This window comes from Triticum urartu, chromosome 2 (genome assembly GCF_003073215.2).
Source record: "Triticum urartu cultivar G1812 chromosome 2, Tu2.1, whole genome shotgun sequence".
In the NCBI taxonomy this organism is placed as follows: Eukaryota; Viridiplantae; Streptophyta; class Magnoliopsida; order Poales; family Poaceae; genus Triticum; species Triticum urartu.
In genome coordinates this window covers 287,367,753-287,439,841 of record NC_053023.1, presented here as the reverse complement: position 1 = coordinate 287,439,841, position 72,089 = coordinate 287,367,753, and positions in this window count along the sequence as shown.

The following is a 72,089-nucleotide window of genomic DNA, read 5'->3' as shown; positions in this document are numbered from 1 at the left end:
TCTGAGGAGAAGGTAACCAAGTGGATGAGCAAAGCTCTCACACAAACATGAGCTATCTCTTTGCTAACCCTAAAACGTAGGTAGGAGAAGAGTATTTATAGTCTAAGTGATGAAAGGGTACACGGGCCTCGGCCCAAGTTGCTGCACGCAGGCAGGGCCGAAAGTTCCGGGCACCGGAGGTTCTGGGGAGGGTCCGGCCTAACCAGAGAGTTGGCGCGGGTGGAGGTGGGTTGGAATCCGGGGGCCGGAAGGTCCGGGACGGGTTCCGGGCTAACCCGAGAGTTGGTACGTCTGGGCTGGTCGAAGTCGTCGGAGGCAGGAAGCTTCGGGTCGGCCGGAAGGTCCGGGGGCCGGGAGTTCCAGGCTCTGGCCGGAGGTTCCGGGCGGTCCAGAGTGTTGACACCTGTCTCTTCTTCTACAGCCCTCGGCTCCGTGTCTTGAGCATTGTACCTGATCACACATAGCATCTCGGACTTAGGCAGTAGCCATGTCTCACTTGAAGAGGGGGGAAACTCAAGTAGGAGTGATGTCACCTTGAATTGAATAGCACGTGCTCTAGCTTGTCATGGGCCCACTTGGAGCTTGGATAGTTGAGGTGGCGTCCATGGGGATGGTCATGGGATGCTCCGCATCATCTCCCCTCCCTTGGGGAAGATCCGTCCTCGGATCGAATTCTTCATCACCATGGAAGGGAGAGAGATCTTCGATGTTGAAGATGTCGCTCACGTTGTACTTGTCGCACGGGAGGTCGATCTTGTAAGCATTGTTGTTGTAGCGTGCGAGCACCTTGAAGGGTCCATCTGCTCGTGGTCGAAGCTTAGACTTGCGTTCTTGTGGAAAGCGGTCCCTGCGAAGGTGTAGCCACACGAGATCACCAATGTTGAAGACCATAGGTTGCTTGTTGACATTGAGCTTGGTCGCAAGGCGTTGTACTTGGCGCTCGATGGTGTTTCTTGTATCTTCATGCACCTTCTTGAGATGTGTCGCTAGTGCACTTGCGTCCAAATTGATGCGCTCTTGGAGTTGATGCGGAGCATCCGAAGATCATCCCCATGGATGCACCTACACCTCCAACGACACCACTTGGACCAATGACACGAGCCTGAGCCAAAGCTATCGAAGATAAGGTGAACTCACTCCTCTCCGAACTTCCACTTTCTATGCATGACACATGGCTACTACCTAAGTCCGAGGTGTTGTGCATTATTAGGCACCAAGAGGGCCCTCCCGAAGATGCGCATGAAGATGCACAAGTCCCCAAGTCCACGGATGAGGAGAGCCAACGGAAGGAGCCAAGAGCATCTCCCAGGCCCCGGACATCTGGCCCCTGGAGCGTCTTCCACTACATCAGCACAGCCGCCAGAAGCTACAGGCCTCGGACATCCGACCTCGGCAGCCCGGACATCCGGCCTCTCCCGAGCCCCCAGACAGCCGGCCACCGGCCCGGAAATCTGGTCCCTCCAAACCCCAGAGCAGCAAATCCCACCACTCCAGCCCGGACATCCGCCCCCCTAGCCCGGACATCCGCGTCGCCTAAAAGCCCGGACATCCGGCCTCCCCTGTCTGCGCACAATGAAGGGCCGAGGCCCGTGTATCCCTTCTCCCCCCTAGACTATATATACTCCACCCCGTACAACTTTCTAGGGTTATCAAAGGTTTAGCTCATGTTTGTGTGAGAGCTTTGCTCATCCACTTGGTTACCTTCTCCATGGAGATTCGAGCCTCCACCAGAGAAGATCCCCCAAGCGTATTCAAGACCCATCTTTAGGGAAGAACTCAAGACCTACTCACGTAGAAGACCATCTACCCTTGTATCGTCCTTATTTGTCCATGGATCGTGTATCTTCTCTTATGTATTCGAGGATCTAGCACATGTGTGACTTGTTCTTGTTAGTTTGAGTGTTCCTCTTGTGTCTCCCTGATGCGGAGCATCCCAAGATCATCCCCATGGATGCACCCACACCTCCAACGACACCACTTGGACCAATGACACGAGCCCGAGCCAAAGCTATCAAAGACAAGGTGAACTCACTCCTCTCCGAACTTCCACTTTCTATGCATGAGACATGGCTACTACCTAAGTCCGAGATGTTGTGCATGATTAGGTACCAAGAGGGTCCTCCCAAATATGCGCATGAAGACGGACAAGTCCCCAAGTCCATGGATGAGGAGAACCAACGGAAGGAGCCAAGAGCATCTCCCAGGCCCCGGACATCCGGCCGAGGCCCCGGACATCCGGCCCCTCGAGCGCCTTCCTCTACAGCTGCTCAACCACCAAGTGCCTACAGGCCCCGGACATCCGGCCCCGCAAGCCCGGACATCCGACACTTTCTGAGGTCCCGGACATCCGCCCCCTGCCCGGAAATCCGGACCCCCCGAAGCTGAGAGCAACATGGCCAGTTTCACCAGCCCAGACATCCGGCCTCCACAGCCCGAACATCCGGCCCTCCGCGAATGCCCAGACATCCGCCCCGATGCCCGGACGTCCGACCTCCCTGTCTGCGCACAGTGAAGGGCCGAGGCCCGTGTACCCCTTCTACCCCCTAGACTATATATACTCCATCCCGTACAACTTTCTAGGGTTAGCAAAGGATTAGCTCATATTTTGTGTGAGAGCTTTTCTCATCCACTTGGTTACCTTCTCCACGGATATTCAAGCCTCCACCGGAGAAGATCCCCCAAACGGATTCAACACCCCTCTTTAGGGAAGAACATCAAGACCTCCTCACGGAGAAGAACCGATTACCCTTTTGTATCATCCCTAGTTGATCGTGGATCGTGTATCTTACTTTATGTACTCGCGGATCTAGCCCATGTGTGACTTGTTCTTGTTAGTTTGAGTGTTCCTCTTGTGTTTCCCCTTGTGTTTTCCCTCGTTTTCCCCCTCGTGTTCCTCGTGTTCTTCACGGGATCCGCTCCTTTCGTGAAAGATTGGGCGATTAGGGTTCTACCCTACATCATCTTGGTATCTAGAGCCATGTTGATCACGATTTCGGAGCCTTCCCGTTGTGTTTCTCGCCTTGTTTTGTTGTTTTTCGTCCTAATTCGAAAATTCCCCACCAAAAATAGCCACAAATTTTTTTGTGATTTGTTGGTGTGTTGAGATTTTGTTGGTTTGGATCCATGGATTTGCTTTGTTGTGAGTGGATCTAGGTTCCCATCCTTTTCCCCCCAATTTCCATCCACAAATTCCTCCGAATTTCGTCCGGATTTAACCTCCCACGCGGTGTTCATCACGTTCGTCCCCGGATCCAGAGCCCGGACATCCGGCCCGCAGAGCGGCAGACATCCGGCCCCACCCGGACATCCGGCCTTCCACCCGGACATCCGGCCCCTGGCAGCCACATATCCATCCACCGCCCCAATTTCGACCAAATTTTGTTCCGGTGCCCACCATATACCATATATACTTCTGCATACCTGCACCACTTCCGCATAACCCAACCATTTTTGGAACGTTTCACTCTCTGACAGAATTGCTACTTCAAGGTTTGAGAATTTGAGTTGCGGTACCGTATCCTTTTGTGTTTCTTCTATTTAGGTACGGTTCGACATCGACATCACCGCCGCTCATCTCCGCCACGAACGCGTCATCAACAATGACCACCTCGACCACAGCTTGGTATTCGTGCCACCATTTTTACACCATACAGGAAGCAAGACCGGTAACCTCATCTCGGTATTGGACATATCATTCTTGCCATTACATTGATAGCCATCATAGCCTTACTCCTTTGCGTTGCTTACCGATCGGACTAGCCATTGAGTATTGCCGGCAACGAGACTTGTGCACATTAGTGATCATAGTTCCATAGCATACATACATCATTGTTGCATATCTTGGTATCATCTCTTGTGTCACAAAGTTGACATCGCATACACATTTGCTATCTTGGTTCGTCAAGCATTGCATGAGAAAAGAGCTCAAATATCAAAGAGCCAAACAAGCTTTTAAGCAAAGAGAAAAGATAAGCAAAGAGCTTTTAAGCAAGAACCATAGCATCTTACAACATTACGCTTGTCATACTCGATCATCTTGGATCATATCATAGCAACACCTTGCATAGAACATATTTGCGATAGAAGTCATTGCATTTTTGCTAAGTAGGTTGTGCACAAGTTCTTGTATCCGCCTATTGTGCAATCATGCTAGCGTCTCTCTAGTGTTGTGCAACAAGAGCATTTTTGTGGATTCCACATTTTGGCTCACCCTTGGTTGCACAACCCCACTTATCTTTTTGCGCGTGTGTTTCCGTGTACCTTATATGCTTGGTCTACTTGTTACATTGCATCTTGCGAATCTTTTCCAACATTATTGAAGCTCACTTACAATTCAATCAAATTTTGTGCCACCATCCTAACCAAGCTCCACCAAAAGCTTTTACTTGTGTAGGTGTGAGAAACCGACAAGAACTCTTACCAATTGTGCTATTTCCTTGTCCTACATTGGAGTGATCCTCGATCCACTTTCAACTTCGGTCAAGGTACATTTGGTACTCGTTCTTCTCTTTCTACCACTCACATTTTTCTTGGAATGATGGATAGGGCAAGTGCTTCTACCAACCCACTCTTCATGGAGCAAGACGACAACATGAACTCCTTCGTCACCAAGAGTCACCTCTTTGGTGCACAACGTGCTTTCCATCAAGAGCAACAAGCTATGAGTGAACGCATCGACAACCTTGCCACCGACTTGCGACTTTCCGAGCAACATACAAGGGACTACTTTGACCACAAGCTCGATGATCACAAGCAAGAGAATGACGCAAGGATGGACGAAACTCATGCTTTGTTGCTCAACCGCTCGTCATCCACTTCAAGAAGGAGCCATTCAAGCGGCCACTCCGACTTCACCCTCTCCGGCTCAAGTACACCGACATCGAACACTCTTCGTTGAGCTGCACGCACCGACCGTCAAGAAAGCCTCAATCCCCTACGAGACACCGACTCTCAAGAGCGCCGACAACGTCAAACTCAAGAGGCTTTTGCGCTAGCATGAGAACGGCAACGATAATGCTAACATGAAGAGGAAGAGCGAGCGCGTCTACACCAAAATGCTCAAGATGCCAAGGCACAACGTCAAGAACAACAACTCCGTGACGCTCAAGCACTTGCGGCGCAACACGCTCTATGCGATTCGAGTCGAGCTGTTGCCGACCGAAGCCGACAAGCCTGTGAACAAGAGGAAGCACTTCGCGAAGAAATTCAAGAATGAAGATTTCAAGCTCGCGTGCATCGTCAAGTTCCTCCTCGAGCTCGACAAGTTCCTCCACAAGCTAGCCAAGAACAACCAGTCAATCAAGAGCATGAAGACAATGGAGATCCTCCACGACAAGAGCAACATGACAATAACAATCCTCCATGCCAAGAGCACCACGAGTTGCACAATCATCAACAACATGGGCGTCATCATCCCCGACCCCAACACAATGAAGAGCAATGTTATGGCAAACTCAAGTTCACCATGCCCAAGTTCAACAGTAGCAACAACCCCGAAGAGTACCTTTCATGGGCATTGAAGGTTGACAAGATATTCCGTTTGCACAATTTTGAAGAAGAGAAGAAGATCACGATGGCATCCCTTGAGTTCCAAGACTATGTCCTCATTGGTTGGGAACAAATCATAGAGCGCCGAGAGGCAAGAGGTGAACCACCCATCACTGTCGGATTTCAGGTTCTGGCAGACCCTTGAGGTTTGAACACTGGGGTGCGCGCGGAGATCTCTCCCCTACCGATCTATGTCCAATCTCATCGCGTGATCTAAGATGGAGACAACGAACAACACAAGGGACACGAGGTTTATACTGGTTCGGACCACCGTTGTGGTGTAATACCCTACTCCAGTGTGTGGTGTGGTGGATTGCCTCAAGGGCTGATGATGAACAGTACAAGGGAAGAACAGCCTCGTGAGAGGTGTTCTTGAGCTGGTGCGATTAACTGCTTGGGCGAGTTCAGCCGCCTCTCTCTCTCTCTCTCTGCTAGGGTTCTACCAGATCTCTAGATGATCCCCTACTCTGTGGTGGCTAGCTCTATTTATAGAGGCCCTAGGCCTCTCCCCAAATAATGAGAGGGAAGGGCGCCAACAATTGGCCATTTTGAAGGGGAACATATAGTACAAGTTATCCTGGCAAAGGTGGTTCGGCTGCCAGAAGTACTGGTGATGACGCTGTCTTGGGCTCCACGGTGACCTCCATCCTGCCGCTCTGCTGGTCTTGGTCTTGTTGCACCGAAATGGTAACCTTTGCCTGATGCCATGGCCTGTGCTTGCCCCCTTTGCACCAAAGGTGAAACAAGGACACTGCGCAGGCCGACGCCCGCCTGGTCTCGATCGTCATGGCTTGCGTCATGGGCTCCTCGCGAGGTATCCCCGCCTTGATCTCTCCGCCTCCTCGCGAGCCTGCCTGATGAGTCTTCCTCTGAGGAAGCTTCCGGTCGTCCGCCCCGCGAGGCTTGGCCCCTCGCGAGGGTCTTGAGCTTGAGCTGATGAAGATGGGCCGCGCTGGGCCCCCACATGAGCCACGCCGCAGGCAGGCAAGTCTGGGGACCCCCGTTCCCAGAACGCCGACAGTAGCCCCCGGGCCCAAGGCGCGCCCGGGTTTGGCCTAGGAGGGAAGTGAAGGGGCGAGCGCAAAGCGCCGCAGGCCCCAACAGCCTGCGGCCTTGGGCGCCGCGTGGCGACTAATTGGACGTGGGCGTGTGCGCTTCCCCATGATGCCTTATTACGCGCCCGGCTAAGCGGACCCGTAGTTGCACACAGTTGTTCCTCCTTTCCACTGCTCGCTTGCCTCCTACCCTCCCTTCTTCTTCGAGCTCCAGCCTCCGCCGCCAATCCGGCTCGAGTTCTTCCTCCTCTTCTCCGCCGTGGCACCGTCGAAGAAAGGAAGGGTCCGCTCCACCCTTGCAACTATCTTCAACGAGTGCGGCAGGACCACGGCCTGGCCTGCTTCCCATGCCTCCCTTGATAGGATCGTCACGGAGGTCCGATTCTTCGCTGATACCCTATGGACGGGTCTGGTTCCCCCTTTTTCGGCCTTCTTCAATGAGGTGCTCTCCCATTATCAGATCCGCATGATGCACCTCGGGTCGGAGTCCATTACTCTTCTAGCTGTCTTTGCTTTTGTTTGCGAGGCGATGATAGGCATTCCCCCTTCCGTGGCCCTGCTGCGCCACTTCTTTTCCTTGCTCCTGAGCGATCCACTCAGTGCTCAGGGTGTGTGAGCTTCCTGGCCATGCCAGAGATGGCCACTTCAGGTATCAACTTCGGCCTTCCTCCTTCTGAGGCCAGGTTCAGAGAGCGGTGGCTATACGTGGACGTTGGAGTGCCCAACCCTCTGCTCTCGCACCCGACCTCGCCTGTTGTTCCTCACGCAGGTTGGGACCATGAGGTGCTCGCGAGCCCCCGGCTTGCCTTCGTCTGGCGCCGCTTCCAGAGTTTGAGGGCGCTCAATGTGACAGCGCCCAAGTTGGCGAAGGAGTTCCTCCAATGTTGCATTGCTCCTCTTCAGCGCCACTCTCGCCGGATGTGGGACTTTGCGGGGCATCGAGACTGCATGCGGCTTCAGGAGGAGGACTTGGCACCTAAAGTGCTGCGGACGGTGCTCAGGGTCTTGACTGGCGATCCTTCCCCCGGCAGCCTTCGGAGCAATGGTATCCTCTTGTATCTTTGCTCTGGCCGGGCCGATTTTGTGAGGCAGATGCCCAGCTTCGACGAGTGTGGACTGCGCCCGACTGGCTTCATGGGGCCCCGCGAGAACCCAGCCGCCGTGGTTGCTTCCCCTGCAGCCCACAGCAGTCCTTCCTCGGGCGATAGGGCGGGGAGACGAGAACCGGTGAGCATTGAGGCGCCCGATGTCGAGGTGCCGATGCCGCGAGAAGCCTCGAAGGCGGCGTCTCCCGAGGCCCGCCCTGGAGCGGCGACAAGTGCGGAGTCGCGAACCATGGTTCCCGTGGCCGGGGCTTCCAAGCCCCCAGCCGTTCCTTGTGAGGCGACGCCTGACGGCGCCCTCCAGGCTGACTCCTCCAGCGCTGATCATCTTGATGCTTCTTCCGCACCAGGGGCCGATCCCCGCACCGGGCGCTTAGGTCGGTTCCGGGTAGACTTTGAGGCCCTCCGCAAGAGGAAGGAGGCCTTGGGTGGCAACGACCATCCTTGCCGCTTGTTGAAGCGCAGGAAGTACTTCTCCATGGACGAGTAAGTCTTCTTCTTTCCTTGCTCGTTTGCTTTGCTATCCCTGTGACTGATTGTGGCCCTTTCAGGCCCTACCCTACGGAACCCGCTGAGCCAGCCCTGGAGCCATCCCCCCAAGCTTCGCCTTCTCTGCTAGCCCTGGGCTCACCGTGTTGGAGCGGCACCCCTGTTGCCAGACCAGTTGGTGGAGTGGTCTGTTCCATAGGGCACCTCGAGCCTGCGCGCCTGCGCGCCCGCTGTCCTTTCTTCATGAGTCCTCCTGGGGCACATCTGGCTTGCCCCGCGTTCCTCCTCTGATCATAGATGGTGAATGGCTGAAGTCTGTCTTTGGCTCCTCCCCCGTGGGTGGACCGGCGCCAGGACGGATACCCAGAGAGGTCCGTTCGGCGGTGGCTAGGGCGCCAGCCCCCAGCCCCGTGCCGGGAGGGAGCCTGCCGCCTCGGGGTCCTCTGCATGCCCCAGTGGAAGAGGGTGATGCAGAAGACGTGCTCAGGCGCGCTCGGGAGCGACGCACCCTTCGCAAAGAGTTCCTCCAGAGGGTGGCGGATGCGGTGAGCCGGATCGGGGCAGAGCTTGCTGACGAGGATGCGCGCCTTGAGGCCGAAGGTTTGCGCCTTGCTGAGGAGAGACGCAAACAAAAGGTAGCCATCGCCCTTGTGCGTCACCAACGTGATCTCAAAAAAGCGAAGGCTGAAGCGTCGCTGGCAGCTTCGCGGGAGGCCTTCTCCCAGGCCGTCGAGGAGGCTCGGGAAGCAGACCGACGGCGCAAGGATGCGGAGGAGCGCGCGTGGGAGCTCCTGGCCTGGGCAACTCCGTGGAGCAGCAAGTGGAACTGTGTTAGGCGGCCCTTGAGTCGATGGAGGGGGCCCCTGTTGATCGGGCGGAGCTTCTGAAGTGCGAGGAGGTGCTGACGCTGGAGGCCGCTGAGCGCAACCTTGATTTTGAGCGGTTGGAGACGAGGGAGCGCCTGGTGGCTCGGGCGGAGGATGACGTTGCCGTGCGCGAAGCCCGGGCCCAGGAAGAAGTCGATCGCCGCGTGGCGGAAGCTCGCTCAGCCTTCGAGCGTGAATACGAGGCGAGGTTGGGGATGATCAAGGCCGAGGCTGAGGGCAGGACCGAAGCCCTCAGGACCAAAATGGCCGAAGTGACACGGCGTGTGGACTCCTCCGCAACCGCCCTTAGCGCAGCATAGGCGGAGCTGTCCTCTTCCTGGGCCAAGCAGCTTCTTCTCCAACAGAGGGTTGATGATGCCGAGGCCATCGCGCAGCGGAATGAGGACGAGATCCGTCGGTGATGGGTCCTGGAGCATGAGCATGCCCCCATGCATCAAACGCTCAAAGAAAGGGCCAACACAGCTTTGGGCAATATCTGCGAGGCTGCCGCTAAGGAGCCACATGAGGTCAACTACGCCGACAACCTCCAGTTTTTCACCGATGTGGTGACGCTTGTAGAGAACCGCTCTGAAAGGTCCCGTTTGCTTGTCGAAGAGAGGAGCCGAGCCTTGCTCGGGAGTGCATTCTCCCGCTTCTTCAGCTATCTGCTAGACAGGGACCCCCACTTTGACTTCGACGCTGCGATCGCACCCATGCCCATAGCCGCCCGAGGTGCCCTGGCACGATGGGTGGAGGATAATGTGGACGCCCTCGTCAGGGCCTTTGCATCTGATGATGATGGCGTGGTCGTGGCCGCCAATGAAGGTAGTGTTGTGGACGAGCTTGGCACTGACGGAGATGCTGGCGGCGGCGGCAATGTCAACGATGCCAGCGATGCCTTCGAGGATGCCCAAGAAGACGCGGTGAGTGATATGTCCGACTGACCGCATGTCACTGCTATTTATCCTGCACGAAGAAGGCTCGGGCTTGTCCTTGAAGAATGTAAGAGCATTTTGGGAGGGGTAGCCCCTCATGTAAAGGTTTGCAATTAGTACCCTGGTAAGTATAATATTGCGTGTGAACTTAGTAGCTGGCCTGGTGATGAGTCAGCTGACATGTGTACCTTCTGACCCCGATGAGTCCTGAGCGGGCCTGCGGGGGCCGTCGTACCTCGGCTGTCGCCTGATTAACTTGTAGATTCCGCGATGAAGACCTCCGGAGAGGGTGCGGCAACAGCGGTCCCAGCTGTAAAACATGCCTGGCCCGGCCCGGCTCGCAAGGGGCTCGCGAGGGGGGGGGGGGCAGGCGACGCTAACTTTGGACGCAAAGCCGAAACCAGAACGCGAGAGATTGCTCGAACGATACTAAACACCCCTTCCCCCAAAAACATGCAAGCATCGAGCTCAAATCCAACTTAAATCCAAATCAAAGAACTTGTCAACAAGGAAATGCAAAAGCAAAAGGCCGCGTCCGGCACCTAGTCTAGTCTTCGACGTTTTCTCACCAGCGCGGAGCTAAGTGCTGCCACTGGGCGTGGGCGGGAGCCCCGAGGCCCGAGGGCGGCTCTCCGGAGAATCCGGGGCGTGTACAACCCCACTCATTATTACGTGAGAGTGTCACGGGCCTAGAGCTTCACAGGCACTGGGCGTTCTTCACAGGTACCGGCCTTGCTTCATATCGCCAGACGAGGGCCCCGCCTTGCGCCACACTCTGCCGCCATCGACGGCGATCGGAAACCAGGACGATGCCAATGAGGCAGAACGGTCGCCAGCGGTTCCCCCGACGACCACGGGTCACCTGCCGGGGGCAGGCCCTAGGGCACCTCCTCGGCAGTGGGCCTACCTCCTGAGAACGCCTTGCTCCGACCGTCGCGGGGACAAACCCGAATCTCGACCCCTCTCCTGCAGCCCCCTGCGCCCTCCTCCTGAGGGGTCTGAGACTGCAGAATTGGGGCAGCCACCTGCTGCGGAGACCTGTATCTCCTGCGACCAATGGTTAGCATAAGCTTGCTCCTGAGGGATGAGTGGTACCCGATAGTTGCCGCCGCCGGTGCGGTTGTCGAGGCTCTCCTGGGGTTCTCCAAAGAGCTCAGCTTCTGGCGTCTCCTCGCCCCATCCTGGCCCGAGGAATGAGCCATGATCTACTTCCAGCGCGCACCCCTGATCCACCATGCGAGGCACATAAGCTTATGGGGCCACCGCCTCATGCGCCTGGCCGTAGCACCCTGTATGCCATGCAGCCTGGCTTGGAACACCGTCTTGGGGGTGATGGAGCGGTGGTCCGCCGAGGCCGAAGGCCGCGGCGTGCACCTCTTCGCTGGCCTGAGTGGGGGCTGGCGTGACTTGTCGCCCGGTGCCGGCGGAGGTGTTGGCGCTGGACGGGCCCTGGAGTCCATTGGAAGTCGCGTGCATGCGCATGATGCCACCATGCGGCCCGCCTCGGGTCTGGGGTGGTAGCTGGACGCAGAAAGGAGGTGTTCCTGAGGCGGCGGCATCCAGGAGCTCAGCTACTCGCTCCAACAACACGTCGCGGCCGCCCTCCATCAGTCAACACTGTAGCAGCTCTCGGGCCACCGTGAGCGCGGCCCTGGAATTCACTTGCTCCCGTCGGGTGTACGGCGCCGTGGCCGCGGCATGGTCTGAGGCCGTTGCTGCGGCCCGCACCTATCGTGGTGTGGGGGCAGGCGGCGTCTGGCTGCGTCGCCCGTGCCCGGCAGCGCCTTGCGGAGCACGGGTTTCCTGAGGTGCAAGTTTGAGGTCGCCTTGGGCTAGTGCCACGGCGTGGGCAGGCCACGCTGCCCAGCGGTCGGCGTTGGCTGCCGGGTCGCTTAACATCTGAACGGCGAAGCGATGGAACGCGATGCGGAGGAAGAAGGATTCCGGCGCACCCCTACCTGGCGCGCCAAATGTCGGATTTCGGGTTCCGGCAGACCCTTGAGGTTCGAACACTGGGGTGCGCGCGGAGATCTCTCCCCTACTGATCTACGTCGAATCTCCTCGCGTGATCTAAGCTGGAGACAACGAACAACACAAGGGACACGAGGTTTATACTGGTTCGGGCCACAGTTATGGTGTAATACCCTACTCCAGTGTGTGGTGCGGTGGATTTCCTCAAGGGCTGATGATGAACAGTACAAGGGAAGAACATCCTCGCGAGAGGTGTTCTTGAGCTGGTGCGATGAACTGCTTGGGCGAGTTCAGCCGCCTCTCTCTCTCTCTCTGCTAGGGTTCTACCAGATCTCTAGATGATCCCCTACTCTGTGGTGGCTAGCTCTATTTATAGAGGCCCTGGGCCTCTCCCCAAATAATGAGCGGGAAGGGCGCCAACAATCGGCCATTTTGAAGGGGAACATGTAGTACAAGTTATCCCGACCAAAGGTGGTCTTCGGTTGCCAGAAGTACTGGTGATGACGCGGTCTTGGCCTCCGCGGTGACCTCCGCCCTGTCGCTCTACTGGTCTTGGTCTTGTTGCACCGAAATGGTAACCTTTGCCTGATGCCGTGGCCTGTGCTTGCCCCTTTGCACCAAAGGGGAAACAAGGACACTGCGCAGGCCGGCGCCCGCCTGGTCTAGATCGTCATGGCTTGCGTCACGGGCTCCTCGCGAGTATCCCCGCCTTGATCTCTCCGCCTCCTCGCGAGCCTACCTGATGAGTCTGCCTCTGAGGAAGCTTCCAGTCGTCCGCCCCGCGAGGTTTGGCCCCTCGCGAGGGTCTTGAGCTTGAGCTGATGAAGATGGGCCACGCTGGGCCCCCACTTGAGCCACGCCACAGGCCGCAGGCAGGCAAGTCTGGGGACCCCCGTTCCCAGAACGCCGCCAGTAGCCCCCGGGCCCAAGGCGCGCCCGGGCTTGGCCTAGCAGGGAAGCGAAGGGGCGAGCGCGAAGCGCCGCGGGCCCCAACAGCCTGCGGCCTTGGGCACCGCATGGCGACTGATTGGACGTGGGCGTGTGTGCTTCCCCACGACGCCTTATTACGCGCCCGGCTAAGCGGACCCGTAGTTGCACACAGTTGTTCCTCCTTTCGACTGCTCGCTTGCCTCCTACCCTCCCTTCTTCTTCGAGCTCCAGCCTCCGCCGCCAATCCGGCTCGAGTTCTTCCTCCTCTTCTCCGCCATGGCACCGTCGAAGAAAGGAAGGGGGAAGAATCCCGTGCCTTCGCCCCGCACACCTCCAGCGGCGACCCCCGGCGTCGCCCGGCCGATCATACTCAATCCGGAAGCTTTGGACAAGGTCCGCTCCGCCCTTGCAACTATCTTCAACGAGTGCGGCAGGACCACGGCCTGGCCTGCTTCCCATGCCTCCCTTGATAGGATCGTCACGGAGGTCCGATTCTTCGCCGATGCCCTATGGACGGGTCTGGTTCCCCCTTTTTCGGCCTTCTTCAATGCGGTGCTCTCCCATTATTAGATCCGCATGATGCACCTCGGGCAGGAGTCCATTACTCTTCTGGCTGTCTTTGCTTTTGTTTGCGAGGCGATGATAGGCATTCCCCCTTCCGTGGCCTTGCTGCGCCACTTATTTTCCTTGTGCCTGAGCGATCCCACTCAGTCCTCAGGGTGTGTGAGCTTCCTGGCCGTGCCAGAGACGGCCACTTCAGGGATCGACTTCGGCCTTCCTCCTTCTGAGGCCAGGTTCAGAGAGCGGTGGCTATACGTGGACGTTGGAGTGCCCAACCCTCTGCTCTCGTACCCGACCTCGCCTGCTGTTCCGCACGCGGGTTGGGACCATGAGGTGCTCGCGAGCCCCAAGCTTGCCTTCGTCTGGCGCCGCTTCCAGAGTTTGAGGGCGCTCAATGTGACAGCGCCCAAGGTGGTGAAGGAGTTCCTCCAATGTTGCATTGCTCCTCTTTAGCGCCACTCTCGCCGGATGTGGGACTTTGCGGGGCACAGAGACCGCATGCGGCTTCAGGAGGAGGACTTGGCGCCTAAAGTGCTGTGGACGGTGCTCAGGGTCTTGACTGGCGATCCTTCCCCCGGCATCCTTCGGAGCAATGGTATCCTCTTGTATCTTTGCTCTGGCCGGGCCGATTTTGTGAGGCAGATGCCCAGCTTCGACGAGTGGGGACTGCGCCCGGCTGGCTTCATGGGGCCCCGTGAGAACCCAGCCGCCGTGGTTGCTTCCCCTACCGCCCACAACGGTCCTTCCTCGGGCGACAGGGCGGGGATACGAGAACTGGCGAGGGTTGAGGCGCCCGATGTCGAGGTGCCGATGCCGCGAGAAGCCTCAAAGGCGGCGTCTCCCGAGGCCCGCCCTGGAGCGGCGACAAGTGCGGAGTCACGGCCCATGGTTCCTGAGGCCGGGGCTTCCGAGCCCCCAGCCGTTCCTCATGAGGCGACTCCTGACGGCGCCCTCCAGGCTGACTACTCCAGCACTGATCATCTTGACGCTTCTTCCTCACCAGGGGCCGACCCTCGCGCCGGGCGCTTAGGTCGGTTCCGGGTAGACTTCGAGGCCCTCCGCAAGAGGAAGGAGGCCTTGGGTGGCAACGACCGTCCTTGCGGCTTGTTGAAGCGCAGGAAGTACTTCGCCATGGACGAGTAAGTCTTCTTCTTTCCTTGCTCGTTTGCTTTGCTATCCCTGTGACTGATTGTGGCCCTTTCAGGCCCTGCCCTGCGGAACCCGCTGAGCCAGCCCGGGAGCCATCTCGCCAAGCTTCCCCTTCTCCGCTGGCCCTGGGCTCACCGTGCTCGAGCGGCACCCCTGCTGCCAGACCAGTTGGTGGAGTGGTCCGTTCCATAGGGCACCTCGAGCCTGCGCGCCCGCTGTCCTTTCTTCATGAGTCCTCCTGGGGCACATCCGGCTTGCCCCGTGTTCCTCCTCTGATCATAGATGGTGAATGGCTGAAGTCTGTCTTTGGCTCCTCCTCCGTGGGTGGACCGGCGCCAGGCCGGATTCCCAGAGAGGTCCGTTCGGCGGTGACTAGGGCGCCAGCCCCCAGCCCCGCACCGGGAGGGAGCCTGCGGCCTCGGGGTCCTCCACATGCTCCGGTGGAAGAGGGTGATGCGGAAGACGTGCTCAGGCACGCTCGAGAGCGATGCACCCTTCGTGAAGAGTTCCTCCAGAGGGCGGCGGATGCGGTGAGACAGATCGGGGCAAAGCTTGCTGATGAGGATGCGCGCCTCGAGGCCGAAGGTTTGCGCCTCGCTGAGGAGAGACGCAAACTAAAGGGAGCCATCGCCCTTGCGCATCACCAACGTGATCTCGAAAAAGCGAAGACTGAAGCGTCGCTGGCAGCTTCGCAGGAGGCCTACTCCCAGGCCGTCGAGGAGGCTCAAGAAGCAAACCGACGGCGCAAGGATGTGGAGGAGCGTGCATGGGAGCTCCTGGCCTGGGGCAACTCCCTGGAGCAGCAAGTGGAACTGCGCCAGGCGGCCCTTGAGTCGATGGAGGGGGCCCCTGTTGATTGGGCGGAGCTTCTGAAGCGCGAGGAGGCGCTGACGCTGGAGGCTGCTGAGCGCAACCCTGATCTTGAGCGGTTGGAGACGAGGGAGCGCCTGGTGGCTCGGGCGGAGGATGACGTTGCCATGCGCGAAGCCCGGGCCCAGGAAGAAGTCGATCGCTGCGTGGCGGCAGCTCGCTCAGCCTTCGAGCGTGAATACGAGGCGAGGTTGGGGCTGATCAAGGCTGAGGCTGAGGGCAGGACCGAAGCCCTCAGGACCAAACTGGCCGAAGTGACATGGCGTGTGGACTCCTCCGCAGCCACCCTCAGTGCAGCACAGGCGGAGCTGTCCTCTTCCCGGGCCGAGCAGCTTCTTTTCCAACAGAGGGTTGATGACGCCGAGGCCATCGCGCAGCGGAATGAGGACGAGATCCATCGGCGACTGGTCCTGGAGCGTGAGCATGCCCCCATGCTTCAAACGCTCAGAGAAAGGGCCAAACACAGCTTTGGGCAACATCTGCGAGGCTGCCGCTAAGGAGCCGCATGAGGTCAACTACGCCGGCAGCCTCCAGTTTTTCACCGATATGGTGACGCTTCTGGAGAACCGCTCCGAAAGGTCCCGTTGGCTTGTCGAAGAGAGGAGCCGAGCCTTGCTCGGGCGTGCATTCTCCCGCTTCTTCAGCTATCTGCTGGACAGGGACCCCCACTTTGACTTCGACGCTGCCATCGCACTCATGCCCATAGTCGTCCGGGGTGCCCTGGCGCGATGGGTGCAGGATAATGTGGACGCCCTCGTCAGGGCCTTTGCATCTAATGATGATGGCGTGGTCGTGGCCGCCAATGAAGGCAGTGTTGTGGACGAGCCTGGCCCTGACGGAGATGCTGGCGGCGGCGGCAATGTCAACGACGCCAGCGATGCCTCCGAGGATGCCCAAGAAGACGTGGTGAGTGATATGTTTGACTGACCGCATGTCACTGCTGTTTATCCTGCACGAAGAAGGCTCGGGCTTGGCCCTGAAGAATGTAAGATCATTTTGGGAGGGGTAGCCCCTCATGTAAAGGTTTGCAATTAGTACCCTGGTAAGTATAACATTGCGTGTGAACTTAGTAGCTGGCCTGGTGATGAGTCAGCTGACATGTGTACCTTCCGACCCCGACGAGTCCTGAGCGGGCCTACGGGGGCCGTCGTACCTCGGCTGTCGCCTGATTAACTTGTAGATTCCGCGATGAAGACCTCCGGAGAGGGTGCGGCAACATCGGTCCCAGCTGTAAAACGTGCATGGCCCGGCCCGGCTCGGCTCGCAAGGGGCTCGTGAGGGGGGGGGGGCAGTCGACGCTAACTTTGGACGCAAAGCCGAAACCAGAATGCGAGAGATTGCTCGTACGAGACTAAACACCCCTTCCCCCAAAAACACGCAAGCATCGAGATCAAATCCAACTTAAATCCAAATCGAAGAACTTGTCAACAAGAAAAGGCAAAAGCAAAAGGCCGCGTCCGGCACCTAGTCTAGTCTTCGACGTCTTCTCACCAGCGTGGAGCTAAGTGCTGCCACTGGGCGTGGGCGGGAGCCCCGAGGCCCGAGGGCGGCTCTCTGGAGACTCCGAGGCGTGTACAACCCCACTCATTATTACGTGAGAGTGTGACGGGCGGCAAGCTTCACAGGCACTGGGCGTTCTTCACAGGTACCGGCCTTGCTTCATATCGCCAGACGAGGGCCCCACCTTGCGCCACACTCTGCCGCCATCGATGGCGACCGGAAACCAGGACGACGCCAATGAGGTAGAGCGGTCGCCAGCGGTTCCCCCGATGACCACGGGTCCCCTGCCGGGGGCAGGCCCTGGGGCACCTCCCCGGCAGCGGGCCTACCTCCTGAGAACACCTTGCTCCGACCGTCGCAGGGACGAACCCGAATCTCGGCCCCTCTCCTGCAGCCCCCTGCGCCCTCCTCCTGAGGGGTATGAGGCTGCAAAATTGGGGCAGACACCTGCTGCGGAGACCTATATCTCCTGCGACCCATGGTTAGCATAAGCTTGCTCCTGAGGGATGAGTGGTACCCCATAGTTGCCGCCGCCGGTGCGGTTGTCGAGGCTCTCCTAGGGTTCCCGAAAGAGCTCAGCTTCTGGCGTCTCCTCGCCCCATCCTGGCCGAGGAATGATCCATGATCTTCTTGCAGCGTGCAGCCCTGATCCACCATGCGGGGCACATAACCTTCTGGGGCCACCGCCTCATGCGCCTCGCCGTAGCACCCTGTATGCCATGCAGCCTGGCTTGGAACGTCGTCTGGGGGGTGATGGCGCGGCGGTCCGCCGAGGCCGAACGCCGCGGCGTGCACCTCTTCGCAGGCCTGAGAGGGGGCTGGCATGACTTGTCGCCCGGTGCTGGCGGAGGTGTTGGCACTGGACGGGCCCTGGAGTCCACTGGAAGTCGCGTGCGTGCGCACGATGCCACCATGCGGCCCGCCTCGGGTCTGGGGTGGCAGCTGGATGCAGAAAGGAGGTGTTCCTGAGGCGGCGACGTCCAGGAGCTCAGCTACTCGCTCCAACAACACGTCGCGGCCGGCCTCCAGCAGTCGGCACCGTAGCAGCTCTCAGGCCACCGTGAGCGCGGCCCTGGAATTCACTTGCTCCCGTCAGGTGTACGGCGCCGTGGCCGCGGTGTGGTCTGAGGCCCTTGCTGCGGCCAGCACCTGCCATGGTGTGAGGGCAGGCGGCGTCTGGCCGCGTCGCCCGTGCCCCGCAGCGCCCTGCGGAGCGCGGGTTTCCTGAGGCGCAAGGTTGAGGTCTCCCTGGGCTGGTGCCACGGCGTGCGCGGGCCACGCTGCCCAGAGGTCGGCGTTGGCTGCCGGGTCGCTTGACATCTGAACAGCGAAGCGATGGAACGCGATGCGGAGGAAGAAGGATTCCGGCGCACCCCTACCTGGCGTGCCAAATGTCGGATTTTGGGTTCCGGCAGACCCTTGAGGTTCGAACACTGGGGTGCGTGCGGAGATCTCTCCCCTACCGATCTACGTCCAATATCCTCACGTGATCTAAGCTGGAGACAACGAACAACACAAGGGACATGAGGTTTATACTGGTTCGGGCCACCGTTGTGGTGTAATACCCTACTCTATTGTGTGGTGTGGTGGATTGCCTCAAGGGCTGATGATGAACAGTACAAGGGAAGAACAGCCTCGTGAGAGGTGTTCTTGAGCTGGTGCGATGAACTGCTTGGGCGAGTTCAGCCGCCTCTCTCTCTCTCTGCTAGGGTTCTACCAGATCTCTAGATGATCCCCTACTCTGTGGTGGCTAGCTCTATTTATAGAGGCCCTGGGCCTCTCCCCAAATAATGAGCGGGAAGGGCGCCAACAATCGACCATTTTGAAGGGGAACATATAGTACAAGTTATCCTCACCAAAGGTGGTCTTCGGCTGCCAGAAGTACTGGTGATGACGCTGTCTTGGGCTCCACGGTGACCTCCGTCCTGCCGCTCTGCTGGTCTTGGTCTTGTAGCACCGGAATGGTAACCTTTGCCTGATGCCTTGGCCTGTGGTTGCCCCCTTTGCACCAAAGGGGAAACGAGGACACTGCGCAGGCCGGTGCCCGCCTGGCGCCCACCTGGTCTCGATCGTCTTGGCTTGCGTCACGGGCTCCTCGCGAGGTATCCCCAGCTTGATCTCTCCGCCTCCTCGCGAGCTTGCCTGATGAGGCTCCCTCTGAGGAAGCTTCAGGTCATCTGCCCCGTGAGGCTTGGCCCCTCGCGAGGGTCTTGAGCTTGAGCTGATGAAGATGGGCCGCGCTGGGCCCCCACTTGAGCCACGCCGCAGGCCGCAGGCAGGCAAGTCTGGGGACCCCCGTTCCCAGAACACCGACAGTCACTACTTGGGCGCAAATGAAGGATCTCATGAGAGCACGCTTCGTACCTACCTACTACAACCGCGACCTCTTCAAGAAACTCCAACAACTCAAGCAAGATCATTTCAAGTATGCCAAGTTCTCATCCAAGGCCTACGGCTTCTCCAATAGCCAAGCTTCAACGACTCCAACACCGACTACAAGACCTTCTACTTCCAACATCGACAAGTCAACTTCCAAGAAAGCTTCGTCACCTACAAGCCATCCTCCTACGAGCAACTTCAAGCAAAGGGCTTCATCATCATCAACTCCAACCGAGGAGACTATCAAGACGAGTTCCTTCAAGTGTTTCACTTGGGAGGCCGAGGCCACAAGTCCTACGAGTGCACCAACAAGCGAACCATGGTCTTCAACGATGATGGCACTTATGACTCCTTGAGCGAAGGCGAAATGGAAGCCCCGAGCAAGTCGCCATGAACCGCCAAGTGAACAATGAAGAAGAACATGTCTTTTGTGATGAAGACTCAAGTCCCGCACTTGTTGTCTCCAAAGTCTTGACTCTCCAACATCACCAAGAAGAAGACCAATGATGCCACATATTCCACACCAAGGCCGGCATCAATGGATGATCCATCAAGGTCATCATCGATGGAGGGAGTTGTCATAATCTCGCAAGTGAAGAACTTTGCTCCAAGCTCCAATTGCCCAAGACAAAGCATCCACATCCATACAAAGTGCAATGGCTTAGTGACTCCGGCACAATCCAAGTCGAGCACCGAGTACAAGTCTCCTTTAAGATCGGCGCCTACGAAGACACCTTGGAGTGCGATGTCGTTCCAATGACCGTTTGCCATCTTCTCCTTGGACGGCCATGGCAATTCGATAGAGGAGACGTACACAATGGCCGAATGAACCACTACATCTTCAAGAGGAAGGGCAAGGAGTATGTCCTCCGTCCAATGTCGCCAAGTCAAGTGATCGCCGACAAGCAAGCCACCCATTGTGGAGATCATAGTGAGAGAGCGAGCCACCAAAAAGAGAGTGAGCGCCACAAGCCAAAATTGAGTGCCTCCACGATGAGCGAAAACAAGAACCTAGTTCTATTTTCCACCAAACATGAGATGAGAGAAGTGTGTGGGAACCCATCTAGTGTCCTACACTACGTCCTCGTGTGCAAGGACAATGCACCACAAACTAACACTTCTCACACTCTTCCTCTAGTGTTATCTTCTCTTTTGCAGGAATTTCAAGATGTTTTTCCCGATGAGCTACCTCCAGGTCTACCTCCTCTACGAGGCATTGAGCACCGAATCGACCTCATCCCCGGAGCACCTCTTCCAAACAAAGCTCCTTACCGTGTCAACCCCGACGAAACAAAAGAAATACAAAGGCAAGTAAAGCATCTAAACATGTGCGTGAAAGTTTGAGCCCTTGTGCCATTCCGGTCATTCTTGTGCCAAAACGTGATGGTAGTTTTCGCATGTGCTCCGGTTGTAGACCTATCAATTCTATCACCGTTCGCTATGGGTATCCCATTCCACGCCTAGATGATATGCTTGATGAGCTTAGCGGTGCCACTATATTTTCCAAAATTGATCTTAAGAGTTGTTACTATCAAATCCGCATACAAGAGGGTGATGAATGGAAAACCGCCTTCAAAACCAAGTTTGGTTTGTATGAGTAGTTAGTCATGCCTATGGGTCTTTCGAAAGCACCGGGCACTTATATGCGCCTCATGAATCATGTATTTCGCCCTTACATTGGTATATTTGTTGTGGTCTACTTTGATGACATTCTTGTGTTTAGCAAATCTATCAAAGAGCATGTCACCCATGTCCGCACCGTTTTGCAAACTCTTAGAAAAGAGTGCCTCTATGCTAATATGGAGAAATGCCTTTTTGGTGTTGAAAAGCTCGTTTTCTTGGGTTTTGTTGTTTCTTCTAAGGGTGTTCTTGTTGATGAGTCCAAGGTCAATGCTATTAAGACTTGGCTGCAACCAACCAACTTGCATCAAGTGTGTAGTTTTGTTGGCCTTGCGGGTTTCTATCGTCGCTTTGTGAAGGATTTTAGCACCATTGCTTCGCCTTTGCATGCTTTGAGCAAGAAGAATGCGCCTTTTGTTTGGGGACCATCCCAAGATACCGCATTCAATGAGCTTAAGAATTTGCTTACTCATGCTCCCGTGCTTGCTTTACCCAACTTCGACAAGCCTTTTGAAATTCATTACGATGCTAGTGGTAGTGGCATAGGAGGTGTGTTAACGAAAAAGATGCGCTCCATAGCTTACTTTAGTGAGAAACTTTCTAGAGCGCAACTCAATTATCCCGTCTATGGCAAAGAGCTATATGCTTTAGTCCGCGTTTTGCATGAATGGGAACATTACCTTCGTGCCCATGAGTTTATCATTCATACCGATCATGAGACTCTCAAGTATCTTAAGGGACAAACAAAGTTGAAGAAGCGTCATGCTAAATGGAGTGAATTTATTGAGCCTTTTCCCTATGTCATCAAGTACATCAAGGGTAAAGAAAACATCATAGCGGATGCTCCTTCCCTCATATGCATGCTTGTCAAGCAACTTGAGTTAGATGTCATTGGTTTCGAGCATATCAAAGACTTGTATGAGCATGATGTAACTTTTGCTACTCCTTATGCCAAGTGTTTGTTGAATTCATCTTGGGAACGCTATTACATCAAAGACGGCTATCTTATGAGAGCTAACAAACTTTGCATCCCCGAGTCCTCATTTCGTTTGTTGCTTCTGCAGGAATCTCATGGAGGAGGCTTAATGGGACACTTCGGACGTGACAAGACGTTCGCCACGCTCTCGAAGAGCTACTTTTGGCCAAAGATGTTTTAGGACGTCAATCGTTTCACCAACCGGTGTTCTACATGTTGCAAAGCTAAGTCCAAAGCTCAATCTCATGGTCTCTATATGCCTTTACCAATCCCATACCAACCATGGGAATACATTAGCATGGACTTTGTACTTGGTTTGCCTAGAACTCGAAATGGGTAATATTCCATATTTGTCGTTGTGGATCGTTTCTCAAGAATGGCACATTTTATTCCTTGCCACAAGATAGACGATGCTTCACATGTTGCTAATCTCTTTCGTAGGGAAATTTTGCGTCTCGGACCGCGGCGTCAAGTTCCTTAGCTACTTTTGGAACACCCTATGCGCCAAGGTCGGAATCAAGCTACTCTTCTCCACGGCATACCATCCTCAAACCGACGGCCAAACGGAGGTGACAAACCGCACACTCTCCGCTCTACTTCGAGTACTCATCAAGAAGAACATCAAAGAGTGGGAGGAGTGTCTACCCATCGCCGAGTTCACCTACAACCGAGCAAGACACTCAACAATAGGCAAGTCCCCTTTCGAGGTCGTCTACGGATTCAACCCTTTGTCACCATTGGATATTCTACCTCTACCACTCCAAGAGCGAATCAATTTGGACGCAAGTGCACGAGTGACCCATCTCAAGGATGTGCATGAAGATACAAGAAACACCATCGAGCGCCAAGTAAAATGCCTTGCGACCATGCTCAACGTCAACAAGCACCCTATGATATTCAACATTGGAGACCTCGTGTGGCTACACCTTCGCAAGGACCGCTTTCCCCAAGAACGCAAGTCCAAAGTTCGACCACACGCGGGTAGACCATTCAAGGTCTTGCAGGCTACAACAACAACGCTTACAAGATCGACATTGCTCGTGACAAGTACTCCGTGAGCGACATCTTCAACATCAAAGATCTCTCGCCCTACCTTGGTGATGAGGATTTCGATCCGAGGACGGATCTTCCCGAAGGGAGGGGAGATGATGCTGAACATCCCAAGATCATCCCCATGGACACACCCACACCTCCAACGGCACCACTTGGACCAATGACACGAGCCCGAGCCAAAGCTATCGAAGACAAGGTGAACTCACTCCTCTCCGAACTTCCACTTTCTATGCATGAGACATGGCTACTACCTAAGTCCGAGATGTTGTGCATGATTAGGTACCAAGAGGGTCCTCCTGAAGATGAACATGAAGACGGACAAGTCCCCAAGTCCACGGATTAGGAGAACCAACGGAAGGAGCCAAGTGCATCTCCCAGGCCCCGGACATCCGACCAAGGCCCCGGACATCAGGCCCCTGGAGCGTATTCCTCTACAGTTGCTCAACCACCAAGTGCCTACAGGCCCCGGACATCCGGCCCCGCAAGCCCGGACATCCGGCACTTCCCGCGGTCCCGGATATCTGGCCCCCTGCCCGGAAATCCGGACCCCCCCCGAACCCGAGAGCAACATGGCCAGTTTCACCAGCCCGGACATCCGGCCTCCACAGCCCGGACATCCGGCCCGACGCCCGGACATCCGGCCTCCCTGTCTGCGCACAGTAAAGGGCCGAGGCCCGTGTACCCCTTCTACCCCCTAGACTATATATACTCCATCCCGTACAACTTTCTAGGGTTAGCAAAGGATTAGCTCATATTTCGTGTGAGAGCTTTGCTCATCCACTTGGTTACCTTCTCCACGGAGATTCGAGCCTCCACCGGAGAAGATCCCCCAAGCGGATTCAAGACCACTCTTTAGGGAAGAACATCAAGACCTCCTCACGGAGAAGAACCGGTTACCCTTTTGTATCGTCCCTAGTTGATAGTGGATCGTGTATCTTACTTTATGTACTCGGCGATCTAGCCCATGTGTGACTTGTTCTTCTTAGTTTGAGTGTTCCTCTTGTGTTTCCCCTTGTGTTTTCCCTCGTTTCCCCCTCGCGTTCCTCGTGTTCTTCACGGGATCCGCTCCTTTCGTGAAAGATCAGGCGATTAGGGTTCTACCCTACATCACTCCCCTTGTGATTTCCCTCGTTTCCCTCTTTGTGTTCCTCGTGCCCTTCGCGGGATCCACTCCTTTTGTGAAAGATCGGCCGATTAGGGTTCTACCCTACATCATCTTGGTATCAAGAGCCACGTTGATCACAATTTCGGAGCCTCCCCGTTGTGTTTCTAACCTTGTTTTGTTGTTTTTCGTCCTTATTCGAAAATTCCCCACCAAAAATAGCCCCAAATTGTTTTTTGTGATTTGTTGGTGTGTTGAGATTTTGTTGGTTTGGATCCGTGGATTTTCTTTGTTTTGAGTGGACCTAGCTTCCCATCCTTTTCCCCCCAATTTCCATCCACAAATTCTTTCGAATTTCGCCCAGATTTAACCTCTCCACACGGTGTTCATCCCGTTCGTCCACGGATCCAGAGCCCGGACATCCGGCCCCACCCGGACATCCGACCCCTGGCAACAACATCTCCATCCACTGCCCCGATTTCCGCCCAATTTTCACCAAATTTTGTTCCGGTGCCCACCATATACCATATATACTTCCGCATACCTCCACCACTTCCGCATAACCCAACCATATTTGGACCGTTTCACTCTCCGACACATTTGCTACTTCGAGGTTTGAGAATTTGAGTGCGGTACCATATCCTTTTGTGTTTCGGCTATCTAGGTACGGTTCGACATCGACATCACCACCGCTCATCTTCTCCACGGACGTGTCCTACATCATCACCACCGTCCTACATCGTCATCAACAACGACCACCTCGACTACATCTTGGTATTCGTGCCACCATTTTGACACCATACCGGAAGCATGACTGCTAACCTCATCTTGGTATTGGACATATCACTCTTGCCATTACATTGATAGCCTCATAGCCTTACTCCTTTGGGTTGCTTACCCATCGAGACTAGCCATTGAGTATTGCCGGCAACGAGACTTGTGCACATTAGTGATCATACTTCCCATAGCATACATACATCATTGTTGCATATATTGGTATCATCTCTTGTGTCACAAAGTTGTCATCCCATACTCATTTGCTATCTTGGTTCGTCAAGCATTGCATGAGTAAAGAGCTCAAACATCAAGGAGCCAAACAAGCTTTTAAGCAAAAAGAAAAGATAAGCAAAGAGCTTTTAAGCAAGAACCATCGCATATTACAACATTAAGATTGTCATACTCGATCATCTTGGATCATCTCATAGCAACACCTTGCATAAAGAAAAATTTGGGATAGAAGTCGTTGCATTTTTGCTAAGTAGGTTGTGCACAAGTTCTTGTATCCGCCTATTATGCAATCGTGCTAGCATCTCTCTAGTGTTGTACCACAAGAGCATTTTTGTGGATTCCACATTTTGGCTCACCCTTGGTTGCACAACCCGACTTATCTTTTTGCGTGTGTGTTTCCGTGTACCTTATATGCTTGGTCTACTTGTTACATTGCATCTTGCGAATATTTTCCAACATTATTGAAGCTCACTTAGAATTACATCAAATTTTGTGCCACCAACCTAACCAAGCTCCACCAAAAGCTTTTACTTGTGTAGGTGTGAGAAACCGACAAGAACTCGTACCAATTGTGCTATTTTCTTGTCCTACATTGGAGTGATCCTCAATCCACTTTCAACTTCGGTCAAGGTACATTTGGTACTCATTCTTCTCTTTCTACCACTCACATTTGTCTTGGAATGATGGATAGGCCAAGTACTTCTACCAACCCACTCTTCATGGAGAAAGACGACGGCACGAACTCCTTCGTCACCAAGAGTCACCTCTTTGGTGCACAACGTGCTTTGAATCAAGAGCAAAAGGCTATGAGTGAACGCATCGACAACCTCACCGCCGACTTGCGACTTTCTTAGCAATGTACAAGGGACTACTTCGACCACAAGCTCGACGATCACAAGCAAGAGAATGACGCAAGGATGGATGATATTCGTGCTTTGTTGCTCAACTGCTCATCTTCCACTTCAAGAAGGAGTCATTCCAGCCGCCACTCCGACTTCACCCTCTCCGGCTCAAGTACACCGACATCGAACACCCTTCGCCGAGCCGTGCGCACCGACTGTCAAGCAAGCCTCAATCCCCTACGAGACACCAACTATCAAGAGCGCCGACAATGTCAAACTCAAGATGACTTTGCGCTAGCACGAGAACGGCAACGACAACGCCAACATGAAGAGGAAGAGCGAGCGCGTCTACTCCAAAATGCTCCAGATGCCGAGGCACAACGTCAAGAACAACAACTCCGTGGCGCTCAAGCACTTGTGGCGCAACAAGCTCTATGCGATTTGAGTCGAGCCGTAGCCGACCGAAGCCGACAAGCCCGTGAACAAGAGGAAGCACTTCACGAAGAAATTCAAGAACAAAGATTTCAAGCTCGCGTGCATCGTCAAGTTCCTCCTCGAGATCGACGAGCTCCTCCACAAGCTCGCCAGGAACAACAAGTCAATCCAGAGCATGAAGACAATGGAGATCCTCCACGGCAAGAACAACATGACGATTACAACCCTCCACGCCAAGAGCACCACGAGTTGATCAATCATCAACAACATGGGCGTCATCATCCTCGACCCCAACACAATGAAGAGCAACGTTATGACAAACTCAAGTTCACCATGCCCAAGTTCAACGGAAGCAACGATCCCGAAGAGTACCTTTCATGGGCATTGAAGGTTGACAAGATCTTCCGTTTGCACAATTATGAAGAATAGAAGAAGATCTTGATGGCATCCCTTGAGTTCCAAGACTATGTCCTCATTTGGTGGGAACAAATCATAGAGCGCCGAGAGGCAAGAGGTGAACCACCCATCACTACTTGGGCGCAAATGAAGGATCTCATGAGAGCATGCTTCGTACCTACCTACTACAACCGCGACCTCTTCAAGAAACTTTAACAACTCAAGCAAGGAACAAAGAGCGTTGACGAATATTACAAGGAGATGGAGATTGCAATGATAAGAGCCAATGTCATGGAAGATGATGAGCAAACAATGGCACATTTCTTGAATGGACTCAATCATCCTATCAAGAAGATCGCCGACTTCCAACCATACTCAAATCTCATTGAGCTAGTGCACCAAGCTACCAAAGCAGAACGCCAAGTGAAAGATGATTTCAAGTATGCCAAGTTCTCATCCAAGTCCTACGGCTTCTCCAACAACCAAGCTTCAATGATTCCAACACTGACTACAAGACCTTCCACTTCCAACATCGACAAGTCGACTTCCAAGAAAGCTTCGTCAACTACAAGCCATCCTCCTACGAGCATCTTCAAGCCGAGAGCTTCATCATCATCAACCACAACCGATGAGACCGTCAAGACGAGTTCCTTCAAGTGCTTCACTTGCGGAGGGCGAGGCCACAAGTCCTATGAGTGCACCAACAAGTGAACCATGGTCTTCAACGACGATGGCACTTATGACTCCATGAGCCAAGGCAAAATGGAAGCCCTCGAGCAAGTCGCCAAGACAATGAAGAAGAACAAGTCTTTTGTGATGAAGACTCAAGTCCCACACTAGTTGTCTCCAAAGTCTTGACTCTCCAACATCACCAAGAAGAAGACCAATGATGCCACATATTCCACACCAAGGCCGGCATCAATGGACGATCCGTCAAGGTCATCATCGATGGAGGGTGTTGTCATAATCTCGCAAGTGAAGAACTTTGCTCCAAGCTCCAATTTCCCAAGATGAAGCATCCACATCCATGCCAAGTGCAATGGCTTAGTGACTCCGGCACAATCCATGTCGAGCACCGAGTACAAGTCTCCTTCATAATCGGCGCCTACGAAGACACCTTGGAGTGCGACGTCGTTCCAATGACCGTTTGTCATCTTCTCCTTGGACGGCCATGGCAATTCGATAGTGGAGTCGTCCACAACGGCCGAACAAACCACTACATCTTCAAGATGAAGGCAAGGAGTACGTCCTCCGTCCAATTTCGCCAAGTCAAGTGATCGCCGACAAGCAAGCCACCCATCGTGGAGATCATAGTGAGAGAGCGAGCCACCAAAAACAGAGTGAGCGCGACAAGCCAAAATTTAGTGCCTCCACGATGAGCGAAAACAAAAACCTAGTTCTATTTGCCACCAAACGTGAGATAAGAGAAGTGTGTGAGAACCCATCTAGTGTACTACACTACGTCCTCGTGTGCAAGGACAATGCACCACAAACTAACACTTCTCACACTCTTCCTCTAGTGTTGTCTTCTCTTTTGCAGGAATTTCAAGATGTTTTCCCCGATGAGCTACCTCCGGGTCTACCTCCTCTACGAGGCATTGAGCACCGAATCAACCTCATCCCCGGAGCACCTCTTCCGAACAAAGCTCCATACCGTGCCAACCCCGATGAAACAAAAGAAATACAAAGGCAAGTAAAACATCTTATCGACCATGGACATGTGTGTGATAGTTTGAGCCCTTGTGCCGTCCCGGTCATTCTTGTGCCGAAACGTGACGATAGCTTTCGCATGTGCTCCGATTGTAGACCTATCAATGCTATCACCGTTCGCTATAGGTACCCTATTCCACGCCTAGATGATATGCTTGATGAGCTTAGCGGTGCCACTATATTTTCCAAAATTGATCTTAAGAGTGGTTACTATCAAATCCGCATACAAGAGGGTGATGAATGGAAAACCGCCTTCAAGATCAAGTTTGGTTTGTATGAGTGGTTAGTCATGCCTATGGGTCTTTCGGAAGCACCAGACACTTTTATGCCCCTTATGAATCATGTCTTTCGCCCTTACATTGGTATATTTGTCGTGGTTTACTTCGATGACATTCTAGTGTTTAGCAAATCTATCAAAGAGCATGTCACCCATGTCCGCACCATTTTGCAAACTCTTAGAAAAGAGCGCCTCTATGCTAATATGGTGAAATGCCTTTTTGGTGTTGATAACCTCGTTTTCTTGGGTTTTGTTGTTTCTTCTAAGGCTCTTCATGTTGATGAGTCCAAGATCAATGCTATTAAGACTTGGCCGCAACCAACCAACTTGCATCAAGTGCATAGTTTTCTTGGCCTTGCGGGTTTCTATCGTTGCTTTGTGAAGGATTTTAGCACCATTGCTTCACCTTTGCATGCTTTGAGCAAGAAGAATGCGCCTTTTGTTTGGGGACCATCCCAAGATACCGCTTTTAATGAGCTTAAGAACTTGCTTACTCATGCTCCCATGCTTGCCTTACCCAACTTGATAAACCTTTTGAGATTCGTTGTGATGCTAGTGGTAATGGCATAGGGGGTGTGTTAACGCAAGAGAAGCATCCCATAGCTTACTTTAGTGAGAAAATTTCCGAAGCGCAACTCAATTACCCCATTTATGACAAAGAGCTATATGCTTTAGTCCACGGTTTGCATGAATCGGAACATTACCTTTGTCCCCATGAGTTTATCATTCATACCGATCATGAGACCATCAAGTATCTTAAGGGTCAAACCAAGTTGAACAAGCGTCATGCTAAATGGAGTGAATTTATTGAGTCTTTTGCTTGTGTCATCTAGTACGTCAAGGGTAAAGAAAACATAGTAGCGGATGTCTTTCCCGCACATGCATGCTTGTCACGCAACTTGAGTTAGATGTCATTGGCTTCGAGCATATCAAAGACTTGTATGAGCATGATGCAACTTTTGCTACTCCTTATGCCAAGTGTTTGTCGAATACATCTTGGGAGCGCTATTACTTCAAAGATGGCTATCTTATGAGAGCTAACAAACTTCGCATACCCGAGTCGTCTCTTCATTTGTTGCTTTTGAGGGAATCGCATGGAGGAGGCTTGATCGGAAATTTGGGACGTGACAAGACGTTCGCCACGCTCTCGAAGAACTACTTTTGGCCCAAGATGTTTCGAGACGTCAATCGTTTCACCAACCGATGTTCTACATGTTGCAAAGCTAAGTCCAAAGCTCAATCTGATGGCCTCTATATGCCTCTGCCAATTCCTTACCAACCATGGGAAGACATTAGCATGGACTTTGTACTCGGTTTGCCTAGGACTCGAAATGGGAAAGATTCCATATTTGTCATTGGGGACTGTTTCTCAAAAATGGCACATTTTATTCCTTGCAACAAGATATACGATGCTTCACATGTTGCTAATCTCTTTTGTAGGGAAATTTTGCGTCTCCATGGTGTGCCAAAGACCATCGTCTCGGACCACGACGTCAAGTTCCTTAGCTACTTTTGGAAGACCCTATATGCCAAGCTCAGAATCAAGCTACTCTTCTCCACGACGTACCATCCTAAACCGACGTCCTAATGGAGGTGACAAACCGCACACTCTCAGCTCTACTTCGAGTACTCATCAAGAAGAACATCAAGGAGTGGGAGGAGTGTCTACCCATCGCCGAGTTCGTCTACAACCGAGCAAGAAACTCAACAACCGGCAAGTCCCCTTTCGAGGTCGTCTACGGATTCAACCCTTTGTCACCATTGGATATTCTCCCTCTACCACTCCAAGAGAGCATAAATTTGGACGCAAGTGCACGAGCGACCCATCTCAAGAAGGTGCATGAAGATACAAGAAACACCATCGAGCGCCAAGTACAATGCATTGCGACCAAGCTCAACGTCAACAAGCACCCTATGATATGCAACATTGGAGACCTCATGTGGCCACACCTTCGCAAGGACCGCTTTCCCCAAGAACGCAAGTCCAAACTTCGTCCATGCACGGATGGACCATTCAAGGTGCTTGCACGTTACAACAACAGCGCATACAAGATCGACATCCCTCGTGACAAGTACTCCGTGAGCGACATCTTCAACATCAAAGATCTCTCGCCCTACCATGGTGATGAGGATTTCGATCCCAGGACGGATCTTACCCAAGGGAGGGGAGATGATGCGGAGCATCCCAAGATCATCCCCATGGATGCACCTACACCTCCAACGACAACACTTGGACCAATGACACGAGCCCGAGCCAAATCTATCAAAGATAAGGTGAACTCACTCTTCTTCGAACTTCCACTTTCTATGCATGAGACATGGCTACTACCTAAGTCCGAGGTGTTGTGCATGATTAGGCACCAAGAGGGCCCTCCCGAAGATGCGCATGAGGATGTACAAGTCCCCATGTCCACGGATGAGGAGAGCCAACGGAAGGAGCCAAGAGCATCTCCCAGGCCCCGGACATCCGGCCCCTGGAGCATCTTCCACTACAGCAGCACAACCGCCGGAAGCTACAGGCCCCGGACATCCGGCCTCGGCAGCCCGGTCATCCCGCCTCTCCCGATCCCCCGGACATCCGGCCACCGGCCCGGAAATCCGGCCCCTCCGAACCCGAGAGCAGCAAATGCCAGCACTATAGCTCGGACAACCACCCCCTAGCCCGGACATCCGGCGTCGCCTGAAAGCCCGGACATCTGACCCGACCAGCCCGGACATCCGGCCTCCCCTGTCTACGCACAGTGAAGGGCCAAGGCCCATGTACCCCTTCTCCCTCCTAGACTATATATACTCCACCCCGTACAACTTTCTAGGGTTAGCAAAGGTTTAGCTCATGCTTGTGTGAGAGCTTTGCTCATCCACTTGGTTACCTTCTCCATGGAGATTCGAGCCTCCACCGGAGAAGATCCCCCAAGCGGATTCAAGACCCCTCTTTAGGGAAGAACTCAAGACCTCCTCACGGAGAAGACCGGCTACCCTTGTATCATCCTTAGTTGTCCATGGATCGTGTATCTTCTCTTATGTATTCGAGGATCTAGCACTTGTGTGACTTCTTCTTATTAGTTTGAGTGTTCCTCTTGTGTCTCCCCTTGTGATTTCCCTCATTTCCCTCTTTGTGTTCCTCGTGTTCTTCGCGGGATCCGCTCCTTTCGTGAAAGATCGGCCGATTATGGTTCTACCCTACATCAGGAGTGGTAGAGGAAGAATGTCCAATGGTGACAATGGGTTGAATCCATAGACGACCTCGAAGGGGGACTTGTCAGTTGTTAAGTGCCTTGCCCAATTGTAGGCGAACTCGGCGATAGGTAGACACACCTCCCACTCCTTGATGTTCTTCTTGATGAGTACTCGAAGTAGAGCGGAGAGTGTGCGGTTGGTCACCTCCGTTTGGCCATCGGTTTGAGGATGGTAAGCCGTGGAAAAGAGTAGCTTGATTCGCAGCTTGGTGCATAGGGTCTTCCAAAAGTAGCTAAGGAACTTGACGTCGTGGTCCGAGACGATGGTCTTTGGCACACCATGGAGACGCAATATTTCCCTACAAAAGAGATTAGCAACATGTGAAGCATCGTATATCTTGTTGCAAGGAATAAAATGTGCCATTTTTGAGAAACAGTCCCCAACGACAAATTTGGAATCTTTCCCATTTCGAGTCCTAGGCAAACCGAGTACAAAGTCCATGCTAATGTCTTCCCATGGTTGGTAAGGAATTGGCAGAGGCATATAGAGGCCATCAGATTGAGCTTTGGACTTAGCTTTGCGACATGTAGAACATTGGTTGGTGAAACGATTGACGTCTCGAAACATCTTGGGCCAAAAGTAGTTCTTCGAGAGCATGGCGAACATCTTGTCGCGTCCCAAATGTCCCATCAAGCCTCCTCCATGCGATTCCTTCAAAAGCAACAAACGAAGAGACGACTCGGGTATGCAAAGTTTGTTAGCTCTCATAAGATAGCCATCTTTGAAGTAATAGCGCTCCCAAGATGTATTCGACAAACACTTGGCATAAGGAGTAGCAAAAGCTGCATCATGCTCATACAAGTCTTTGATATGCTCGAAGCCAATGACATCTAACTCAAGTTGCGTGACAAGCATGCATATGCGGGAAAGACATCCGCTACTATGTTTTCTTTACCCTTGATGTACTATATGACACAAGGAAAAGACTCAATAAATTCACTCCATTTAGCATGACGCTTGTTCAACTTGGTTTGACCCTTAAGATACTTGATGGTCTCATGATCGGTATGAATGATAAACTCATGGGGACAAAGGTAATGTTCCGATTCATGCAAACCGCGGACTAAAGCATATAGCTCTTTGTCATAAATGGGGTAATTGAGTTGCGCTTCGGAAATTTTCTCACTAAAGTAAGCTATGGGACGCTTCTCTTGCATTAACACACCCCCTATGCCATTACCACTAGCATCACAACGAATCTCAAAAGGTTTATCAAGTTGGGTAAGGCAAGCATGGGAGCATGAGTAAGCAAGTTCTTAAGCTCATTGAAAGCGGTATCTTGGGATGGTCCCCAAACAAAAGGCGCATTCTTCTTGCTCAAAGCATGTAAAGGCGAAGCAATGGTGCTAAATCCTTCACAAAGCGACGATAGAAACCCGCAAGGCCAAGAAAACTACGCACTTGATGCAAGTTGGTTGGTTGCGGCCAATTATTAATAGCATTGATCTTGGACTCATCAACATGAACACCCTTATAAGAAACAACAAAACGCAAGAAAACGAGCTTATCAACACCAAAAGGCATTTCTCCATATTAGCATAGAGGCGCTCTTTTCTAAGAGTTTGCAAAACGGTGCGGACATGGGTGACATGCTCTTTGATAGATTTGCTAAACACAAGAATGTCATCGAAGTAAACCACAACAAATATACCAATGTAAGGGCGAAAGACATGATTCATAAGGCGCATAAAAGTACCCGGTGCTTCCGAGAGACCCATAGGCATGACTAACCACTCATACAAACCAAACTTGGTTTTGAAGGCGGTTTTCCATTCATCACCTTCTTGTATGCGGATTTGATAGTAACCACTCTTAAGATCAATTTTGGAAAATATAGTGGCTATCATCAATTTTGGGTGACATGCGGATTTGAGAAGGCAAAGCACGGATGAATAACTATGATCAAGAAGTGATCCTAGAACAACCTACGTCAAGCATCACTCCAACACTGTGTTCACTTCCCGGACTCCGCCGAGAAGAGACCATCACGGTTACACACGCGGTTGGTTCATTTTAATTAAATTAAGTTTCATGTTATCTACAACCGGACATTAACAAATTATCATCTGCCCATAACCGCGGGCACGGCTTTCGAAAGTTCAAATCCGTGCAGGGGAGTCCCAACTTAGCCCATCACAAGCTCTCATGGTCAACGAAGGATATTCCTTCTCCCGAGACATTCTGATCAGACTCGGCATCCCGGTTACAAGACATCCTCGACAAAGGTAAAACAAGTCCAGCAACACCGCCCGAATGTACCGACAAATCCCGATAGGAGCTGCACATATCTCGTTCTCAGAGCACACTCATATGAGACTAGCTACGAGTAAAACCAACCCTCAAGTTTCCCCGAGGTGGCCCCGCAGGTAGCTCAGTCGGACCAACACTCAGAGGAGCACTGACCCGGGGGGGGGTTTAAATAAAGATGACCCTCGGGCTCCGGAAACCTAAGGGAAAAAGAGGCTAGGTGGCAAATGGTAAAACCAAGGTTGGGCATTGCTGGAGGAGTTTTATTCAAGGCGAACTGTCAAGGGGTTCCCACTATAACCCAACCGCGTAAGGAACGCAAAAATCCGGGAACATAACACCGATATGATGGAAACTAGGGCGGCAAGAGTGGAATAAAACACTAGGAAAAAAGGCCGAGCCTTCCACCCTTTACCAAGTATATAGATGCATTAAGATAAACAAGATAATAAGTTGAGTTCCCAACAATAAACAATGTTCCAACAAGGAACGATCTCCAATCTTCACTTGCAACTAGCAACGCTATAAGAGGGGCTGAGCAAAGCGGTAACATAGCCAAACAACGGTTTGCTAGGACATGGTGGGTTAGAGGTTTGACATGGCAATTTGGGAGGCATGAAAAGCAAGTGGTAGGTATCCTAGCATAGGCATAGCAAAAGAGCGAGCATCTAGCAAGCAAAGATAGAAGTGATTTCGAGGGTATGATCATCTTGCCTGCAAAGTTTTCAGAGTTGACTTGATCCTTGTTCACGAACTGAACGGGCTCCTCGTTCACGAACTCGTCTCCCGGCTCTACCCAAACAAGAGCAACAAGCAAACGGAACACAATCAACCACGTGCAATGCTCAAACAACATGATGCAAACATGGTATGCTATGCGGGATGTGGTATGTGATGCATACGCATGATTTGACAAGGAATGATTGAACCTGGCCTCAACTTGGAAATCCAAGAGTGCCACTGGAAAGGTGAGGTGATTTCGGTTGAAATCAAAATAAAGATCACCGGAATCGGATGCACGGTTTGGAAATGGCGAGCAAAACAAATAATTGCACCGGTTTGCGATAATCAGCAAGTGACCAACTAAATGCATCAAGATAAATATGCTAAAGCACTCAAACATGACAAAAAAAATACATGGAAGCGATCCAGTCATGGTACTTGACAAAAGATGAACACTGAGCTACGGCTAGTTCATCCATTAACAGGTTCAAACAAGCATGGCAAAAGTGCAAATGATAACAGGTTTCAGACTTAGTGAAATTAACACAAGTCTGGAATTTATCATCAGGAATAACACTTTATAGCATAAAAACTACAAGCTACACGAACTTAACATGGCAAAGCAAGGCATGGCATGAAGCTACTCAAAGCACTTAAAAAAATTCCTTAGTGACCTTGAGCCAAAAGGGATCAGAAAATACAATTGCAAGCATGTGAACATAGCAAAAACACAGATAGATTCAGACTTAGTGACAAACTGGAGCATGCAAAACAGTTAACGAGTAGGCATGTTTATGAGCTCGATGCACTCACTACAGAGCATGGCATGACAAACTGAGCATGCACCCATCAAGAATACATGGCATAGGAGCTAGACATGGCAAGAACAACATCATAGCATGCACGGATCAATAGCAACATCCTCGGCAAAATCGCTAAACATGTCAACAATCTGCCAGGATCATTTTATAGCAAAAGTAGAGCTCGATTGACTCAAGCTAGATTGCTCCATAATTTCAAAAAAAGACATGAATGGATAGAGCAACACAGTGTTAACAAAACATCCTTACTGATCATTCTCAAAAGAGGCATGGATCACTAGGAAACAACATGAACATATGGCATAACAACAAAAACAGGACAAGGACTTAGTGAAATTCTAAGTCCCTGAAATCAGCATTACCGATTACGCTACTTTGCAAGCTTGTGCTAACCACCACAAATATCACAAAAATACATGGCAAGCACCTCTGTAAAGATAACATGTCATATGAAAAAACACATGTAGAGCTCAGGAGCATAGCATGCACACATTAATCATGGCAAAAAAGACAAAAGGCTATTTGCTGAAACAGATCTGCCAAATTCATCACATAGCCCTCTTCCAACAGCATTTTGGGCATCAATATGAGCTCCAATGAAAATTATGCAATGAGATGAAATGATGTACTCGTCGAGACGAACATTTTGATATGCTACACACACGAATTGGATCTATGATGAGAGAGTTATGACATGCCAAAGTTTGCAAAAAACATTAGGGTTCCGGGAAGAGGTCAACCGAGATCTAGGGTTCACTGTAGACTGGATTGGGATCTGGGGTACTGTAGCTGCCGGAGACTCGCCAGAATCTTCGAGCTCGCCAGAGAGGGAGGTTGGATCTGGCCGGAGTGGGACTTGCCGGAGGACGGAGAGGAGCGCCTGGAGGCGGCGGCGGCGCTGGAGTGGGGCGGCGCCCGAGGCGGAGGAGCGGGGCGGCGCTCCGGTGCCGAGGCGCGGCCGGGCAAGGCAGAGGGGTCGGCGCCGGCGATGAGCTAGCGGGCGGCAGAGGCGGCCGGCGTACGGAGCGAAGACGGCGGCGCGGCGAGGACCGGGCGGCGGGAACGAGGCGCGGGGTGGCGGAGCAGATCTGGGCCACGGGGGCCGGTTGCGGGCTCCCGCGGGCCGCGGTGGCGGGTGGCAAAGTGGGGCTCCGGGCGGGACAGGTGGCCGCAGTGATTGGCGGCGGCGGTTTCGTTCGGCGCGGGCGGACGTGTCCGCGCGCGGAGAGGAAGAGAAGCTAGGTTTAGGGTAGGGAAGACCCGAAAATTTCGGGGGAGACCTAGTTTTATAGGTAGGAGTAGCTAGGAAGCTCCAAATGGAGTGCGGTTTTCCGCCACGCGATCGTGATCGAACTCTCTAGAAGATGGAGGGGTTTTTGGTGGGTTTTGGCCAAATTGGAAGGGTGTTAGGCTGCAACCCAAACGAGGCCATTTCGGTCCCTTGGTTAACCGTTGGAGTATCAAACGAAGTCCAAATGGTACGAAACTTGACAGGCGGTCTACCGGTAGTAAACCAAGGCTGCGTGGCAAGTCTCGGTCCAATACGGAAATGTTTAACGCCCACACATGAAAAGAGGTAGAAAGGGGCACTGGGTGACATAGGAGCGCCGGAATGCAAAACGGACAACGGGGAAAATGCTCGGATGCATGAGACGAACATGTATGCAATGCAATGCACATGATGACATGATATGAGATGCATGACGAAGGCAAAAACACACGGAGACAAAAACCCGACACCAAGGAAAATAAAATAACTTAGGACGGAATCGGCAAGAGTTGGGATACATATAAGGTAAATTACATCCGGGGTGTTAGAGATGATGACCTTGACGGATCGTCCATTGATGCCGGACTTGGTGTGGAACATGTTGCATCTTTGGTCTTCTTCTAGGTGATGTTGGTGGGTCAAGACTTTGGAGACAACGAGTGCGGGACTTGAGTCTTCATCACAAAAGACTTGTTCTTCTTCATTGTTCACTTGGCGGTGCATGGAGACTTGCTCAAGGGCTTCCATTTCTCCTTCACTCATGGAGTCATAAGTGCCATCATCATTGAAGACCATGGTTCTCTTGTTGGTGCACTCATAGGACTTGTGGCCTTGGCCTCCGCAAGTGAAACACTTGAAGGAACTCATCTTGACGGTCTCATCAGTTGGTGTTGATGATGATGAAGCTCTCGGTTTGAAGTTGCTCGTAGTAGGATGGCTTGTAGTTGATGAAGCTTTCTTGGAAGTCGACTTGTCAATGTTGGTAGAAGAAGGCTTTGTAGTCCGTGTTGGAGTAGTTGAAGCTTGGTTGTTGGAGAAGCCGTAGGATTTGGATGAGAACTTGGCATACTTGAAATCATCTTGCACTTGGCATTCCGCTTTGCTAGCTTGGTGCACTAGCTCGATGAGATTTGAGTATGGTTGGAAGTTGGCGATCTTCTTGATGGGATGATTGAGTCCATTCAAGAAGCGTGCCATCGTTTGCTCATCATCTTTCGTGGCATTGGCTCTTATCATTGCAATCTCCATCTCCTTGTAGTACTCTTCAACGCTCTTGGTTCCTTGCTTGAGTTGTTGGAGTTTCTTGAAGAGGTCGTGGTTGTAGTAGGTAGGTGCGAAGCGTGCTCTCATGACATCCTTCATTTGCGCCCAAGTAGTGATGGGTGGTTCACCTCTTGCCTCTCGGCACTCTATGATTTGTTCCCACCAAATGAGCACATAGTCTTGGAACTCAAGGGATGCCATTGCGATCTTCTTCTCTTCTTCATAATTGTGCAAACGGAAGATCTTCTCAACTTTCAATGCCCATGAAAGGTACTCTTCAGGATCGTTGCTTCCGTTGAACTTGGGCATGGTGAACTTGAGCTTGCCGTAGCTTTGCTCTTCATTGTGTTGGGGTCGGGGATGATGACGCCCATGTTGTTGATGATTGTTCAAGTCATGGTGCTCTTGGCGCGGAGGGTTGTCAACCTCGTGTTGCTCTTGTCGTGGGGGATCTCCATTGTCTTCATGATCTTGAGGAACTGGTTGTTCTTGGCGTGCTTGTGGAGCAGCTTCTTGAGCTCGAGGAGGAACTTGATGGTGCACGCGAGCTTGATAAATCCTCTCACGGACTTCGTCACGAAGTGCTTCGGCATGTTCATGAGCTTATCGGCCTCGGTCGGCTACAGCTCGACTTGAATCGCGTAGAGCTCGTTGTGCCTCAAGTGCTTGAGTGTCACGGAGTTGTTGTTCCTGACGTTGTGCTTCGGCATCTTGTGCATTTTGGTGTAGATGCACGTTCTTCCTCTTCATGTTGGCATTGTCGTTGTCGTTCTCGTCCTACCTCAGAGGCTTCTTGGGTTTGATGTCGTCGGTGCTCTTGCGATTCGGTGTCGCGTAGAGGATTGAGGCTTTCTTGATGCTCGTTGCGTGCGGCCCGGCGAATAGTGTTTGATGTCGGTGTACTTGAGCCGGAGAGGGTGAAGTCGGAGTGGTGACTTGAACGGCTCCTTCTTGAAGTGGAAGAAGAGCAGTTGAGCAACAAAGCGCAAATCTCTTCCATCCTAGCATCATTCTCTTGCTTGTGATTGTCGAGCTTGTGATCGAAGTAGTCCCTTGTACGTTGCTCGGAGAGTCGCAAGTCGGTGGCGAGGTTGTCGATGCGGTCACTCATGGCTTGTTGTTCTTGATGCAAAGCACGTTGTGCACTAAAGAGGTGACTCTTGGTGACAAAGGAGTTCATGTCATCGTCTTGCTCCATGACGAGTGGGTTGGTAGAAGTACTCGGCCTATCCATCATTCCAAGACAAATGTGAGTGGTAGAAAGAGAAGAACGAATACCAAATGTACCTTGACCGAAGTTGAAAGTGGATCGATGATCACTCCAATGTAGCACAAGGAAATAGCACAATTGGTACCAATTCTTGTCGGTTTCTCACACCTACACAAGTAAAAGCTTATGGTGGACCTTGGTTAGGATGGTGGCACAAAATTTGATGCAATTTGTAAGTGAGCTTCAATAATGTTGGAAAAGATCCGCAAGATGCAATGTAACAAGTAGACCAAACATATAAGGTACATAGAAACACACATGCAAAAAGATAAGAGGGGTTGGGCAACCAAGGATGGGCCAAGATGTGGAATCCAGAAAAATGCGCTTGTTGCACAACACTAGAGAGATGGTAGCACGATTGCACAATAGGCGGATACAAGAACTTGTGCACAACCTACTTAGCAAAAATGCAACGACTTCTATCCCAAGTATGTTCTATGCAAGGTGTTCCGATGATATGATCCAAGATGATCTAGTATGACAATCTTAATGTTGTATGATGCTATGGTTCTTGCTTAAAAGCTCTTTGCTTATCTTTCCTTTTTGCTTAAAAGCTTGTTTGGCTCTTTGATGTTTGAGCTCTTTTCTCATGCAATGCCTGACGAACCAAGATAGCGATTGTGTATGTGGTAACAACTTTGTGACACAAGGGATGATACCAATATATGCAACAATGATGTTTGTATTCTATGGGAAGTATGACCACTAATGTGCACAAGTCTCGTTGCCGGCAATACTCAATGGCTAGTCTCGATGGGTAAGCAATGCATAGGAGTAAGGCTATGATGGCTATCAAAGTAATGGCAAGATTGATATGTCCAATACCAAGATGAGGTTACCGTTCTTGCTTACGGTTGAAGGTTTCAAAAGGTTGAGATTGTAGTCGTTGTCATAGTGCACGGTCTTCAGTACGTTGGCGAAGATGCCGCTGCATTGAGGACGGAGTTGTCGAAGAAGCGGAAATCATCGAAGATGTGCGAACTTTCTGTCTAAGCCGGAAGGTCCGGGATCTGGAGGTTCCGGGGTGGCCAGAAGGTCCGGGGGCCGGAAGTTCCAGGCGTGGCCAGAAGTTCCGGTGGTCACGAAACTGGCAATAACAGAGAATTGGGGATCGTGGACTTGGGCGGAAAAACATGAGGAAAACCCCAAACCCGCAGGGGAAAAGCAAGGAAATTGGTGGAAAAGACGGGTGGGGAGGCTAGATCTACGAGCCACACACAAAATTCATGGATCAAATCGAACAAAACTTCATCACACCAACAAATCACAAAAAACAATTGGGTCTATTTTTGGTGGGGATTTTCGGATTAGGACGAAAAACAACAAAATTAGGCAAGAAACACAATGGGGAGGCTCCAAAATCATGATCAACGTGGCTCTAGATACCAAGATGATTTAGGGTAGAACCCTAATCGCCCGATCTTTCATGAAAGGAGCGGAATCCCATGATGAACACGAAGAACCCAAAGGGGAAATGAGGGAAACACAAGGGAAATAGGAGAGGAACACTCAAACCAACAAGATAGTCACACATGTGCTAGATCCCCGAATACGTAAAGTAAGATACATGATCCACGATCAACTAGGGACGATACACGGTAACCGGTCTTCTCCGTGAGGAGGTCTTGATGTTCTTCCCTAAAGACGGGTCTTGCATCCGCTTGGGGAATCTTATCCGAGGAGGTGCGATCTCCGAGGAGAAGGTAATCAAGTGGATGAGCAAAGCTCTCACACAAACATGAGCTATCTCTTTGCTAACCCTATAACATAGGTAGGAGAAGAGTATTTATAGTCTAAGTGACGAAAGGGTACACGGGCCTCGGCCCAAGTTGCTGCGCGCAGGCAGGGCCGGAAGTTTCGGGTGAGGCCGGAAGTTCCGGGCGCCGGAGGTTTCGGGGAGGGTCTGGCCTAACCAGAGAGTTGGTGCGGGTGGAGCTGGGTTGGCATCCGGGGACCGGAAGGTCCGGGCTGGCCGGAGGTTCCGGGCGCCGGAAGGTCCGGGACGGGTTCCGGGGTAACCCGAGAGTTGGCACGCCTGGGCTGGTCGAAGTCGTCGGAGGCTGGAAGCTCCGGATCGGCCGGAAGGTCCGGGGGCCGGAAGTTCCAGGCTCTGGCCGGAGGTTCCGAGCTGTCCAGAGTTTTGACGCTTGTCTCTTCTTCTATAGCCCTCGGCTCCGTGTCTTGAGCGTTGTACCTAATCACACATAGCATCTCGGACTTAGGCAGTAGCCATGTCTCACTTGAAGAGGGGGGAAACTCAAGTAGGAGTGATGTCACCTCGGTTTGAATAGCACGTACCCTAACTCTTGTCATGGGCCCACTTGGAGCTTGGATAGTTGAGGTGGCGTCCATGCGGATGGTCGTGGGATGCTCCGCATCAGGTGTGCTATTTGGAGAAATACTAGTTTGCCACATTTGGATTTTGGAGGAAAAACAAACGTAGCGCTTGGTTGTGCTAGTACTTGGTTGTAAAAAAAGGTGTGTTGAAGGAGACATGTACCAACATGTGGTGTTGACATCATCTATATATTATTGGAAGAAGAATACGAGTGGTGCTTGGTTCCATCAGACAGAGTTTGAGAGGGTTTGGTCCTCGTGGAACAAGGCAACTTTTCTGATTCAAAAAAGTGACACGGTTTACTAGCACTGGTCATTTTGTGTGCCTCTTCCTTTGATTCGGTGCTCAGTAAAAGAAAGAAATCCCCAGTTTGAGTCACTGCGTGAATTTCGTCTGTGTCTTAGGCTCGCGTCTCTAGTACAGTCTAGCCCAGGACCAGCACTCAATCACTTTGAGCAAATTTTTAGCTTGCATTAACTATTGTGGTTGTAGCATTTTTCCCACACATGTAAAGCCAACCCAGCTCCACATATTTCTACACTGTGTATACATCCGTTCACCTGGCAATCGCTTTATCAACTTTTGGAGTTATTTGACACCGCTAGTTGCTGATCACCTCCTGCTGCATGGTAAGAACTTGTAAGACTTTGATTTTCTATACTGTGAGCGTTTTACCACCACTTCCCAATCGTTCATCAGAACATTATTGTTGGATTTTGTTTCTTGTTTCTACTAATCATGACAAGATCCAGAGCCAATTCATGGGCTTTGTCGATCGCGGGAGACGTGCCACCACCTATGCAAATATCACAACCGTAACGAGAGGTGCACAAACATCCAGATGCACATGATCAGGTTAATGTTTTTATACCACCATTTAATGGTCGTTTTAGACTTGCTTTATATATTGAATGGGAGTTTGATATAAATAATATATTTGCTCGTGTTGCACAACACTAGAGAGACGCCAGCACGATTGCACAATAGGCGGATACAAGAACTTGTGCACAACCTACTAATAAAAAATGCAATGACTTCTATCCCAAGTATGCTTTATGCAAGGTTGGTGTAGGGTGGAACCCTAAGTGGAGATCTTTCACGAATTGGAGGGGGAATCCCCAAGAATAAGATGCGCACAAGAGGGAAAACACTCAATTGACTAGATCCAATCACACATATGCTAGATCCAATCACACAAAGAGAGATACAATGATTCAAAGACAACAAAGGAAAGATACAAGGTACTAGTTCATCCCAATCCTATGAGGAATGAGGTCTTGGTGATCCTATGATGGGGATCTATCCACTAGGGATCTTCTCCATAGGATACAGGTCCGTGGGCACAGGGTGTCCAGAGAGTTTTCGGGGGCCCGTGCGCATGGGGTCTGGGGTCCGTGGGCACGGGGTGGGAGGAAATTTTGCGATTTCGTGGCGGAAATTGGGGATTTCTTGGGCAAAATTGGGGAGATTTTTGGGATGGAAGGTAGGAAAACATGGGGGAGGGCTAGATCCACTTGAAACCAAGCAAATCCATGGATCAAATCCAACAAAACATCACCAAACCAACAAATCACAAAAAAATTTGGGGCTATTTTTGGTGGGGAATTTTCGAATTTAGGACGAAATCAACAAAACTACGCAAGAAAACAAAGAGGGGGCTCCAATTTCGTGAGAAACCATGGCACATGATACCAAAATGGTGTAGGGTGGAACCCTAAGTGGAGATCTTTCACGAATTGGAGGGGGAATCCCCAAGAATAAGATGAACACAAGAGGGAAAACACTCAATTGACTAGATCCAATCACACATATGCTAGATCCAATCACACAAAGAGAGATACAATGATTCAAAGACAACAAAGGAAAGATACAACGTACTAGTTCATCCCAATCCTATGAGGAATGAGGTCTTGGTGATCCTATGATGGGGATCTATCCACCAGGGATCTTCTCCATAGGAGGTCTTGATCTATCCACTAGGGATCTTCTCCATAGGAGGTCTTGATCTCCAAGGGAGAGGTCTCTCTCTCTCTCTCAAGAGGAGGAGTGGTACAAGGAGCAAAGCTCACATAGATCATGTCATATCCTTTGCTAACCCTAACAAATGGTATAGGTACGGAATATATAGGTGGCTGGAGGTGAGGGACGAGGTGGATGAAGAGGAGGCCCAAACAGCAATCACAACTGTCCATCCTGTAGGGCCCGTGCGCACAGGGGTCCCATGGGCATGGTACAAGCCCGTGCGCATGGGGTGCTCCAGCGCCAGCTCCCTGTGTAGTCCGAGCGCACGGGGTCTTCGAGGCCCGTGGGCACGGGGTTGCGTGGGAGGTGCAGAGTTGTTCTTGTTGCACTCCTTCTTCCTCCTTGTGGCCTTGGGGTCCTTCTCCTTGGCCTCCGGGATACTCCCCGACTCCTTGGTGGCGGTCATCCTCGTACCTAGTGATGCACGATGATCCAAGGTGAGGTAGTGACCAAGTCCAATAGATATTCATGTAAATCTTGAAGAGGAGCGGGTTCACCTTAAGTCCGGTAGGTCCACTTGGGGCTTGATGTGCTATGAAGGTGTACATGGAGATGAACGTAGGATGCTCCGCATCATCTCCCGTCCCTTGGGAAAGATCCGACCTCGGATCGTGATCCTCATCACCATGGAAACGGTTGTCATGGACAGACTTGAAGTTTGACAGAGTTGAAGACATGGCGCAATCCAAGTACTCCAAGGTGTCTCCGGAGTGGTATACATGCAAAAAGAGCAAACACAAGAGACACTCGGAAATACAATGGTTAGCACACACAAGTTATCCATCAAATAAGCATAAGTCCGTGCGACAAGAGTGAGCAAGACAAGGTGCATGAAGCTTATCCAAAAGATATGGAATGGTATGCAAAGCATTCATGGGAGCAAAAACATTCATTATGCACACAAATGTGTTGTGAATATGATCAATGCAACCACGGTGCAAAATGATGTCATAGTGAGACGGTTTATCAATAACATGAATATGGTAATGGATGCTCAATATGAATGAGTTATCATGCAAGTGATGGTAGGCAATATGATCATGATGTATGAATATGCCATCAAGAAAGATCACAACAAATTTTCTAAGGAAATGCACAAGCTCATATATCATGGATGACATGGAAATAGGTGCAACAAGGCAATCATAATGTGAGTCAATCCATGCATAAAGATGCAAATTTGTCATGTGTATGATATGTCCATCGAGCATGACATGGGTGAGCACAATCAACAAGTATGGAGGTGTTGGCGTACCAATGCTCGATGTCGTTGCACGAGTGGAGGTTTGAAGGTGCCTCCAATAAGTCCGAGCGCTCCTCAATGTGAAGGTCCATAGAGTCAATCTTCAATGTCGATCCTCCGTTCGCGAGATGTACCATGTAGACAACAAGAAGGAAACAACAATGAAAGAGTGACCCATCCAATATGCATATTTGAGGATGGCTCAAAGGGAAGGAGTTCACCTTTAGGAGATTCTCGCAAATGTTGGTCTTGCACATCGTGTATGCCTTCACATGACCAAATTGTGTCATGACGGTATCGCCTTGTGAATCCCTCAACATGAAAGAACATGACAAACACTCGGAAAAACAAATGAGGTTAGAGAAAATGCAAAACCTATCATTCGTGTGGTAAGATACCCAACAAGTGTATGCATCATGCTCATCATAAGAAAGGACAAGGGAGCATTTCATAGTATGGAGGCATATGATGCGAGAACAATCAAATACAATAGGCTCAATAAAACAAGCATGCGTCACAAGTAAAGTGTCCAAGTCTCCATGGTCAATAAGCATAGATGCAACAATTGGAGGCAAGCGACAATGAACAAAATATATCATGTGAGAGGCATGAACATATACGTCATCTACCCAAGAAAGCGAGTAAGAGTTGAACATGGGTGATGCGACAAAGCAAGCAATCATATGAATCAAGGCAAGCAAGCTAGTAGTGCAAAGATGCAACGTACTAGAAGGAATCATGTCAAGTATGTCATGTGTGCAAATAGTGGTCATGAATAATGCACAAGACATATCACAAGCATGAAAGGAGGATATGAGCAAAATAGCATCAATAGCATGAGGCACATGATAAACATGGCAATAGCAACAAGGATCTCCACCAAGTATGCAAATACACATAGGAGTAACATAATTGTGAATCATGGGTAGATGCAAGCAAGGGTCACAATTGCATGGCAAAGGCATAGAAGCAAGCATAACATGCAAAGTGAACACGGTAAAATGAGCAAGAGAGCGATATATAGCCCATAGCCGTGTGAGAGCCAAGTGAGAGAGATGCGCGTAGTCGTTGCACGAAAGGAACAGTGGTAAGGATAGTTCACGGGATCCCAAGTCATCCTTTCTCTCAAGAGCTCGTTTCGTCAACTCTTGGGATTGAGAGGTTGACGAATATACGTGAGTACCTACACAAAACAAAGACAAAGGGAAAATTGTGTGTGCGTGGTAGATGTACACATCATCCATCATGATGCGCACCTGATTGTGTTGGTTAGGACAAAATAGCCAATGCTCAAATAAATGAGATGCGTGATATAGAAACATGTCATCCATCATGATAGGTTTGTTGTTATGTACAGCATAATGGAGACTCAAATTGTGTAATGCATCACAAGAAATATGTATAGCATTGTTCTTCATGGAATGCATACGGTGCAAGCAGTTATGAGAATCATGCAATGTATGGAATGCATCAAAATCTCCTAATATGTATGAGGAAAATATGGGGGTCTCCTCATGAGCATTAGTGGAAACATCACATGGAGAATATTGACAACATTCAAAACAATGCATATTTGGAGCAATGTGATCATGGCATGGCATAGTAGATGAATTGCGCAAATCGTGTAAAGGAAGCATGGCAATATCATCACATGAAAAATAAAAGCCAATGACCATCATCTCGTCATCTATGCCATAAGTGCAAATGGGATTGATTTTACTGGGGCATGCATAGTTACTATGTTGAGATTGAAAAGATGCAATATGGGATATCTCACTCATAGCATATGACAAGGTTAATGGATTGTCAAACATGATGCGACCAAAATAATTTTCACATGATATCCTATGGAGCATCGCATCACAACTAGGCAACTCAACATGCTCATCATCATATTTATCATAAATAGGTAAGTCATGCCATGAAGAAGTCACACTAGCATGAAGCATGGGTATAGGTGTGTCAACATCACGCAAGCAATCATTCGTAAAATAGTCCACTAGTGGGACAAGAGAAGCACCATCACCTATGTTACCTTTGGAGCATCGCTCATTTGTTGTAGGTGGTGTCGAAGACCAAGTCGTGGTCATTTTCATCTTGATGGAACCATGTGGGGGTGCATCATCGTTCACCATGGCCATCATCGTCGTTGTAGGTATGGACTCGTCGAGGATAGGCGTGTCGTCATGTAGGAGACCTAGCACCAAAGAAAACACACTCGGAGTAGAGGTTAAGTTGTTAGAAATCATAGTGGCCTCACGTGCCGTGTCAACTACCTTACTCACTAAGTGTGGTGGCTCACTCACTCCCTCTTGGATGCTCTCAAGTGTGGGGCCAGTGGTGGTCACACTCGTCCTCTCATAGGAAATGCACTCAATGTTAAAAATGGTGGAGTCACTCATATCACTCATGGTGGGGTGGATCTCCTCACATGGGAATTGGGGCATCTCTTTATATGTGGGTGTCGGAGAGATGTAGGTGCAAATGTCTCCATGCTCAATCATGTCGTGGTCGTAGCCGTGGATGAAGGCTGAAGATTGCACATGAACACTCTCCTCCAAGACCAAAGATAAGGTCTCATGTGCGGTCTCGTAGCTTGACTCGGAGTATGAGTCCAATATGGGTGCCGTCTTCATGTTGTTGAAGAGTTTCATGCTCGTCGTCGTGGTCGAAGGGGATGGCCCTAGCTCGACCTTCTTGTCGATGTCTTGTTGTAGGAGGTCCATATGATGTGGCACCTCATAGCTCGTCTCCATGACCGAAGGGAAATTCCCATGCTCGGACATCTTCCTTGAGGGGCTTCCGAAGATGGAAGTGTCGCCCTCACTTGTAGGTGGTCGCCTTGGACTTAATGAAGTCAATGTAGGCGTACCCGTGGGAAGTAGGCGAAGATGCCGTACGTCCAAAGGTGAAGATGCCTTGATAGCACTTGGCGAAGATGCCGAAGTGGTTGTTGTAGCCGTAGCTCCGTCTTGGTGGTGCTCGTCTCACGGTCTTCTCTTATGCTCATGAAGTTTGGACTTGGCGTGAAGTAGGGCTTGTTCGGACTTGTATGTTTGCGCGTGTTGAGCATCTTCATGTTGATGATGTCGTTGTCGTGCTTGAGCTCGTAGTAGATGTCCTTGGTCGTCGTTGTGCACATGATGCTTGGAGGTGTCTTGTCCTTCATGACGATGTTGGTGATGGTCGCCATGGAGATGTGGACGTGGACGACTTGCGCTTGTATCTAGTTTGTGCTCCGAAGATGATCGACTTGCTCGCCCCGCTTTGAGGATGATGAAGGCGAAGAAGACTTTTAGTCGGCCACCAAGTCTCGTAGTTGATCCTTTAGCTCGCCCAACTTGGTGTCTATGTAGTCCCTTTTCCTTGCTTCAGAGTGGTGTATGTAGATGGCGAGGTTGTCGAGGCGCTCTCGCAAGGCAGATTGTGTGCCTTGCATTTCTCGTTGTAGATCGAAGATGGACGCTTTGGTGATGTAGTTGTTCACGCCGTCGTTGTTGTCGAAGACGGGAGATGAAATGCCTTTCCTATCCATCACAAGACTCGCGCAAATATGAGTGGAAGAAAGGAAAGAACTAGACCAATGTACCTTATCCAATGTTGAGGATGGATCAAAGATTACTCAATAATGTATCGAGGAAATAGCACAATTGGTACCGGATCTTGTCAATTCTCACACCTACACAAATAAGGCTTATGGTGGAGCTCGATGAGGATAGTGGCACAAAAATTTGATGCAAAATGTTAGCAAGAGTCAATAATGTTGGAAAAGATTCACAAATTCGCAAGTGAAACAAGTAGACCAATAGTAATATGTGGCACACGGAAACACACACACGGATAGATAAATGGGGTCGTGCAACCAAGGAATGAGCACAAAATGTGGAATCCATGGAAAACGCTCATGTTGCACAACTCAAGAGAGACGCTAGGACGATTGCTCAATAGGCGGATACGACACTTGTGCACAACCTATAAGATGCAAAATGTATGATCTTTCTATCCCAAGTATGCTATGTGTATGATGTTCCCGTTGTTCTTCTCAAGTTGATCCAAGATGATCGGATATGACAATCTTATGTGCAATGTGGTATGATGCTATGGCTATTGCTTACAAGCTCTTTGCTCTTTCTCTTCTTTTGCTTAAAAGCTTATTCTTTTTTTTTGATATGGACACTATGCGAAATGCACAAACCAAGATAGCAATTGTGTATATGCGGGAACAATCTTGTGACACAAGAGATGATGTGATACCAATATGATATGGTATGTATGCAATGGGAGGTGTAGATCACTAATGTGCACAAGTAACGTTGCCGGCAATACTCAAATGGCTAGTCTCGATAGGCAAGTGACGCAAAATGGGCTAGGGGTTATCAATGCAATTGCAAGGGTGATTGTACAATGGAGTCGTCGAGGTTACCGTCCTTGAAGATGGTGAGTGGCGGTGTTCTTGATGTAGATACCAAGATGCTGGAGACTCGTCCCTAAGTAGCCGAAACACCTTAGGAAATGGAAAAACCGCAAACTCAAAATCTCAAGGACAAAAGTCAAATGGTGGTAGCGGAGATGGCAATGCGGAAGTGGTGGTGGTGGTTGAAGAAGAAGCAACCATCCCTAAGTAGTCGAAACACCTTAGGAGACTCAAGTCACCACTCAAACAACCACAAATGCTAAATGGAGCAAAATGGGTTAGGTTGCGGAAGGCTATGTTAGGTTTTGCGGATGATATGGTGGAAGGCCTAGTTAAAGAAGCCAAAATGTCAAAAGTTTGATGGGGTCAAATGGTGTTGGAGCCTATCTAGGTGGATGGGGGATGTCAATATCTACTCAACGAGCTAAAGAACGCGAAAATCGGACTCCGGATGTCGAAGTTATGGGCAAAACGGTGAAGCACTCGTGGTTGTCCTAGGGGGGTCGTGCGCACGGGGGAAGGAGCCTGTGGGCACGGGGTCCCATGCGCACGATACAGGTCCGTGGGCACAGGGTGTCCAGAGAGTTTTCAGGGGCCCGTGCGCATGGGGTCTGGGGTCCGTGGGCACGGGGTGGGAGGAAATTTTGCGATTTCGTGGCGGAAATTGGGGATTTCTTGGGCAAAATTGGGGAGATTTTTGGGATGGAAGGTAGGAAAACAAGGGGGAGGGCTAGATCCACTTGAAACCAAGCAAATCCATGGATCAAATCCAACAAAACATCACCAAACCAACAAATCACAAAAAAAATTGGGGCTATTTTTGGTGGGGAATTTTCGAATTTAGGACGAAATCAACAAAACTACGCTAGAAAACAAAGAGGGGGCTCCAATTTCGTGAGAAACCATGGCACATGATACCAAAATGGTGTAGGGTGGAACCCTAAGTGGAGATCTTTCACGAATTGGAGGGGGAATCCCCAAGAATAAGATGAACACAAGAGGGAAAACACTCAATTGACTAGATCCAATCACACATATGCTAGATCCAATCACACAAAGAGAGATACAATGATTCAAAGACAACAAAGGAAAGATACAACATACTAGTTCATCCCAATCCTATGAGGAATGAGGTCTTTGTGATCCTATGATGGGGATCTATCCACCAGGGATCTTCTCCATAGGAGGTCTTGATCTATCCACTAGGGATCTTCTCCATAGGAGGTCTTGATTTCCAAGGGAGAGGTCTCTCTCTCTCTCTCAAGAGGAGGAGTGGTACAAGGAGCAAAGCTCACATAGATCATGTCATATCCTTTGCTAACCCTAACAAATGGTCTAGGTACGGAATATATAGGTGGCTGGAGGTGAGGGACGAGGTGGATGAAGAGGAGGCGCAAACAACAATCACAGCCGTCCATCCTGTAGGACCCATGCGCATGGGGTAAGTTGGGCCCGTGCGCATGGGGGTCCCATGGGCACGGTACAAGCTCGTGCGCGCGGGGCGCTCCAGCGCCAGCTCCCTGTGTAGTCCGTGCGCACGGGGTCTTTGAGGCCCGTGGGCACGGGGTCGCCTGGGAGGTGCAGAGTTGGTCTTGTTGCACTCCTTCTTCCTCCTTGTGGCCTTGGGGTCCTTCTCCTTGGTCTCCGGGATACTCCCCAACTGCTTGGGGGCGGTCGTCCTCGTACCTAGTGATGCATGATGATCCAAGGTGAGGTAGCGACCAAGTCCAATAGATATTCATGTAAATCTTGAAGAGGAGCGGGTTCACCTTAAGTCCGGTAGGTCCACATGGGGCTTGATGTGCTATGAAGGTGTACATGGAGATGAACGTAGGATGCTCCGCATCAAAGGTGTTGCTATGATATGATCCAAGATGATCGAGTATGACAATCTTAATGTTGTATGATGCTATGGTTCTTACTTAAAAGCTTGTTTGCCTATGTGTCCTCTTTGCTTAAAAGCTTGTTTGGCTCATTGATGTTTGAGCTCTTTTCTCATGCAATGCTTGACGAACCAAGATAGAAATTGTGTATGCGATGACAACTTTGTGACACAAGAGATGATACCAATATATGCAACAATGATGTATGTATGCTATGGGAAGTATGATCACTAATGTGCACAAGTCTCGTTGCGGCAATACTAAATGGCAAGTCTCGATGTGTAAGCAACACAAAGGAGTAAGGCTGGTGTAGGGTGGAACCCTATGTGGAGAACTTTCACGAATTGGAGGGGGAATCCCCAAGAATAAGATGAACACAAGAGGGAAAACAAGAGGAACACTCAAGAACAAGTCCAATTACACATCCACTAGACAATGAAACACACAAGATCCACAAGGTACACGAACAATCAAAGGGAAATAAGATACATGGTAGAGTTCATCCCAAATCCTATGAAGGAGATGAGGGCTTGATGATTTATGTAGATCCTTCCCTCAAGGGGGGTCTTCATCCACTAGGGATCTTCTCAAATGGAGGCCTTGAACTCCAATGGAGTGTCTCTCTCTCAAGAGGAATCCCACAAGGGGAGATACATGAGCTAAGCTCTAGTGTTTAGATCTATTCTTAGCTGAGTCTAAATGGAGGAGATGAAGGAGTATATATAGTCCTAGGCAAAGAGAGGGATAAGTGGGGGCGAAATGGTAAAACAAGGGCAAAGCCCGCAGCATCACATAGGGGGCCACGTGTGCACGGGGTAAGTGGAGCCCGTGCGCACGGGGTATCCAGAGACCTGACGCAAGGGCCCGTGCGCACGGGGTCCGTGAGGCCCGTGGGCACGGTGGTCCCATGGGCACGGTACACGCCCGTGCGCACAGGGGCTTCAGGACCGCCAGCCTGGGAGGCCCGTGGGAACGGTGTCAGAGGGGCCCGTGCGCACGGGGTTGCCTGGGAGCTGTTGCCTTCTTCTTGGCGCTTCCTTCTCCGCTTCCAGGCTTCCCTCTTGGATGGTGTAGATGTTCTCTTCTTCTTGGAATCCTCCTCGATGAATGTGTAGCTCCGCTCACAACTATGTATGCATAAGAGAGAGGGGTCAAGTAGTATACCATCCTCGAGAGGTACAAGTGGACACATGTAAAGGAGATGATTCACCTTTGTATGTATGAAGTAGATGTGGCACGTGTCACTTGCCAAATGGACTCTTGACATGGTGATGTCCATAGGATGCTCCACATCAAAGGCTATGATGGCTATCAATGTAATGGCAAGAATGATGTATCACGATACCAAGATGAGGTTACCGGTCTTGCTTCCGGTATGGTGTCAAAATGGTTGACCGAAATACCACGATGTAGGCGAGGTGGTCGCTGTTGATGACGATGTAGGACATGTCTGTGGCGAAGATGAGTGGTGGTGATGTCGATGTCGAACCGTACCTAGATAGCCGAAACACTAAGGATATGGTGCCGCAACTCAAATTCTAAAAGCTTGAAGTGGTATCACGTGTCGAAGTGCGAAACAGTCCAAATGGTGGTGGTATGCGGAAGTGGTGATGGTGTAATGGTGGTAGGAGTGCGTATGCAGAAATGTGGGGCGGTGGTGCTGATTACACTAGAAAAACATCAGTTTCGGCAGGGTCAGTCAGACGTGCGGGCTGGGCCGGTCGTCCAGTCGTCGTTGGATGCCCGGCCGGGTCGGACGTCCGGTGCCTGGGCGATTTTCAGGCACGGGATGAGCAACACGAGGGTGAGGTGGTGGATGTGAATATCGTCGATTTCGGGCGGATTTGTGGAAGGAAAGGGTGGGGAAAGGGGTGAAAAGCTAGATCCACTCAAAACAAAGCAAACCCACGGATCCAAACCAACAAAATCTCAACACACTAACAAATCACAAAAAAATTGGGGCTATTTTTGTGGGGAATTTTCGAATTAGGACGAAAAACAACAAAGAAAGGCTAGAAACACAACGGGGAGGCTCCGAAATCGTGATCAACGTGGCTCTTGATACCAAGATGATATAGAGTAGAACACTAATCGTCCGATCTTTCACGAAAGGAGCGGAATCCCGCAAAGAACACGAAGAACACAAAGAGGGGAAACACAAGAGGAACACTCAAACTAACAAGAACAAGTCTCAAAAGTACTAGATCCTCGGATACATGGAACGATAAACGGTACACGATCAACTAGGGACGATACAATGGTAACCGTTCTTCTCCGTGAGGAGGTCTTGATGTTCTTCCCTAAAGAGGGGTGTTGAATCCGCTTGGGGGATCTTCTCCGTAGGAGGATCGAATCTCCGAGGAGAAGGTAACCAAGTGGATGAGCAAAGCTCTCACACGAAATATGAGCTAATCCTTTGCTAAACCTAGCTAGAAGGAATGGGGGGAGTATTTATAGTCTTAGTGCAAAAGAGGGGGGCGAAGGGGTACATGGGCTGCGGCCCAACACGAATCAGCACACAGGCATTGGATGTCCGGGGGTCACCGGTCGTCCGGAGGCTCGCGAGGGTCTGGACGTCCGGTGCTTGTCGGTCATCCGTAGTTTCGGCTCGGGTGGTCTTCGGTCGGACGTCCGGTCGGGGTCGGTCGTCCGATGGTCGTCGGTCGTCCGGGTGGCGTCGGACGTCCGTGGGTTTGGTCTCGGGTGTGAAGACTCTGGTCGTTCGGAGGGGGCCGGATGTCCGAAGACTGGAGGTCGTCATACGTCCGGTCCAGGCCGGTCGTCCGGAGCCTGTAGATTCTCCTGCATCTCTTCTTCTTCTCCGTCTTCACGTCCACCTTCCTCTTCTTCTTCTCCTTGCTCCTGAGCTTCTCCATGATACCTGAGTATGCACAATGTATCCATATGAGGTAGTAGCCATGTCTCATGTGCATCGAAGTGGAAATCTGAGAGGAGTGATGATGCGGAGCATCCCATGATCATCCCCATGGACGCACCGACACCTCCAACGACACCACTTGGACCAATGACACGAGCCCGAGCCAAAGCTATCGAAGATAAGGTGAACTCACTCCTCTCCGAACTTCCACTTTCTATGCATGAGACATGGCTACTACCTAAGTCCGAGGTGTTGTGCATGATTAGGCACCAAGAGGGCCCTCCCTAAGATGCGCATGAAGATGTACAAATCCCCAAGTCCACGGATGAGGAGAACCAACGGAAGGTGCCAAGAGCATCTCCCATGCCCCGGACATCCGGCCAAGGCCCCGGACATCTGGCCCCTGGAGCGTCTTCCTCTACAGCAGCCCAGCCGCAGAAGGCTACAGGCCCCGGACATCCGGCCCCTTCCGAGCCCCCGGACATCCGGCCACCGGCCCGGAAATCCGGCCCCTCTGAACCTGAGAGCAACAAATGCCACCGCTCCAGCCCGGACATCCGGCCCCCCAGCCCGGACATCCGGCGTCGCCTGAAAGCCCGGACATCCGGCCCGACCAGCCCGGACATCCGGCCTCCCCTGTCTGTGCACAGTGAAGGGCCGAGGCCCGTGTATCCCTTCTCCCCCCTAGACTATATATACTCCATCCCGTACAACTTTCTAGGGTTAGCAAAGGATTAGCTCATATTTTGTGTGAGAGCTTTGCTCATCCACTTGGTTACCTTCTCCTCGGAGATTCGAGCCTCCACCGGAGAAGATCCCCCAAGTGGATTCAAGACCCCTCTTTAGGGAAGAACCTCAAGACCTCCTCATGGAGAAGAACCGGATACCCTTTTGTATCGTCCCTAGTTGATCGTGGATCGTGTATCTTACCTTATGTACTCGAGGCTCTAGCCCGTGTGTGACTTGTTCTTGTTAGTTTGAGTATTCCTCTTGTGTTTTCCCTCATTCCCCTCTTTGTGTTCCTCATGTTCTTCGCGGGATCCGCTCCTTTCGTGAAAGATCGGCCGTATAGGGTTCCACCCTACATCATCTTGGTATCTAGAGCTAGGTTGATCATGATTTCGGAGCCTCCCCGTTGTGTTTCTAGCCTTGTTTTGTTGTTTTTCGTCCTAATTCGAAATATCCCCACCAAAAATAGCCCCAATTTTTTTGTGATTTGTTGGTGTGTTGAGATTTTGTTGGCTTGGATCCATGGATTTGCTTTGTTTTGAGTGGATCTAGCTTCCCATCCTTTTCCCCCCAATTTCCATCCACAAATTCCTCCGAATTTCGCCCGGTTTTAACCTCTCCTCGCAGCGTTCATCCCGTTCGTCCCCGGATCCAGAGCCCGGGCATCTTGCCCGTCAAGCCCGAACATCCGGCCCCCGGACATCCGGCCTTCCACCCGGACATCCGACCCCTGGCAGCAACATCTCAATCCACCGCCCTGTTTTCCGCCCAATTTCCACCAAATTTTGTTCCGGTACCCACCATATACCATATACCATATATACTCCCGCTTACCTCCACCACTTCCGCATATCCCAACCATTTTTGGACCATTTCGCTCTCAGACACATTTCCTACTTCGAGGTTTGAGAATTTGAGTTGCGGTACCGTATCCTTTTGCGTTTCGTCTATCTAGGTACGGTTCGACATCGACATCACCATCGCTCATCTTCGCCACGGACGTGTCCTACATCATCACCGCCGTCCTACATCGTCATCAACGATGACCACCTCGACTACATCTTGGTATTCGTGCCTCCATTTTGACACCATACCGGAAGCAAGACCGGTAACCTCATCTTGGTATTTGACATATCACTCTTACCATTACATTGATAGCCATCATAGCCTTACTCCTTTGCGGTGCTTACCCATCGAGACTAGCCATTGAGTATTGCCGGCAACGAGACTTGTGCACATTGGTGATCATACTTCCCATAGCATACATACATCATTGTTGCATATATTGGTATCATCTCTTGTGTCACAAAGTTGTCATCGCATACTCATTTGCTATCTTGGTTCGTCAAGCATTGCATGATAAAAGAGCTCAAACATCAAAGAGCCAAACAAGCTTTTAAGCAAAGAGGAAAGATAAGCAAAGAGCTTTTAAGCAAGAACCATAGCATCTTACAACATTAAGATTGTCATACTCGATCATCTTGGATCATATCATAGCAACACCTTGCATACAAAATATTTGGGATAGAAGTCGTTGCATTTTTGCTAAGTAGGTTGTGCAAAAGTTCTTGTATCCGCCTATTGTGCAATCGTGCTAGCGTCTCTCTAGTGCTATGCAACAAGAGCATTTTTGTGGATTCCACATTTTGGCTCACCCTTGGTTGCACAACCCCACTTATATTTTTGCGTGTGTGTTTCCGTGTACCTTATATGCTTGGTCTACTTGTTACATTGCATCTTGCGAATCTTTTCCAACATTATTAAAGCTCACTTACAATTGCATCAAATTTTTGTGCCACCATCCTAACCAAGCTCCACAAAAAGCTTTTACTTGTGTAGGTGTGAGAAACCAACAAGAACTAGTACCAATTGTGCTATTTCCTTGTCCTACATTGGAGTGATCCTCGATCCACTTTCAACTTCGGTCAAGTTACATTTGGTACTCGTTCTTCTCTTTCTACCACTCACATTTGTCTTGGAATGATGGATAGGCCAAGTACTTCTACCAACCCACTCTTCATGGAGCAAGACGACGACATGAGCTCCTTCGTAACCAAGAGTCACCTCTTTGGTGCGCAACGTGCTTTGCATCAAGAGCAACAAGCTATGAGTGAACGCATCGACAACCTTGCCGCCGACTTGCCACTTTCTGAGCAACGTACAAGGGACTACTTTGACCACAAGCTCGATGCTCATAAGCAAGAGAATGACGCAAGGATGGATGAAATTCGTGCTTTGTTGCTCAACCGCTCATCTTCCACTTCAAGATGGAGTCGTTCAAGCCGCCACTCAGACTTCACTCTCTCCGCCTCAAGTACACCGACATCCAACACTCTTTGTCGAGCCGCACACACCGACCGTCAAGCAAGCCTCAATCCGCTATGCGACACCGTCTCTCAAGAGCGCCGACAACCTCAAACTCTAGAGGCCTTTGCGCTAGCCCGAGAACGGCAATGACAATGCCAACATGAAGAGGAAGAGCGAGCACGTCTACATCAAAAAGATCAAGATGCCGAGGCACAACGTCAAGAACAACAACTCCGTGACGCTCAAGCACTTGCGGCGCAAGAAGCTCTACGCGATTCGAGTCGAGCCGTTGTCGACCGAAGCCGACTAGCCCATGAACAAGAGGAAGCACATCGCGAAGAAATTCAAGAATGAAGATTTCAAGCTCGCGTGCATCGTCAAGTTCCTCCTCGAGCTCGACAAGCTCCTCCACAAGCTCGCCAAGAACAATAAGTTAATCAAGAGCATGAAGACAATGGAGATCCTCCACAACAAGAACAACATGATGATAACAACCCTCCGTGCCAAGAGTACCACGAGTTGCACAATCATCAACAACATGGGCGTCATCACCCCGACCCCAACACAATGAAGAGAAACGTTATGGCAAACTCAAGTTCACCATGCCCAAGTTCAATGGAAGCAACGATCCCGTAGAGTACCTTTCATGGGCATTGAAGGTTGACAAGATCTTCCGTCTGCACAATTATGAAGAAGAGAAGAAGATCGTGATGGCATCCCTTGAGTTCCAAGACTATGTCCTCATTTGGTGGGAGCAAATCATAGAGCGCCGACAGGCAAGAGGTGAACCACCCATCACTACTTGGGTGCAAATGAAGGATGTCATGAGAGCACGCTTCGTACCTACCTACTACAACCGCGACCTCTTCAAGAAACTCCAACAACTCAAGCAAGGAACAAAGAGCGTTGAAGAGTACTACAAGGAGATGGATATTGCAACGATAAGAGTCAATGTCACTGAAGATGATGAGCAAACAATGGCACGTTTCTTGAACGGACTCAATCATCCTATCAAGAAGATCGCCTACTTCCAACCATACTCAAATCTCATCGAGCTAGTGCACCAAGCTACCAAAGCGGAACGCCAAGTGCAAGATGATTTCAAGTATGCCAAGTTCTCATCCAAGTCCTACGACTTCTCGAACAACCAAGATTTAACGACTCCAACACCGACTACAAAGCCTTCTTCTACCAACATCGACAAGTCGACTTCCAAGAAAGCTTCGTCAACTACAAGCCATCCTCCTACGTGCAACTTCAAGCCGGGAGCTTCATCATCATCAACCCCAACCGATGAGACCGTCAAGATGAGTTCCTTCAAGTGTTTCACTTGCGGAGGCCGAGGCCACAAGTCCTACGAGTGCACCAACAAGCGAACCATGGTCTTCAACGACGATGGCACTTATGGCTCCATGAGCGAAGGCGAAATGGAAGCCCTCGAGCAAGTCGCCATGCACCTCCAAGTGAACAATGAAGAAGAACAAGTCTTTTGTGATGAAGACTCAAGTCCTGCACTTGTTGTCTCCAAAGTCTTGACTCTCCAACATCAACAAGAAGAAGAACAACGATGCCTTCCACACCAAGGCCGGCATTAATGGACGATCCGTCAAAGTCATCATCGATGGAGGGAGTTGTCATAATCTCGCAAGTGAAGAACTTTGCTCCAAGCTCCAATTTCCCAAGACGAAGCATCCATGTCCATACAAAGTGCAATGGCTTAGTGACTCCGGCACCATCCAAGTCGAGCACCGAGTACAAGTCTCTTTCAAAATCGGCGCCTACAAAGACACCTTGGAGTGCGACGTCGTTCCAATGAATGTTTGTCATCTTCTCCTTGGACGGCCATGGGAATTCGATAGACTCATTTAAGATGAATGGCAAGGAGTACGTCCTCTGTCCAATATTGCCAAGTCAAGTGATCACCGACAAGCAAGCCACCCATCGTGGAGATCATAGTGAGAGAGCGAGCCACCAAAAAGAGTGTGAGCACCACAAGCCAAAATTGAGTGCCTCCATGATGAGCGAAAACAAAAACCTAGTTCTATTTGCCACCAAACGTGAGATAAGAGAAGTGTGTGAGAACCCATCTAGTGTCCTACACTACGTCCTCATGTGCAAGGACAATGCACCACAAACTAACACTTCTCACACTCTTCCTCTAGTGTTGTCTTCTCTTTTGCAGGAATTTCAAGATGTTTTCCCCGATGAGCTACCTCCGGGTCTACCTCCTCTACGAGGCATTGAGCACCGAATTGACCTCATCCCCAGAGCACCTCTTCCAAACAAAGCTCCATACCATGTCAACCCCGACGAAACAAAAGAAATACAAAGGCAAGTAAAGCATATCATAGACCATGGACATGTGCATGAAAGTTTGAGCCCTTGTGCCATTCCGGTCATTCTTGTGCCAAAAGGTGATGGTGGTTTTTGCATGTGCTCCGATTGTAGACCTATCAATGCTATCACCGTTCGCTATAGGTATCCCATTCCATGCCTAGATGATATGCTTGATGAGCTTAGCGGTGCCACTATATTTTCCAAAATTGATCTTAAGAGTGGTTACTATCAAATCCGCATACAAGAGGGTGATGAATGGAAAACCGCCTTTAAAACCAAGTTTGGTTTGTATGAGTGGTTAGTCATGCCTATGGGTCTTTCGGAAGCACCGGGCACTTTTATGCGCCTCATGAATCATGTCTTTCACCCTTACATTGGTATATTTGTTGTGGTCTACTTTGATGACATTCTTGTCTTTAGCAAATCTATCAAAGAGAATGTCACCCATGTCCGCACCGTTTTGCAAACTCTTAGAGAAGATCGCCTCTATGCTAATATGGAGAAATGCCTTTTTGGTGTTGATAAGATCGTTTTCTTGGGTTTTGTTGTTTCTTCTAAGGGTGTTCACGTTGATGAGTCCAAGATCAATGCTATTAAGACTTGGCCGCAACCAACCAACTTGTATCAAGTGCGTAGTTTTCTTGGCCTTGTGGGTTTCTATCGTCACTTTGTGAAGGATTTTAGCACCATTGCTTTGCCTTTGCATGCTTTGTGCAACAAGAATGCGCCTTTTATTTGGGGACCATCCAATGATACCGCATTCAATGAGCTTAAGAAATTGCTTACTCATGCTCCCGTGCTTGCTTTACCCAACTCCGACAAGCCTTTTGAAATTCATTGCGATGCTAGCGGTAATGGCATAGGAGGTGTGTTAACGCAAGAGAGCGTCCCATAGCTTACTTTAGTGAGAAACTTTCCGGAGCGCAACTCAATTATCCCATCTATGACAAAGATCTATATGCTTTAGTCCGTATTTTGCATGAATGGGAACATTACCTTCGTCCCCATGAGTTTATCATTCATACCGATCATGAGACCCTCAAGTATCTTAAGGCTCAAACGAAGTTGAACAAGCGTCATGCTAAATGCAGTGAATTTATTGAGTCTTTTCCCTATGTCATAAAGTACATCAAGGGAAAAGAAAATATCGTAGCGGATGCTCTTTCCCGCATATGCATGCTTGTCACGCAACTTGAGTTAGATGTCATTGGCTTCGAGCATATCAAAGACTTGTATGAGCATGATGCAACTTTTGCTACTCCTTATGCCAAGTGTTTGTCGAATACATCTTGGGAATGCTATTACATTAAAGACGGATATCTTATGAGAGCTAACAAACTTTGCATTCCCGAGTCCTCTCTTCGTTTGTTGCTTTTGTAGAAATCTCATGGAGGAGGCTTAATGGGACACTTCGGACGCGAGAAGACGTTCGCCATGCTCTCGAAGAACTACTTCTGGCCAAAGATGTTTCGGGACGTCAATCGTTTCACCAACCGATGTTCTACATGTCGCAAAGCTAAGTCCAAAGCTCAATCTCATGGCCTCTATATACCTTTACCAATTCCATACCAACCATGGGAAGACATTACAATGGACTTTGTACTCGGTTTGCCTAGGACTCGAAATGGGAAAGATTCCATATTTGTCGTTGTGGACCGTTCTAAAAAATGGCACATTTTGTTCCTTGCAACAAGACAGACGATGCTTCACATGTTGCTAATCTCTTTTGTAGGGAAATATTACGTCTCCATGGTGTGCCAAAGACCATCGTCTTGGACCGCGACGTCATGTTCCTTAGCTACTTTTGGAAGACCCTATGTGCCAAGCTCGGAATCAAGCTACTATTCTCCATGGCGTACCATCCTCAAACCGACGACTAAATGGAGGTGACAAACCGCACACTCTTCGCTCTAATTCAAGTACTCATCAAGAAGAACATCAAGGAGTGGAAGGAGTGCCTACCTATCGCCGAGTTCGCCTACAACCGAGCAAGACACTCAACAACCGGCAAGTCCCCCTTCGAGGTCATCTATGGATTCAACCCTTTGTCACCATTGGACATTCTCCCTCTACCACTCCAAGAGCGCATCAATTTGGACGCAAGTGCACGAGCGACCCTTCTCAAGAAGGTGCATGAAGATACAAGAAACACCATCGAGCGCCAAGTACAATGCCTTGCGACCAAGCTCAATGTCAACAAGCACCCTATGATATTCAACATTGGAGACCTCGTGGGGCTACACCTTCGCAAGGACCGCTTTCCCCAAGAATCCAAGTCCAAACTTCGACCATGCGCGGATGGACCATTCAAGGTGCTTGCACGCTACAACAACAACGCATACAAGATCGACATCCCTCGTGACAAGTACTGCGTGAGCGACATCTTCAACATCAAAGATCTCTCGTCCTACCATGGTGATGAGGATTTCGATCCGAGGACAGATCTTCCCCAAGGGAGGGGAGATGATGCGAAGCATCCCATGATCGTCCCCATGGACGCACCGACACCTCCAACGACACCACTTGGACCCATGACACGAGCTCGAGCCAAAGCTATCGAAGATAAGGTGTACTCACTCCTATCCGAACTTCCACTTTCTATGCATGAGACATGGCTACTACCTAAGTCCGAGGTGTTGTGCATGATTAGGCACCAAGAGGGCCCTCCCGAAGATGCGCATGAAGATGTACAAATCCCCAAGTCCACGGATGAGGAGAACCAATGGAAGGAGACAAGAGCATCTCCTAGGCCCCGGACATCCGGCCAAGGCCCCGGACATCCGGCCCCTGGAGCTTCTTCCTCTACAGCATCCCAGCCGTAGAAGGCTACAAGCCTCAGACATCCGGCCCTGGCATCCCGGACAGCCGGCCCTTCCAAGCCCCCTGATAGTGGCGAAGGTGTCCCGATGTTTCGATGAGATGGTGGCTATCGTTTCTGTGGGAGTCGACCTTGATGATCCGACTACGAACGTGCGAGACGTCGCGCCTTAGCAATCGCTAAACCCACTTCCAAGGGGTTATTGACCACACCGAAGCACAATCAACCTGACCACGAGGGTCTCTTTCCTGCGAGCAAATGAAGAACAAGCAAGAAACTGAGATTGCAATCTAGATATTGCGAATATAAGATGAAAGCTTTATTGATCAAGATGGGGTTCTGTGACGTCTTGGTCTGGTCGTTGGACACAGACGAAGTACGTGAAGTTGCAGCTATGGTGAACTTTTAATCTAAACAAAACCCAAAGTCTAAACGAAGCCCTAAGGGCTGTATATATGGAGGAAGAGGGGGGGGATTTTGTGGCCCTTGGAGGAGGGGTCCGAAACCAACCCTAACTCTTGTTTCCCGACACATACGGACAATAAAAACAGCCTATACTTAAGTATTTCGAAAATACATGGGCCTGGCCCAATAATAAGGTGATGCAACACCTAAAATAGCCTCTGGACTAAATTTATGAAGTGGCATCTTGTATATTTCGTCCAAGGCTTCATGCACTCCTTATGGTGGCTTCAAAGTCCTGAAATCATCACCTGTAACTCCGTTCTTGATTCCCTTGCGCATGCCATCATCTCCATGCTTGATCTTGCTCCAAGGTTCATCTTTCTTGTCCAAGCTAGGCCTTCATTTGTAAGCAAAACAAATGTATCCAATTTAGGCAGCATCGTATTCTCATGAACATTAGAATTGTTACCAAGAAACGAAAGTACCTGATAATTCAATGGGCGTGCGCGAGCTCTAGTAATTGGTCCACTACGTATAGCAGCAGGGGCTGTGGGTGTAACAATGGTATTGATGTCCTCATCACCCCCGGACATCCGGCCACCGGCCCGAAAATCTGGCCCCTCCAAACCCGAGAGCAACAAATGCCACCGCTCCAGCCCGTACATCCGCCCCCCAGCCCGGACATCCGGCGTCGCCTGAAAACCCGGACATCCGGCCCGACCAGCCCGGACATCCGGCCTCCCCTGTCTGCGCACAGTGAAGGGCCGAGGCCCGTGTATCCCTTCTCCCCCTAAACTATATATACTCCACCTGTACAACTTTCTAGGGTTAGCAAAGGATTAGCTCATATTTTGTGTGAGAGCTTTGCTCATCCACTTGGTTACCTTCTCCTCGGAGATTCAAGCCTCCACCAGAGAAGATCCCCCAAGCGGATTCAAGACCCCTCTCTAGGGAATAACCTCAAGACCTCCTCACGGAGAAGATCTGGTTACCCTTTTGTATCGTTCCTAGTTGAGCATGGATCGTGTATCTTACCTTATGTACTCGAGGATCTAGCCCATGTGTGACTTGTTCTTGTTAGTTTGAGTATTCCTCTTGTGTTTCCCCTTGTGTTTTCCCTTGTTCCCCTCTTTGTGTTCCTCGTGTCTTCGCGGGATCCGCTCCTTTCGTGAAAGATCGGCCGTATAGGATTCCACCCTACATCAAGTGATGTCACCTCGGTTTCGAGAGCTCTTGCACGTGCTCGTGTCATGGGTCCAAGAGGTGTCGTAGGAGATGTAGTTGGGTCCATGGGATGGCCTTGGGATGCTCCTCATCATTCCTCTTCTTCTTCTCCTTGCTCCTTAGCTTCTCCATGGTACCTGAGCATGCACCAAGTATCCGTATGCGGTAGTAGCCATGTCTCATGTGTATCAAAGTGGAAATTTGAGAGGAGAGATGTCACCTCGGTTCCAAGAGATCTTGCACGTGCTCATGTCATGGGTCCAAGAGGTGTCGAAGGAGATGTAGTTGGGTCCATGGGGAGGGCCTTGGGATGCTCCACATTATTGTTGCGCCGCAAGTGCTTAAGCATCACGGAGTTGTTCCTCTTGGCGTTGTGCCTCGGCATCTTGTGCAACTTGGTGTAGACGCGCTCGCTCTTCCTCTTCATGTTGGCGTTGTCGTTGCCGTTCTCGTGCTAGCGCAAAGGCCTCTTGAGTTTGACATTGTCGGCGCTCTTGAGAGTCGGTGTCGCGTAGGGGATTGAGGCTTGCTTGATGATCATTGCACGCGGCACAGCGAAGAGTGTTTGATGCCGGTGTACTTGAGCCAGAGAGGGTGAAGTCGGAGTGTCGGCTTGAGCGAGCCCTTCTTGATGAAGACGAAGTGGAAGAAGAGCGGTTGAGCAACAAAGCGCGAATCTCGTCCATCCTTGCGTCATTCTCTTGCTTGTGATCATCGAGCTTGTGGTCGAAGTAGTCCCTTGTACGTTGCTCGGAGAGTCGCAAGTCGGTGGCGAGGTTGTCGATGCGTTCACTCATGGCTTGTTGCTCTTGATGCAAAGCACATTTTGCACCAAAGAGGTGACTCTTGGTGACATAGGAGTTCATGTCGTCGTCATGCTCTATGAAGAGTGGGTTGGTAGAAGTACTTGGCCTATCCATCATTCCAAGATACACAATGTGAGTGGTAGAAAGAGAAGAACGAATACCAAATGTACCTTGAACGAAGTTGAAAGTGGACCGATTATCACTATAATGTAGGACAAGGAAATAGCACAATTGGTACTAGCTCTTGTCGGTTTCTCACACCTACACAAGTAAAAGCTCATGGTGGAGCTTGGTTAGTATGGTGGCACAAAATTTGATGCAATTGTAAGTGAGCTTCAATAATGTTGGAAAAGATTCGCAAGATGCAATGTAACAAGTAGACCAAGCATATAAGGTGCACGGAAACACACATGCAAAAAGATAAGTGGGGTTGGGCAACCAAGGATGAGCCAAGATGTGGAATCCACGAAAATGCTCTTGTTGCACAACACTAGAGAGACGCTAGCATGATTGCACAATAGGCGGATACAAGAACTTGTGCACAACCTACTTAGCAAAAATGGAACGACTTCTATCCCAAGTATGTTCTATGCAAGTTGTTTCTATGATATGATCCAAGATGATCGAGTATGACAATCTTAATGTTGTATGATGCTATGGTTCTTGCTTAAAAGCTCTTTGCTTATCCTTTCCTCTTTGCTTAAAATCTTGTTTGGCTCTTTGATGGTGGAGCTCTTTTCTCATGCAATGCTTGACTAACCAAGATAGCAAATGTGTACGCGATGACATCTTTGTGACACAAGAGATGATACCAATATATGCAACAATGATGTATGTATGCTCTGGGAAGTATGGTCACTAATGTGCACAAGTCTCGTTGCCAGCAATACTCAATGGCTAGTCTCGATGGGTAAGCAACGCAAAGGAGGAAGGCTATGATGGCTATCAATGTAATGGCAAGAGTGCTATGTCCAATACCAAGATGAGGTTACCGTTCTTGCTTCCGGTATGGTGTCAAAATGGTGGCATGAATACCAATGTGTAGTCGAGGTGGTCGTTATTGATGACGCGTCCGTGGCATAGATGAGCGGTGGTGATGTTGATGTCGAACCGTACCTTGATAGCCGAAAAACAAAAGGATACAGAACCACAACTCAAATTCTCAAAGCTCAAAGTGGCAACACCCGTCGGAGTGCGAAACGGTCCAAATGGTGGTGCTATGCGGAAGTGGTGATGGTGTAATGGTGGTAGGAGGGCGTATGCGGAAATGGTGATGGTGTAATGGTGGTAGGAGTGCGTATGCCGAAATGTGGGGCGGTGGTGGTGACTACGCTGAAAAAAATTCAGTTTCGTCAGGGTCGGTCGGACGTCCGGGCTGGGCCGGTCGTCGGACGTCCGGGCTGGGTCGGAGGTCCGGTGCCTGGGTGAATTTCCGGCACGGGATGAACAGATAGGGTTCGAGGTGGGGATGGCGAAAATGGTCAAATCCGGAGGATTTTGTGGATGGAAAGGGTGGGGAAAAGGGGGAAAAGCTAGATCCACTCAAAACAAAGCAAATCAACGGATCCAAACCAACAAAATCGCAACACACTGACAAATCCCAAAACAAATTTGGGCTATTTTTGTGGGGAATTTCCGAGTTGGACTGAAAACAACAAAAACTAGGCTAGAAACCAATGGGGAGGCTCCGAAATCATGATCAACGTGGCTCATGATACCAAGTTGATGTAGGGTAGGAACCCTATGGGCCGATCTTTCACGATAGGAGCGGATCCCGCGAAGAACACGAAGAACGCGAGGAGGGAAATGAGGGGAAACACGAGGGAAACACAAGAGAAAAACTAAAACAACAAGAAAAAGTTACACATGCGCTAGATCCTCGAATACATAGGGTTCACACGGTACACAATCAACCAAGAACGATACAGTGGTAACGGTTTTCTCCGTGAGGAGGTCTTGATGTTCTTCCCTAAAGAGGGGTCTTGAATCCAAAGGGATCTTCTCCGAAGAGGCCGCGGTCTCTCACGAGGAGTACATCCGATGTGGATGAGCGAAGCTCTATCTCTCAAAATGAGCTAAACCAATGCTAACCCTAGAAAGTTGGACGAGGTAGAGTATATATAGTCCTAGTGCAAAAGAGGGGGGCGAAGGGGTACATGGTAGGCGGCCCAACTCAAAACGGTGCACAGGTGTCGGATGTCCGGGGGTCACCAGTCGTCCAGAGGCTCGCGAGGGTTCGGACGTCCGGTGCCTGTCGGACGTCCGGTGGTTGTCGGACGTCCGTAGGTTCTTCTCGGGTAGTCTTCGGTCGGACGTCCGGGCGTCGGTTGTCCATTGGGCGGTGGATGTCCGTGGGTTTTGGCTCGTGTATGGAAACACCGATCGTCCGAAGGGGCCCGGACGTCCGGAGCTTGGAGGTCGTCGGACGTCCAGGATCTGTCGGTCGTATGGAGCCTAGGGACTTCGATCTTCTCTTCTTCCTTGTTTCCGTCTTCACGTCCATCTTCCTCTTCCTCTTCTCCTTCCTCCTTAGCTTCTCCACGATACCTGAGAATGCACAAAGTGTCCGTATGAGGTAGTAGCCATGTCTCATGTGCATCGAAGTGGAAATGTGAGAGGAGAGATGTCACCTCAGTTTCAAGAGCTCTTGCACGTGCTCGTGTCATGGGTCCAATAGGTGTTGAAGGAGATGTAGTTGGGTCCATGGGGATGGCCTTGGGATGCTCCGCATCATCCGTCTGGTCGGGGTCGGACATCCGAGCGTCGGTCGTCCGTCGGGCGGAGGATGTCCGTGGGTTTTGGCTCAGGTATGGAAACACCGGTCGTCCGAAGGGCCCAGACGTCCGTAGCCTGGAGGTCATCGGACGTCCGGGATCTGTCGGTCGTCCGGAGCCTGGGACTTCGATCTTCTCTTCTTCCTTGTTTCTGTCTTCACATCCATCTTCCTCTTCCTCTTCTCCTTGCTCCTTAGCTTCTACACGATAACTGAGAATGCACAAAGTATCCGTATGAGGTAGTAGGCATGTCTCATGTGCATCAAAGTGGAAATGTCACCCCAGTTTCAAGAGCTCTTGCACGGGCTCGTGTCATGGGTCCAATAGGTGTCGAAGGAGATGTAGTTGGCTCCATGGGGATGGCCTTGGGATGCTCCGCATCAGATTTGTTGCCTCCTCCATCTTCGGAGAAGGTTAATTTTGATGCTAAAGAACGTGCTGAATTGATTTTAAAAATGCATGAGTTAACTAAGGAGAACATTGAGCGTATGAATGTTAAATATAAACTTGCTGGAGATAAGGGTAGAAAACATGTTGTGTTTGCACCTGGAGATCTTGTTTGGTTACATTTGTGTAAGGATAGATTTCCTAATTTGCGCAAATCAAAGCTAATGCCACGTGCTGATGGTCCTTTTAAGGTGTTAGAGAAAATAAATGATAATGCATATAAACTTGAGCTGCCTGCAGATTGTGGGGTTAGTCCCACTTTTAACATTACAGATTTGAAACCTTATTTGGGTGAGGATGAGCTTTCTTCGAGGACGACTGCATTGCAAGAAGGGGAGGATGATGAGGACATCAATACCATTGTTACACCCACAACCCCTGCTGTTATACATACTGGACCTATTACTAGAGCTCGCGCACACTAATTGAATTATCAGGTACTTTCATTTCTTGGTAACGATTCTAATGTTGATGAGAATATGATGCTGCCTAAATTGGATACATTTGTTTTGCTTAAAAATGAAGGGCCTAGCTTGGACAAGAAAGATGAACCTTGGAGCAAGTTCAAGCATGGAGATGATGGCATGTGCAAGGGGAACAAGAACAGAGTTACATGTGATGATTCCAGGACTTTGAAGCCACCATAATGAGTGCATGAAGCCTTGGACGAAATATACAAGATGCCACTTCATAAATTTCGTCCATAGGCTATTCTAGGTGCTGCGTCACCTTATTTTTGGGCCAGGCCCATGTAATTTCGAAATACTTGATTATAGGATGTGTTTTGAGTCCGTATATGTGGGGAAACAAGAGTTAGGGTTGGTTTCGGACCTCTCCTCCAAGGGCCACAAAATTCCCCCCTCTCTCCTCCATATATACAGCCCTTAGGGCATCGTTTAGACTTTGGGTTTTGTTTAGACTAAAAGTTTGCCATAGCTGCAACTTCGCGTACTTCGTTTTTGTCCAACGACCAGACCAAGACGTCACATCCCCACCTTCATTAATATAGCTTTCCTCTTTTATTCGTAATATCAAGATTGCAATCTCAGTTTCTTTCTTGTTCTTCGTTTGCTCGCAGCAAATAGACCCTCGTGGTCAGGTTGATTGTGCTCCGGCGTGGTCAATAACCCTCGGAAGTTGGTTTAGCGATTGCCAAGGCGCGACGTCTTCGCACGTTCGTGGTCGGATCGTCAAAGTCGACTCCCACAGAAAACGATATCTATCTCATCGAAACATCGGGACACCTTCGCTTCTATCAAAGGCAAAGTCACAATGAGGGGCTCAATTATTCTTCAACGAACAAGAAGGGAAAGAAGCTGACTCAAAAACGAAAATGTCAACGCTGAGGAACCGTATGTTATTGGTCAAATGATGTAATATATATGTTCCTATTTTGTATAAACACTGATGCGGAGCGTCCCAAGATCATCCCCATGGACGCACCTACACCTCCAACGACACCACTTGGACCAATGACACAAGCCCGAGCCAATGCTATCGAAGATAAGGTGAACTCACTCCTCTCCGAACTTCCACTTTCTATGCATGAGACATGGCTACTACCTAAGTCCGAGGTGTTGTGCATGATTAGGCGCCAAGAGGGCCCTCCCAAAGATGCACATGAAGATGTACAAGTCCCCAAGTCCACGGATGAGGAGAACCAGCGGAAGGAGCCAAGAACATCTCCCAGGCCCCGGACATCCGGCCATGACCCCGGACAGCCGGCCCCTCGAGCATCGTCCACTACAGCAGCACAGCCGCCAGAAGCTACAGGCCCCGGACATCCGGCCACGACAGCCCGGACATCTGGCCTCTCCTGAGCCCCCGGACATCCGGCCGCCAGCCCGGAAATCCGGCCTCTCCGAACCCGAGAGCAACAAATGCCACCACAACAGCCCGGACATCTGGTCTCCCCAGCCCGGACATCCGGCGTCGCCTGAAAGCCCGAACATCCGGCCTCCCCTGTCTGCGCACAATGAAGGGCCGAGGCCCGTGTATCCCTTCTCCCCTAGACTATATATACTCCCCCTCCACCTACGTCTTAGGGTTAGCAAAGGTTAAGCTCATATTTTGTGTGAGAGCTTTGCTCATCCACTTGGTTACCTTCTCCTCGGAGATTCAAGCCTCCACCGGAGAAGATCCCCCAAGCGGATTCAAGACCCCTCTTTAGGGAAGAACATCAAAACCTCCTCAGGAGAAGACCGGTTAGCGTGTATAGTCCATTGTGGACTTTGGATCGTGTATCTTCCCCTTTGTACTCGAGGATCAAGCACATGTGTAACTTTCTCTTATTGGTTTAGTGTTTCTCTTGTGTTTCCCCCATGATTTCCCTCCTTTCCCTCCTCGTGTTCTTCGTGTTCATCGCGGGATCCTCTCCTATCGTGAAAGATCGGGCCACTAGGGTTCTACCCTACATCATCTTGGTATCATGAGCCACATTGATCACGATTTCGGAGCCTCCCCATTGTGTTTCTAGCCTTGTTTTGTTGTTTTTCATCCCAATTCAAAAATTCCCCACCAAAAATAGCCCCCAATTTTTTTTGTGATTTGTTGGTGTGTTGATATTTTGTTGGTTTGGATCCGTGGAATTGCTTTGTTTTGAGTGGATCTAGCTTCCCATCCATTTCCCCCAATTTCCATCCACAAATTCCTCCGAATTTCGCCCGGATTCGACCTCTCCACGCGGTGTCCATCCCGTCGTCCCCGGATCCAGAGCCCGGACATCCGGCCAGTCAATCCCGGACATCGGGCCTTCCACCCAGACATCCGACCCCTGGCAGCAACATCTCCATCCACTGCCCCGTTTTCCGTTCATTTTTCATCAAATTTTGTTCTTGTGCCCACCATATACCACATATACTTCTGCATACCTCCACCACTTCCACATAGCCCAACCATTTTGGACCGTTTCGCTCTTCAACACATTTCCTACTTAGAGGTTTGAGAATTTGAGTTGCGGTACTGTATCCTTTTGTGTTTCGGCTATCTAGTTACGGTTCGACATCGACATCACCGCCGCTCATCTTCGCCACGGACGCGTCCTACATCATCACCGCCGTCCTACATCATCATCAACAACGACCACCTTGACTACACCTTGGTATTTGTGCCACCATTTTGACACCATACCGGAACCAAGAGCGGTAACCTCATCTTGGTATTGGACATATCACTCTTGCCATTACATTGATAGCAATTATAGCCTTACTCCTTTGCGTTGCTTACCCATCGAGACTAGCCATGGAGTATTGCCGGCAACGAGACTTGTGCACATTAGTGATCATACTTCTCATATCATCCATATATCATTGTTTCATATATTGGTATCATCTCCTGTGTCACAAAGTTGTCATCGCATACTCACTTGCTATATCGGTTCGTCAAGCATTGCATGAGAAAAGAGCCAAACAAACTTTTAAGCAAAGAGGAAAGACAAGAAAAGAGCTTTTAAGCAAGAACCATAGCATCATACAACATTAAGATTGTCATACTCGATCTTCTTGGATCATATCATAGCAACACCTTGCATAGAGCATACTTGGGATAGAAGTCGTTGCATTTTTGCTAAGTAGGTTGTGCACAAGTTCTTGTATCCGCCTATTGTGCAATCGTGCTAGTGTCTCTCTAGTGTTGTGCAACAAGAGCATTTTTGTGGATTCCACATTTTGGCTCACCCTTGGTTGCACGACCCCACTTATGTTTTTGCGTGTGTGTTTCCGTGTACCTTATATGCTTGGTCTACTTGTTACATTGCATCTTGAGAATCTTTTCCAACATTATTGAAGCTCACTTACAATTGCATCAAATTTTGTGCCACCATCCTAACCAAGCTCCACAAAAATCTTTTACTTGTGTAGGT